Below are 70,682 nucleotides of genomic sequence, written 5' to 3'. Positions count from 1 at the left end.
TTGGAATATTTTAGCAAGTTTGAATGGGACAAGTATGGCATCAGTTTAAATGGTCCTGTCGATCTGTCGTCGTTGCCCAACTTATCTGGTGAGTTATATCTCTTGTATTACTTTATTTTGTTGATGAATCACCAGCTTTGTGATCGTTGGTCTAATTATTAAAATATGTGACTTGCAGTTGAACCTACAGCCACACAAGATGAACTATTGCTTGGCAAGGAGTTCCTTCAAGGCCCATTGGATAGGCTTGTTGTAATTCCAAATGGTTCTGATGGATGCGACACAAACTTTCGCCTGAAGCATCTCAACATAATCGATCCACTCAAGGGGAATAATAATCTTGGCAGAAGTGTCAGCAAAGGTTAGAATAACCAAGGCGCTTTACCATTTTATTCTCTTTATTTTGCACCGCATCCTCTCACTTGCTATGTTTTACCAAATACCAAGTTGTATACAGTACACATGCATGTATGTGTGTTCAGTCTTTTCTATACAAAAGAAAAATGTATGTGTGTTCAGTCATGTAGCATGTAGTTATGTTCTTTCCTGCTTTGCATGGGGAGAAAAGGGAATTTTTCCACTTTTCCCGCTGTACGCGTATAAGAGACCCTTTTAATGGATGGTTCTTATTATATATAAGTGTTACTAACATATTCTAATTTTCTGCAGCAAACTTTTATCGCATACGGAGTGCATTCTCATTCGGTGCACAAAAGCTTGGTCAAATTCTCATGTTACCCTCCGAGATTATTCCTCGTGAAATTTGTGGATTTTTTGAAAACACGCTGAAGAGACATGGAAAGGGAGAAAGACCAGACCTTGGCCGTAGTTCATTCCAATCCTTGCTCGGTCTTGAGGCGAATGCTTCTAGTGAAGAATCAAGCTTGAAAATGTCTTGCATGAATGAGGGTGAAAACAGAAGTTCGTGCCATTCATCAAAACTGCCTGACAAGGAGTTGAAAGTGGCAGATATACATAATAGATTTCTGCCGGGCAATGTTCATGATCTTCCTTGGAACAAAATTTGGTTCATGGAATTTGCATCTGATTTCAGAGCAAATTCATCATATTTAGCCAGTTTCAGGAGCAACTCATCCTTCTCTCAAGAGAATGGTAAGGGCAACAGTGAACAGTGCTTTATGAATTGTGCAACAGAGGATTTACACCTCAGTAGATTACCTATGCCGCAACAGGTTTATGGAAACCATCCAATGCATATACTTACTAATTGTACTTGTGCAAATACTTTGGATGTTTCCAATTCTTGTTCTGTTGACGAGTCAGATTGTACTGGTCTCCATGCAGAAAAAGAGTCACTTCCACAGTTCTCACAATCAGATATGCTGGATCTATCAGGCAATCTGGATTTGCACTTGGAATGCCTTCGCAAAGTTCAGTACCACCTGGAGCACTTGCTTGATGAACTCCTGCAGGCAGTTCAAGAAGCATGTTTAGCTGGTGTGCTAGATGAGGATTCTTTCGAGATTCCAACTGCGAGCTTTGTGACTAGTTCCCAAAGCCAATTAGCTTCGTCTACTGATACCGAGAGAAGGAAATTATCTCCAATTTATTGTTCTCATAGCACAGGAGATGTTTCTCAGCAATCACATGCCGAGGACCAAGTGGATGTGATTTGGCAACAGAATGTGCCATTGTCCTCCAACGGGTTGTCATTATCTTCATCTCCTGTAACTAAGTCAGATAATTATCTTGTTTCTTGGTTTTGTGTCTCTCCTAATTCGCATGGAACCGGCACATACATTCCCAAAATGGTAAGAACTCTTTGCACATGATCTTATTTGCTTGTGCTCCATGGTTAGAAATTAGTTATGCTTTCAGTAAATTGACTCAGTTATTGCTTGTTTCCTTATGCAAAGTATTATTGAGAAAAAAAAATGTTAGGTTACAGGCACAACTTTGATATAAACTATGAAGCTTGTGTTTTAATGTTTCTCTCTAAAAACTGTTAGTAGCTATTCATTTCAACTCTATTCATGTGTTTATTTCCAGAGTTATGGTATGTACAAGGAACGCATGACAGCTGAAAGAAGATTCATGCCAAGAAAGCAGAGACAAAGGCTACCTGTTCAGCAGCACTACTCACTTGAACAGGGATGTTCTGGTTCAAGAAATGAGCATGCTACATTTCAAAGCGCGACAAATCAGTTACAGATGAAGCAAAAGAGTTCACGACAGGATGTTTATTCAAGCAAGAGCGTGGTTCCAAAAGGAGGTTTTCCTGCTTTCAGGGAGCAATTAGCAACATGGTGTGGAACCAACCAGGTAGCAACAAACCTGTCGAAGGTTCAGAGCAGTCAAGACATTTCCTCCTCACTTGCCATTGACAACTCGAGCAAAGAATCTGTTGAGAAGGGAAGACAGACAAAACCACCATCATCAGGGATAGTACTTCCTCATCATGGTCAAGGAAATTCCTCAGTATCTAATACCTGTCAGCCCTCCTCACCTGCCACAGAGGGTTATCGTCAATTGAAGGCACAAGTGGGGGAGAAAGTTGAGTTGGGATCCATGGGACCTTTCTCGTTGGGACTTCTCTCAGCGCAGTTTCAGGAAGCATTCCCCCCTCTCCCTACTAGTAAGAAACCTGCAGAAGTCCCTGCCTCAACGGTGAAGAGCCCTGAGCCTTTTGATACCCAAAGCAGGTAGTCATTTCTATTTCGTAGACGATGTTTACCTCAAAATTATTTGTTGCCCATACTGAACTGCTGTTGTGCAAGGAAACAGAAAGAGGTAGTTGCTGGTTGTAACACGAAGCCCGTGTTTTTGCAGTTCGTAACACTATTATGCTACTGCAATTTTATTATAGAAAACATTTCAGTCAAGAAAATCTCATTACTGTATTTGAACGAAAATGTGCAGGCCACAAGAGGTGTACCAACTGAGAGATGAAGCTGACTTCCCTCCTCTCCAAGCTGGCTGCCGCTGAGACTTGCAAGACATGGAGATGATACAGCTAATCATAGATGCAGGAAGTGAGAGGGGAAGCATACAGGATGAGGGATAGGCGCCCCAGCAAGATTTTCGTTCGATAGCATAGCAAGTTTGGATGCTATTGCCCGTCGTAGTAGCTAGCATGTGTGGTGCCATGTAAAATAATAATAATCTCGCCTCTCCTTTCTTTGTTTTTTTAGATTTAGATGAATCCCTGTCTCCTTGGTAGGTTGCCGCTAGAAGAAGGCTCTAGTATAAACAGTAGTTTCGCCTTCAGCTTAGACCCCCCCCCCCACCAAAAAAAAAAAAGAAGAGGAGGGAAACGCTGAAACAAAAAGGAACTATGCCTATGTATGTCCGTAGTTTTAGCTTCTGGAAGAAGAGAAATGAAAGAAAAGGGATTTATGTGTAACACCTTTTGTTCTGCGTTTTCTCGTGTTTTTGTGGTGTCTGTATCATGATATGCTCTGTATAGCAACTCAGTCTTATGGAATGCAGGCGTCTTTTGTTGTAGAGCAGAGAGACGATCCCTCTTGCCTTTCCAGTTCCACAAATGCGAAGGAGAAATGATTTTTCAAGTATGCCAGCGACACCTTGCGGCTTGCTATGTTGGGCATGGTAGTAGGAGGCCAGGAGCATCATCGTTGCATTGGCTGCACCATTGCAATCGGTGCCATGGAGAATGCAATGCGTGAACATCAGTTGTAAGAAAGAAGAAAAATATAGAGCTGAGATAAGTGCAACGCGAGATGACTGGGGTACTCTCTCAGAAGCAAGCTATAGTATAGCCTTGCCGTTGGCCGTACGGGGGAGCAGAAGCGGCCCCGCCTCCACCAACGCATGCCCGCACGCGCACTTGCTCGGTACCATGTCGATCTCACTCCTATCCGTCGTCTCCGGCAGCACCCGCCCTCACGCTCCCGGACGGCGGACCTGCCGCCACCACCTGGCTCGTCCACGCCGACGGCATTTATGGCGTATGTCGTTTCCGCCATTGGCTATAATAAGGATATGGCTCCTTCTATATAATCAATACTATTAATAATTTTTAAATTATACAATGATCAATTATAAAAATACGTACGTGATAATTAAATTATTAAGTGAACTCGTTTCTTGCTGTTTATGTTTTTTTAATAGATTAGTATTAAATTCTCATGATGTTTTAATGTTTAAAAATATGAGAGAAGTATCACAAGCTTATCTGGACGTTATCACTTAAGTGCAAAATCTACTCGAACAACAAGTCGAGTTCAAGTTGGACTCTAAATTCGGTTCGGAGTCTCAGAACAAAATATCAGTAAAATAAACATAATTCTCGCATACGAAGTCCGATTGAGACAACGTTGAACTTGCTGGAAAGCTTAAGACGAGTTATTTTCAATGCATCGGGAGAGGGAGCATCGGGAGAGGGAGAGACTTGTCGACGGTTAGGATCGAATGACGGAGTACACGTGTCGACATCGAAGTGCTTGTTTAAGGTATAAGAAAGGCGGCGAGACACGCTTTGAGAAATGTGCTGACAGTTTCGCGGTTTGATCTCAAAACTGTGGGAGGCTGGAGTAGTACGTGACATCATCGCGAAGCTTGCATCGAGGCAAGCTAAGTCGTAAATGCGCCGTGACCATCCGATAAATAGAAAAGAAAATTGACTAAAATACTCTCGGTGGTAGGTATGAGTGTACTACAAGAGAGAGGTATTTTGAAAAAAAGTTAAGAAACTTAGGAGTCAAATTTTCTATGCCTATAAATAGAGATTTAGGGTTATGAGAGAGTTTAAACCAGCCGTTTGAAACCTCTTGTGCCACCTATTTGAGAGCTTAGAGATTGGGTTTTAGAGTAAAGAAGTATGAGTGATTAGCCTATGTAATAGGTGAGAGTTTTTTGAGATAAATCTTTGCAATCCGTCTAAAATAAAGCTAACCTCTTTGAATAATGAAGTTTATATTTTTGCATATGCTTGATTTTCCCTCCTTCTAGTTTCACTCTATTGGTTCACTTGCAAGTTTACAAGTTTTTATTTTCGATTTTGATATTTTGTTTTGGTTTTTAGGTTGAAATTTTAGCATCTTGTGAAGTCATTCTTCTTATTACTAGAGTCATAAAATTCACATACACACTCTTGTATAATGAGATCTTGAATTTCCTTACCTCTAGATAATTAATTTGGAGAGTTTCGTTGCTCAGTGTTCATTTTTTTCTTGTTTCGTTGCAAGTTGTGATCTTTCAAGTGTTAATACATATGGATTGATCTTAAATGTAACCTATGATTCATATACCATATGTGGAGTCATGTTGCCTCAATTTTCTCTAATTAAAATTTCTCTTTATTTTTACTTTCGCTTGAATTTTGAGGTGAGTTGAGTGATCCAAATAGGAGAACGCCATCTATTTCAAAAAAATTTGTTGAGACGCTTATTCATCCTGCTCTAGTCGTTAATTTCGTTCCTACACTTTATTATTATTTTTTCATCCTTGATACGTAGATATTAGAAATAAATTTTTATATAGTTATATCATCTTGATATAACGATGAGTGTTAATAAAAATTTTTATTTTAAAAAAGCAGAGAGAACAAAGACGCAAAGGTTGCTCGATGAAAAGTTGGCTGACGCGCCACTGCAGGCTGCACATCGTTACAACAAAGGCCCAACATTGAAGTAACGAAACCCGAATTCAGCCCGCATTTTCTGGGAGGCACAAACTGAAAAATGGGCCAAATGTAACCACAAGTGCATCACCTGGTGGCACAAAGAAGAACATTGATTTGAATTACCCATCTCTGTACCTTGTTTTGCAGATCCTTGAAAGCGATAGATTCTTTGCTGGGCAGCTTACCATAATCTCCCGTGTCTGGCCATCAGAATCCATGCTCTACACACTTCACCGTCACGAGGGGAGACTGCAGAAATCTCAGTGCTGCGAAATCTGACGGCCCTAAGCGAGATGAGGTAGAGAAATCTTTGTACGTTGCGCTTGTTCTCTTCTCCCCCATGTGTATCTCTGCCTGTCCGCGTCTCCATCTCTGTCAGTAGACTTCCAGAGTCTGAGATGCTAAACTTTAGTTGATGAGCTTAACTCTGAAGGAAAGAGTTGCATACTGCACCGAGAGAATGCAAGTCCCCACAGTGAACTTCTGAATCATGTTATCCTTTGATAGTCCATTGAACTTGAGGACTAGGTGCTTGCTTGTCGTTTGCTCTGCACTTTCTTCCACTCACTGTAGGCTCCATCCATGGCTGCATCATTTTTAAGCAACTCCTTTCTCCATTGATGCTCCATGCTCGCAACCTTTCTGAAAAGTGCATCTCCCTAAAGATCAGCTCTGCTCATTGCTGCCACCATCCACAAGAAAGAGGGGTCCAGTCCTGCACAGCACCCCTGCCGAACTGCCCATTGGCATTGCAGGCCAGGATGGTAGTATCCATCCTTTCTCCTTTCCGCAGCACGGCTCAGATCAGATGCCCCCACACGTACGTCCATGCAGTTAGGCCTGTGCGGGTGTGCCCTGGAAAACTGACAGCTCAATCTTGCAACGTGACAGGAAGGTTTTCTGGGCGTCTGTTTCTTCAGTTGGTGACATCCTCCGCGTCGCCTGATGATCAAGTACAGGCAGCAGATGCGGCAAGCCGAGCAGACGGGTGCTCGCGTTTGTTGCATTTGCATTTGCTGTGGAGTGGAATGGAGCGTGGCACGGGTGAAACTGAACAGTGTGCTATGGAGTGGTGCAGCAGGGCTACTCTCGAGGAGGAGCAGGCTGACGAGTGGATAACTGAACACACACAGACACGTCCATTTCACTTTCACCTGAGGGAGCATGGGAGCTGAGAACGACGTGTCCTGTTGGATTCTCTCTTTACTTCAGTGCGTATCCTGGTTAGCATGGACCGAGTTTCTCTTCCATTTATTCTCTTTTCTGAGTGTTGAGTTTCTTTAAAGAACTTAATGTAACTTCACTTGTTGTTTACTGAACTGTAACTTATTGAGATCAGTCAGTAGCATAGCAGTAGTAGAAATGACATCAGTTATTGCAGCACTTCCGAACTTGTGAGCTTATTTCATCTCCAAGTAGAGCATTAGTCATCTCCAAGTAGTAGAAATGACACTAGAATTTCCCCGATTCTTAAGGAGTTGGGTTGTTTAAGTTAAATCGTACAAAATTTCTGTGTTCCAAATCAGCCCTTGATTTCTTGAGGGAGGAACTGAAAAGGAAGAAAACCTGGAAACTGATGCTCCAAACCACACGTAAGAATCGAGACGTGACGTGTGTCTGCTACTCTCAAGTAAGGCTGACTCCAGCAGAGTCTCCAAATACCAGCCGCATCACTTTACCAGCATATTTGCCGTCCATGCCCATGCTCTCCCGTATCACGCTCTAGCGTTGCAGCTCTCTCAAGTTTGCTGACTCTATTTTTTAAGTAGTTGTTGGAAATAAAAAAATAAATAATATTATAAAAAAATAAAATTTTAACGTATCTATGGTCTAACCAAAATATAAATCTGAATACTGTCATCCATTAATCATCCTATAGCATCGATCCATAAGAATAGAAGAAAAAAAGAAAAAGAAAAGATGAGTCCTTCCATTTTTTTTCAGAAGCAAGTTGGGCTACCCTGATCTGTAAAGACGGCACACGATCGATGATACCCTTGTGAGAAAAACACTGAAACTAAAGCACGATACCCCCGTGACGCACAACGGCACAAGCATGCAGCATCGATCGATCCTTCAGCTTTGCGGCGGCGGCGGCAGCAGCAACAGCAACAAGCAAACAAGAGCGAAGTGCCACACACGAACAGCGAATCAACTGGTCTTGTGATCTGTGCAAGAACTGTGATAACCTCCGTACCTCACCATAATTCACATGGACGCGCGAGCGCGCGCGCCCCGGATCACACACACTGTACAGGCACGTCGCAATCTTGCGTTTGCACGCGGCGGTCGGAGGACCAACTAGCTAATCAATCATGCATGCAACGTTCCCTCGGCGGCGGCGGCGGCACGCAGTGCAACCACGCACGCCGGAACGCGGCGACGATGGCGTGGTGGTGATCGGCGGCGTTGAGCGCGAGGTAGCACGCGAGCAGATCCTCGAGGCCCCGCGGCGACCGCACGTCGTTCGCGGCGATCATCTCCGCCATGCTCTCTAGGAAGTCCTCCTCGGGCTCCGTCGACTCCTTCACCACGACCAGGCTCTCGTACAGCCACCGCTGCGTGGCGCGCCTCCGCCTCCGCCTGCAGGTATCCGCCGGCAGCGTGGCCACCTTCCGCCTGCCGCTCGGCGCCCTCGCGTGGAACCGCCGCACCCTGGCCGTGGGCGACGCGGCCGCGCTGCTGTCAGAGGCCTCGGCCCCGTTGGCCCTGGCCGCGGGCTTGGTGAGGATGGGACGCAGCTTGAGCTCGGGCATCACCTTATCCATCCGGTCGGCGCGGCGGGCGACGACGTCGAAGACGATGTCGCTGTGCTGCGGGCTGCGCGGGAAGTGGGTGTCCCGGAGCTTGGGGTTGTCCGTGACGAGGCGCGGCGGGAGGACGCGGTCTTTGCTCGGGAAGTAGTAGGACGCCCTGTTCGGGGAGCAGGGCGGCGGCGCCGTCGCCATGGGTTTCGTGAACCCCGCGCTCGCGTAGTCGGCCTCGACTCTCTTGCGCCGCAGCTTGTAGAACAAGGAGTTCATGGTGCCCGTGCCTGCGTCTGTTGCACTCGCAGCTGGGGAGTGTGGACTACTACCAGTGAGCTGCCGTGACATGCCGTGCGTGCACTTTTTATCGCGAAAAAGTTTGCCGCGGGCCGAAGCCGGGGGAAGTCGCGGTGGAAAAGCGTGAGCGGCATCTTATCAGAATCCGTCACGCACCTGTGTGTGTGCGTGTAAAATGTATTTCTTCCTCATCCGAAACAATGTGGTTGTTCCTTATGCATGGAGTTTGTCGTTCCAAACAGACATTGCCAGGTGCCGTAAGATGCGGATTTAGGTTCGTTCTGCAGCAAAATTCAAATTCATCTGTGAAACCTAGCCTTAATTTGTTTGGACAATGGATCCAACATACGGCATGCGACATGGCACGAAGTCATGTTTGAAATGTAATATAGGATCAAAATCATCTGACTTTACGATAAAAATAAAGAAAAATAGTATAATACAAGATGATAAATAGTTTTGTAACTTCAAATACCGTAGCAAAAGCCCTATAGCAACGAGACTATAGCATATCATCCAACCCATCTACCTATCATCCAACGGTCACTGAGTTCCCGATCACACTGAAATACCCGGGAGATGGAAAGGAAGACTGGGTGAGGATGCAGACCGCACAGTGATTCAGGGGACAGCTTTTTTACCGGACGATTTCAGACAGTACACTCATTGTCTCTGTGATGTCCCAAGCTCAATTTGGTCACCTCTGCGGGTAAACAAGGATGACTTTGTTTGCAGTGTGAACCAAGCCATTTTTCTTTAGGCACGCATGCAGCTTTTGGACGGCGCAAATGCAGGGGGATATGATTCGTGAACATTTCAGATAGTGATTAGTGTTTGGTTGAAAAATGAGGTAGAATGAAATGATTATATTTATATATTTGAGAATTAGATGATTTTATTTATATATAAATGTTTGTTTGATTGATGAGATGATGAAACAAGTGGGATGGTTGCGTTTACTGTTTTTTTAACGGCTCTATCTCGAATCTTTAAAAAATATTCTCTGATTTCGAACTATTTCACCACGCTACTCTCTATCCAAACAATTTAAAAATAAGATGAATCAAAAAAACCTTATCCCATTTCACAAACCAAACACTACTTAAGGGCCTGTTTGGCAGAGCTTCTCCTGATTCAAATTCTCTAAAAAAATTGATTCTCTGATGAAGTGATTCTGTGGCTGAAAGTGATTCTTAATGATTCTCTAGGATAAACTCTATGAATCAGGAGAATCAGCGTGGTCAGCTCCTCAGGAGAAGCTACTTTTTTCAGCTCCTCAGCTTCGAGTTCATTTCAGTGAATCAGGAGAAGTGATTCACTCAGGGAGCTAAAGCCAAATTCTGCCGTTTGGCAGAGCTCCTCCAGATTCAGCTCAGAAGCTGAATCTGGAGCTCTGCCAAACGGGCCCTAAACCTTAGCCCACCACGCACACAAACTGTATTCAAAGCAGACGGGATTTGCTTTGATCCTCAAGCGGGGCAACGCGATTGCACACAAGCCTATGCTACTCGGTTGTAGATTCCAATTTCATAGTGCAGTGCAGTCGGCACATTAGCATTGCGATATCTCACTACCAATACACTATGCTTCCGGGAAGAGTGATTATTATCGGAGGATTAGTTGAAAAAAAAAGTATGAGACACGTAACAGAATCAACAGATGGATGATGAATGGATAGTCGAGATAGACGGTATGTAGGTAATATGTTCTGTATGCTTCAGCGGCTGAGAGCGATTGATAGTCGAGTAAAGAAACAAGTGAACCTATGGCTAGGGTTCTTATAGTGGAATATGTTTACTCAGGTTCGAGTTCTAGATTCGACGCGGATACTTATATTTTCTTAAGATTAAATTTTGAGATGGATAGTACATACATATGCGGGTGTATTAAGGGTCTGATTGGTTGCCCGTATGAGAGTAATCTGGCTCGGTGTAATCTCAGAAAGAAACGTGTTTAGTTGTCTACATACACTGTTCTAACATGATTCAGTGGATGCAAATATACATCTGTAGACTGATCCAAGAGGGAAGCTCGATTCAAGCTTCTTTCCACTACCTGACGGATCCACTTTTCAATATCATAAAATTATCTTCATACTAGCAACCAATCACAATTTCAACTATTATATCCACTCATATGATGTTAGATTCGGTTAACCAAATAGAAACTCAATTCAGCTTGTCTAGACAGGTAAACTAACAAAATACCATTTTTTTCAATAAATATGACTCAGCTCAATTTGTTTTTCTAGCTGTATAAATAATGTATGTGTGCAACCAGTCACACTTTAAATAATCAAAATACGTGCACACAATACATAAGATTATATCTTAAATCTTATTTAAATATATGCTAGAATATACCTACATGAGTGTGTTAATATAAGCGTGGTTTTTTTTTGCACAACCTATACTTAAACAAGAAACGGGTGAACTTTTTTCATCGATTCGAGGAACTTGAACAGCAGTTCTACAGTTTGTTGCCACTTTCCAGGGTTACAGTATTGCAGTACAAAGGAGTGGTGATCAGATAGATATTCGGATAAGTCTCTCTGCACCGCAATCACAAGCCCGTTTTTAGTTTTTACTGCAGGCCGGGGCCAGCTTCTATGACGAACCGGCAGTACAATTCACTCTCTCCAATTTGAAGTGATCGATGAGTCAACCTGTACTGCGTGCGTCCTAATCCTTTCTTTTGCTCGGATCATTTTCTTCAGCAAAGAAATTCTGAATTCTGATCCGACCAGGTCAGGAGCTGCCTTCGATTTGCGAGGGCGACACGAGCGGAGGAATCATTGTTCCGGGCTTCCGGCTCGCGTTTCCCCGAGCAGATATCATCGCGCTGAGCCAATGATTTGCGGACGACGAGCCTGACGGGATCATTTCTGCCAGCGGTTTTGGGAACACTACTACACTAGGGACCGAGGACTCGAGGAGCGCTCGTCCGGCGATCAAGTTTGCAGGGCGCAACCACCGGCCTAGCTAGCTACCCCTACCAGCTGCCTACCTGCGACAGCTCTGGTAGCTCAACAGTCGGTGGTCTAGACGTATATCTATATATTTAACCAACCGGGCTATGCTCAGCTGCTGATGTGAGCGATTAGTTAAGCTGCATGTTGTGTTCATGCATGTTATTAGGTGCCAAGAAAATTATATATATATTGGTTAAGATCCACGCCATGATTGCAGCTTTGCAAATCCTGCTCGAGTGCCATCATTCTGCTCTAGTGCACAAATTGACAGGCCTTGGAAACTTGGGATGTGGGCCTTTGTAACTTAAAGTGATCCGAAGGCTAGATAAAAAATAATATAAGTGAAGAACTGTTTATTGATATTAAGATCATCTATACCGATTGTTACAGTGACACTCTATTTATAGGTCGTATTCGATCACTCTCTATTACAGTTTACAAGATTATCTCTTCAACTGTCACATGCTCGACATATTCGAGGATATTAAGGTGCTTTCCTAAATACATCTAGATTATTTACAATCTTGCTCTTTATGTTCTTCGATCGCCACCTATGGTCCACCCTTCGACCATGCCTTCACCCTTCGCTCCATCTTCGTGTTAGACTTATTCGCTTGGATTTCCGAGGGTCTCCGCTCGGTCGCACCTTTGGTGTCCCTCCGAGCGACTCCCTTGTGGCATCAAGTGAAGCCCTTCAGCTATGCTCCCAAGGTCCGACGAAAATTTCGCTCGTTATAATTGCTGGAATCGTCTCTATGACACGTAGAGTCCAAAAGGGTTTCTTTGACTTACCAAAGGTTTCCTACAACACAGATCTATAGTAAATGTAAGTCTTGTTAGTTCACAGCATCCATAAAGGTTTTTGACATGATGGCTGAAGAGGCATGTGAGATCATTCCTCAACAACAGTTCTTTATGGGCAAGGTTTCTCCTCGACGGGTCAAACCTGTAAATTAGATGGTATCATTGAACGTCGTTCTCTTCGGCTCGGTTGGGGACACGTAGGAGGGAGGCTGGCTCGACCGGGTACGCGCAGGGAAGGAAGCATGGCTCGATCGGCCGGTCAGCCAGTGTGCAGCCAAGGTCTATTTTGCACGTATATCTATATATATATATATATATATACATATACATATATATATATATATACACACATATATGTATATATATACACACATATATGTATATATATACACACATATATGTATATACATATATATATATATATACACGGAAGTGCACGTACTATAAAGTCAAGCACGCATTATATGTAGGTGCCGTGTCAGTTGCGTGCGCTCACATAGTCACATCACATGCATGCATGATCGCGGGAGAAGAGAATAGGAGAGGAGAGATCAAGCGAGGCATCGCGTGTGTTTGCTCGATGCTTCTGCATGATTCTAACGCCGACGGCCGGTACGTCGCTCCCCGGCTTTAGCCGGACAGTTGGGTGCCGGACCACACCCACGGCTTTAAAGCTGCTATTTTCGATCGATCGATCGATCGAGCCGTGGCCGCGGGCCGCGCGCGGTGAAGACGTCGTTGCCGCGAAATGGCCTTTCCGCTGTCCGTGCCGAGATTCGGCCAGGCAGCGTCGACAGGTGCATGCGCTGATTTTGGTTAGAGACGAGACAACAGGGAAAGGAGGTTAGGCAGGCTGACATACATAGCAGATGCCTGCAAAACTACTCCAGTAGTGTACGCCTCTGTGTCCAACTTGGCAACAATTAAGCATCTGCCTTATTTCTCTGGATCACCCGAGCTCGATCTTTCAATTCTATGCATGACATCTCCGATCGAGCTCAGTAAGTCGTGAGCATTTCACATCTCGGTATGTCTTTCTGCATGGCATCGATCGTCAGCGACATATATGATGTCCGTCTGCAACGCTTGCATGCAGTGCCGAAAATTGTCTGATTTCTCGACTGATGCTGCCTACAGTGGGCTGGACGGAAGAGCCTGTTGTTTGGGCTTTGGACTGCTCAATAGCAGGGTCGAATCTCCTAAAAAAACTAGAAGGCCTAGATGGCAACCTCGCCACTTTGGGTTGGGCTATGTCTTCTTTGTTTTTCAGATCTGCACCCATGATGCGAAGTGGTGAACTTGCAATGTTTGGGAGGTATAAATGATTTTTTTTCTTGTGATTCCAGTTTACAACCTTTATTTGAAGGAAATGAACACAACGCACCTTTGAACTTGTCTGCAAACGTGACTCTAGTGCTGTGCACGTATGTAGATGTGCACAGATCTACAAAGATCAATTGATACAACCATTTAAGCCCTTGGAGATTCTCACGCACGCACTCGTGCAAGCGACTGCACGCAGCCTCTCTCAGATTGACATAGCTCGTCTACTGAATCACAATGTCTGAATCCCTCAGTTCGTTCAGATCATAGACTGGCTAATGGGTCGGTTTGTCATGCGAACTCCAAACATTTTGCTCCATTAATTGCCATTTCCCATGTATTTTCCTCACCTCCTTCATTGCTACAAAATATTATTATTTGGCGAAAACACATTAGTATACTTTACAGCAACAGGAAATGACATTGACATGCATATTCCATCTCATTCATAGTTAGCTCACCACTTTGCCGATCGTGTCCTCCCATCGATGATCTACGTGAACACCACCCACCGATGATCGATCATGGCCCTCTCGTCATCATCAGCACCCATAAGAATCATATCCCACTTAAATTGCATCCAAATCAACAACCAAATCCTCAAAGCTCTCGCAACCAACAATCCATCAATAGCTCGCCAGCCTACGCACTACAAGGAACACCAAGAAAAACAAAGGAGACGCAACACAAGAACTAATTAAGTACAGGGTTGCGCACATACCCCAGACATCATTGCACTGCAGGTAAGGATGCAAGTTTTGTCATTTTAAGTCATTGGATCGATCCAAAATTAAAAAAAAAAAGAACTAGAGACTCACTCTCATCTAATTAAGTTAAGAAAAAAATAAACTAAGAGTCTGTTTTAACCGGAGATCATGAAAAATAACATGTAGATTTTAGATTGTAAGAAGCCGAATTGTAAAATTTGTATAAGCTGGTGGAACCTAAATTGCTGAATTATTATAATATGAAGACTGAATTGTTACAAATTAAATTATAATAAAAATATATTTATTTAAACTTACAGATTATAAATCACAATCTATAATCCCTAACTAACATAAACAGACACCCAAAACTAGATACCCACCTACATGCCTAGCTGCACTACACTCGATCGATCCCCATTCCCGTCTGGGCAATGCCGTCCTGTTGCTTGGAGTGCAAGCCATGCAACGGCATGCCCGCGCTCTTCAAGAGCCGGCACCCGACGCTCCAGCTTCGCCGTGCGTTAGGCAAGATGAAGAAGGGCGCCAGCCGCCGCCGCGCCGGCAGCTCCGTCCGCGCGGTCTTCTGGCCGCTCATGTCCATTCGCTCCGACGTCGACGTCCGCAACGACGTCGCGGTCGACCGGCCGCCGAGCTCCTCCACCGATGGCAGCGGCAGTGGCGCGCGCGTTCCGTCGCCGTCCCTCGATAACGACACCCCCGGCGCGGCGTCCACGACGGCCGCGCGGGTGCTCACGCTGCATGCCCGGCTAGGCGAAACCGCGGCGCCGCTGACGACGTTGGTGTCCAAGGCGAGCAGCATCAGCGTGGCAGAACATGAGCACGCCAGCGTCGTCGGCGCTCGCGACGTCGACGACGTGGAGGAGGCGTGCAGGAGCTTCGAGAAGCACCTGATAGATATGCTGGTGGAGGAGCGGAAGGTGATGGACCTCACGGACGTGGAGGAGCTGCTCTGCTGCTGGGAGAAGCTCAGGTGCCCGGCGTTCGTGCAGCTCGTTGGCCGCTTCTACGGCGAGCTCTGCATGGACCTCTTCTCCGGCGTGTCATCTGAATCAGAAGATTTTACCATTTGACTTCGCTGCTAGGCCTTTCTGCCATGACAGGTGGGCCCGGCGTCGGATATTGAGCGCTCGATGTTTTGCCATTGCATTTTGCCATGGCTCTAGCTTGCATGCGTACAGATTCTGGATACAATCAAACGCATGCAGCTAGCTGTCCTGTACTTTTTTTTTCTTTTGGTGTGTAATGTTTCTTTCTGTATGTAAATCTGACTGTTTTTCGTGTTTGAAATGTTTGGGTGATCGAAATTCGAAACCTTTCTGCAATTTGTAACAGCACTCCAGCAGCCTCTCCTTCCAAAAAAGAAAGAAAGAAAGAGAACACACACAGAAAGCAGCTCATGCAAAAGGCTTTAACAATTGATATGTCAGCCACTATATCTACCCGAGAGCCAACCATATCGTTATTTTCAGTCTAAACTTCGATGTCATTATCCTGATTCGTAAAAAGAGTAATATGCTAAAGATTCAATAATATCCTCTGATATGCCTCTTAATGCCAGTTTTAAAATTTTCACAAAAATTACCACTAATTGAATTGGTATAGATGCTAAAAAGGTAATTATCCCTACTCAAATTGCATTTATGTTTGGTTGAAACGTAATAGGAGTGATAATACTCTATGAATCATTCATGAGTTGCATAAGAAAAAATAAAATCGTGTGATTGTGAAAATTGATTTCAAGAAAGCATATTACAAGGTTAAATGACCCTTTCTCCAGCAAGCATTGAGAATAAAAGGGTTTCAGTATAATGATGTGATTGGATCCAAAGCTTTTTATCTGTGGGTTATGTAGGAATTAAGGTCAATGATGAATTAGGACCTTATTTTCAAACACAAAAAGGACTGAGACCAGAGATCACTTATCACCTATTCTCTTCAATATTGTTGCAGATGTGCTTGTGGTTTTAATATTTAGAGCAAAAAAAAGGATGGGTAAATCATTAGAGTTGTTCCACATCTGGTAGATGATAGATTATCTATTCTGTAATATGCAGATGACACCATTATTTTTATGGATCATAACCTCAAGCAAGCAAAAAATACAGAACTCTTGCTTTATGTGTTTGAACAATGTGAAGACCAGTACATATAATTATTTGGATGTGATATTAGATCTTTGTCCTTCAGATATCTTGGCATTCTAATGATTTGCAGGAAGCTAAGAAATAGTGATTAGAAGGGATCAAAGAAAAGTTTGAAAGAAAACTAACCGGTTGGAAGTGGAAACTTATGTCTGCTGGAGGCCGATTAGTATTTCTAAACTCAGTACTAAGTTGTCTCCCCATTTTCATAATGACCTTCTTTGAAGTCCCCCGAGGTATGCTTAAAAGACTGAATTATCTTCGGTCTAGGTTTTTTTTGGCAATGGTAACCTTAAAGAAATATCGGCTTGCTCGACGGGACATTGTATGCTAGCCAAAAGATCATGGTGGATTAGGTATTACTAATCTCTTGGTTATATATATTTGCCTCCTCAGCAAGTGACTTTTTTGGTTGCTTAATGAGTATGGCGTATGGCAACAACTGCTCAGAAATAAATACCTAGACGGTAAATCTCTCACACAAGTAGAGGGAAATCAGGAGATTCTCACTTTTGATCTAGATTAATGAAAGTGAAACTTGATTTACTCAGATGGGGATCTTTTCAGGTTAAGGATGGATGTCAGACTAGATTCTGAAATGATACTTGGTTGGGAGATTCCACTTTAGGTGAACAGTATCTATCAATGTATAATGTGGTTAGAAGAAAGCAAATCACAATGACGGAATTCATGAGTTCCTTACCGCTAAATCTCTCTTTCCGTAGACCTATTATTGGGATAAACTAATTGTTTAGCATAATATGGTGTCTAAATTATTACATGTTCAATTATTCAATGGATGAGACATCTTTAAATAGGGTTGCATGTGAATGGAAAATATTTAGTTCATTCCATGTACGAACAAATGATAACACAACCCATATTTGTCCCAACAAAACATCTATGGAAGCTTAAGCTCCCACTCAAGATCAAGATTTTCTTGTGGTACTTATGTAGATGTGTTATTTTGACAAATGATAATTTAGCAAAAAAAAAAAGGAAGGGTAGCTTAAAATGTTGCTTTTGCAACCACAACGAAAGCACTCAATGTCTGTTTTTCTTACTGTCATTTTGCTAGATCCATTTAGCATATAATCACTATTTCTTTGGGAATTCAAAAACCTAAATTTATGGGTCATATAATGGGAAATTGGTTAAGAACAAGGGGAGCTACTAATAAATCAGGACTTCTAGTAGGAGTGGCTACTATTTTTTAGTTCATATGACTCTATTGTAATGATATTGTCTTTAATAAAAAAAAACTACTATGACTTTGATGTAGGGAATTTTTAAGGGAATCTTTTGGTTGCGTTTCTGAAGGCTGATACAAACGGAATCAGAAAGGGAAGATATTATGAAGGCCTGCCACTGTATGAAGGTGGTGGCTATGTAAATCTTTGTCAAGAATGGGTGGCTGTATAATCATAAGCTATGTGGTTAATGTTTTTTATCTTTTATTTCCTTCATGTTGAAATGATGTAAAATAAATTTAGGTTGTATGTAATGAGAACTCTTTTCTTTATTAAAAAAATATTGTTAACACAAACCTAAAAACCTTGATCTCGTTGATTTATATGAATCCATATTCTTAGTTCTTCAATAAGCCGACGATACAATCATTTTATGAAACATGACATTTGAGTAACTATCTAGCCTAAAAATATTTTTTCATAAAATAAATGGTTTTGTTACAGTGAAGCTAATAATTTTGAGGAGGATTATTCACAAATATTTGGATGTGAGAAGGGAAACTACCTTTTTAGATATTTAAGAATTCCTATGCATCATACAAAAATAAGTAATAAGGATTGGAAGGAGGTGGAGGAAAGATTTCAAAGAAAACTAAGTAACTGAAAAGGAAAATTATTGTCTGTTGGTGAAAATACCCCAGCTATGGATACCCGATGATGTACGACGGTATACTATAATGACTATAATTTTCAAATTGATATAGCCATATCAAAAAAAAAATGACAAAAATAACATCATATGTATATGATTGTACATAATCTTAAAGGTAGGATGTTAATTTTCACTACCCATTCTCTTTATAAAACGAGCCCCCAAGGAGCATGCAGGGGTGCAACTCATTCACTATTATTTTTTAACAAACTCTCTCTCTCTCTCTTCTGTGGCCATGGGTTCACCGATCATCTTTAAGCTTAAGCCCTCATTGAAGGAGGCTCTCGCCGCTCTGTTCGAGACTCGTTTCGTGCCACAACACTTTCTGTTGGAGGCAGGCTGTCCTTATTAGTTCAGTGCTTAACAGCCTAGCAATGTTCATGAACTCTTAAAGAGCAATACCTATAATATTATTAGAAAGGAAAGTGCGACCGTAACAGAGGTGGTCAGTTCGAATCCTCTCAATGTTTCTTTCCGAAGAGCACGGGTAGGAAATAAATTAGTTGCTTGACATGAGCTTCTAGCTAGAACAGCGAATGTACAGCTCAATATGATCAACAAGCAATCTTTAGATGGTCTCTACATCAGTATGGGTGTTTCTCTGTCCAATGTACTACTTAGTGACCGCTGTTTTTGGAATCTAATATTGTAATAATCATGTTATTTTGATTCCCACTAAATGTATATTAAATTTTGTTTTTTATGTTAATAAAACAATAAAATATTTATTTTTTATTGTCAATTTGCTAGATTTATATGGAGAGCAATTCAAATAGTGTTTGGTTTTCCACCACCAGCTAGTGTTTCTGATTTGTTTGGAATGTGGCTATACGAGGTAAAACAAAAACTAAGGAATCAAATTCTGGTTGGAGCAAGTGCTATATATTCGGTTATGTGGTTAACCCGTAATGATGTCGTTTTTTGATAAAGCAAATTTTGGTTCTCCTATTCAGGTAATTTTTAGGGGCACTCTTTGGACACCCTTTTGAATGTTGTTGCAGAAGGAGAAGTGCCACCATATGAGAGTGGCATGCGGTCTTTGGAGACTAATTTAATAGAATTCTTTGTCAAGTATAAATGAAAATTTAGTAATAAAATTTGTACTTAAGAGTTACCTTTTCATTATTGGGTTTCTATTGGACTATTTGTTGCAATATGGTGTGGTAGTTTATGGCTACAATTTTATAATAATGTATGGCTATATGCATCATATGATACAGAGGCTAGGATAATTCTATTTCTTTATAAAAAAAAATAGTAGCTCAGTTCTTTCTTGTTGTCTGAATCATTATCTTTGGTTATCCCGTGGAAAAGTTGCAGCATTATCCTCTTATCCGATACTACTTTCAGCATCGCTGCCCGAGGCAGGTCACAGCAGTTAACCACTGTTTCTTGCAGAATGTACAACCCCTGTAGAATCTAGTGATCAATTCACTACGTCCTTCCGCTCCGTTTACCAATTTTTAAGCTTTGGTTGGACTGTGGACTCGTCTAACATCAGAAGGTTGTTGTTCCATTGGCCTTTTAGGTCTTGGGCCTTCCTAGATTGTGGAAAGATGATCAAAGACGTCGCAGCCTTGCCAAGCTCGTACCAATGCGAGACTTGTTGAAAGTTTTGGTGCAGGGCGACCAGCTTCTGCTTCCGGAAAGAAATTGAAAGGACGAATTCTTCAGAAAAGAAAAGAGAAGATGGAGTTCATTAGGACGCAGGGTTGGCATCTTGAGACGCCACTTATGGACCTGAGCATTCCCAGCACAGTTAGTTGATTGGTGGATGCCGTTGAGCCGCATGGAGGCTACCGTACCTAACGATTGGCAGGGAAAAGAAAGGTCGTTTGTTTGTCTGAATTTCTCATGCGGAAAATCACCGAAGATGCAGGGAATGGATGTCTTGGATCATACTTTGGCTGCCATCGATGGAAGATTGCACGAAAACAAGCGGCAGCCATCACACAAATAGCTCGTGCAGGAATCTAAGCCCGTCGGGGTTAGAAGCCCCGGCGTCGCACACCGTCGTTAAAAATAGCCTTTAATAAATACTTCGGATTAGGGATCCGGTTTAAAAAAATAAAAAACCATAAAACTTGAACAGCACAGTAGACATGGAACATAGATTGAGCACTTGCACGTGAACGTCGCTCCCTGTCCACTACGGCCATGACATGTACAAGCAAGGTTACTGAACCATACCTGTGCGCGTCATCTCTACACGTGGTAGGCCAAACCAAACTCAAACCCAAACCCCAACACGCGTACGATCGATATCGCTCGGGACCTCGGAATCCCATCAGCCGCTGCAACCGGAGCATGCATGCAGCCAGAGACCAGAGCGCCGAAAGTGGCATTCTTCTTTCTGATCGTGCATAGCACATGTTCGCTCCTGTTCAACCATGTGAGCATTAGTGCACATGCACGACAAGACAACCATCAACGACAACAACAGCGAACGATCAACTTTCATGTGATAGGATTTGTGGTGCCGATCCTTATCGTGAACGCCGGCCGCCGACAGCCGCAATGTGAGCTTGGAAAACACGGCGACGACAAAGATGTTATCGTAGGCGGCATGCAGCCGGCGGCCGGCCACATGCATACAGGCGCCACCGGTTAATCCTCTCCCCTCCCCTCCCCTCCCACACAGGTCACAGGTAGCAGAAGACCGGGCGCTCCACGTTGGTCCGCCTGACCGCGATCTGCGCCACGCGGTGGTGGGATGCAGTGGCGTGAGCGCGCGGCCGATCCACCCATCTGTGATGATGCGGATCGGAGACAAGCGCGGCGATGCGGCTGATGCGAACGCTCCATGGCCCGTGCATACGGATTGCCGCCTCCGTTGGAGAAGGCATCACAATTTTTGGTTTTTTGGAGCCGCGTCTCGCGATTCACAAAGAAGTATTTTGATTGGACGGACCCATGGACTGGACAAATCCTATTCCTCGAGAGCGACGGACACCACCAACATTACGTTCACGTCCGGCTGGCACTAGTATATACTAGCAGACTAGAAGTATGGGAGAGCAGGATACGATTCCGATTCGCTTATCTTCTTCTTCTTCTCAGCACTCTTCATGTGGTGACGATGCATTGGGACTTGCGAGATCCACGGGGAGATAAATAGCCCATGTGCTCCTGGTGATTGGTATGTCCTCGCCCTGCCGTTTAATTCCATTCTGTTGCGTCAAGGGTTCGGTTTTATCGTTTCCTGATCAAATTCGTTGTCGGTCGGCAAGCCTGAAGATTTCATGTGTGCAGTGCTGGACTGCTGGAGTGCACTGACCAGTGACCATCTTTCCAACGCCTTAATTACTTGGGATTGACAGATCCTGATTTGCTAAGAATAATTCTAGTACTACCACTGTATTAGCGCTGACATGGGCTGGAGTCTTTTCTGTCCTGAGCTGGTCCCTGCTTCCTTGCACTCTTGATTCTTCAGAGGCTTCACGCATCGCATTACCTAGAGGCTAGAGGTGCTGAAACAAGGTCAGATTTTTGCACTGAATCTATTGGGTATGGATGGTGCTGTTGCCTGTCGCTGTTCCCTTGCTCATCCTTTCAAGTTTCAGGACGAAAACAAAACGAATCCCTTTTATTCGGTTGAGTCTCCAAGGTTGAAAAATCATAGCTCAAAGTAAAAATGAAAATCAATAAGAAACTCATAATCGAAAAAGTAAAATTTAAAAAAATCAATAAAGAGAGACTAGAAAAAGAAAAATTCAAGCATATGCAAAAATATAAACTTCATTACTCAAGAATGTCAGCCTTATTTTAAACAGATTATAAGTATTTTTCTCTAAAAAACTCTCACTTATTACATAGACTAAACACTCATCTTCTTTTCCTCTAGAACTCTAACACTAGGCTCTCAAATGGGTAACACAAGAGGCTCAAGTGGTTGGTTCCAACTCTTCCATAGCCACACCCCTCTATTCATAAGCCTAGAAAATTTTATAGTTAAGTTTCCTAACTTGTTATCGAAATACCTCTCTCTTATAATATACTCCTACTTACCACCGATGATATTTTAGTTTATTTCTTGTTCCGTCTATCGAAAGGCCGCGACACTTTTACGACTTAGCTTCGCTTGAACGCAAGCTTCACGATAGTGCCACGTACTCCTATAATCCTCTCACGATTTTGAGATCCAACTATGAAACCCTCTGTACATTTCTCAAAGCTGACTCGTTACTCTCTTATATCTTAAGTAAACACTCTGATATCGACATATGTACTCCGTCTTATGATCTTGATCGCCGGCAAGTCTCTTTCGCTCTAGATCACTCAAAACGTCTTGTTATTTACACCGGTATTCCTTTCATTTGACTTTATCAACACACCATCTTTATTGTCTGTTTCATGCTTTGCTTAACCTCCACGTGTACAGTTAAGATCACCTTTGACTCCACATAGCCTCATTAATCGTTTGACACTAAGCACCCGTTTAGCCTTGAGATCACCTACCATCTACCGCTAAATTGTATCCGTCACATACACACTATGAGATAAACAAACATATTTCTCTAACTCTAACTCTAGCTAGTCCAAAATCAAAATACTAAAACCAAACCCAAACAATTCAAACCCCGACAAATCAAATTGATAAATTTATCAATCATTTATTATATATAAATTAAAATATATTTTAACTTAGTTTGTGAGAGTCCTTGCTTTTCATCATCCAGTCATCCTTGTTCGGATTGTTACCGATTCGTTATCAGCAGCCAGTTTCTAGCCGACTTTGACTTATCCTCCTGCCCAACTCTGAACACACAAACTCTGTATACACAAACTCTGAACAAGTGACTGAAAAGGTTGGATCTTTTTCAAGCGTCACTAGCTTCTTGCACTGGTCAGTAAACAAAGAGAGAAATGATAAGATTCTATTTAGGCACCACTACGAGTCACACCGCGACACAGTAGGACCCAGGGGAGGTTTTCCTGGCCTGCATTCCGAAAGTTACCAATAAAACTTTCAGAGTTTCGTTTCAACAAATAAAATAAAATAAAATAAAGCTTTCAGAGTTGGCACGCCGCCGTGCTGCGAGAATGTGAGATCACATGCCTTCGTCGGTGGCCTCACATAGCCGGCTCTTTTTTAGCCTCAACACTGATATAAACTCACGTTTAAACACATATCACATTCTATATATATAAACTTACATATTTTAAGATATACGTTAGATTTATAATATATAAGTACATGCCTATCGAAAAGAATCACAATTCGGACTCCGCAATGCAACCTATACATAAACTGCTATTATGATCTACAGAACGCTCGAGACCGTTTGAAAAAAATCTATTTACGGGACAACTCAGGAACGGAACTTGCGACCGGTCGTTCTCCCACCGACGCTCTACGAGCGCGTTCGCCACATAGCCTGCTCTGCTCCTCCGCCTTGCTGCATTCGGTGATTGAATGGTGACACTCCCAATAATAACCAAAAGCTGCTTCATCCTTGTCTGCACAATGCAACCCATGGATTTTTATGTGCAAACAGTGATGTCACTCGGTAAAGATGCACCTGTCCGGTCTGAATTATATCATTTCATCTCATCTTTCTGTCATGCCAATCTTATCTCTCTGCTTCTGAACATGTTAGCCTGTAGGCGTGTGCTGATCCCCACCACACGTGCCCATTGGCCATTGCTTCCATTATCAAATAGCGATCCCGTGGGGCTCCAGCTCCGCTCCGCTCCGCTCCGCTCCCAACTTTTCGCCCTGGATATGTACGCCTGCCTTCCCTCCTCGCGCTTTCCCCTCCTCGTGTTTGTATTTTATTCTCCGCTCCCGATTCCCTAGCGCGAGCCTCACATTTTCAGTTCTCTCTTGTTTCGAGGTCTGTGTTCGTTTGTCTAGCTTTCGTGTTCCACTTCCTGGCAAACTTAAATCCGTTCAGTTGATGACATTGTTCTTTGTACAGACTGCTGATGCGTTTCTTGGCGCAGAGGCGTAGATTGATGGTCAGACTCTAGCTGGTTTCTTGATTTCGCAGGCATGGATCCCGAGCTTGGCGTCGGCATGGCACCCCGGAAGGTAAGCCAACTGCGGTAGCATCGATGAGCTGCTCGAATCACAGCTAGATCGAGTTGCAAGAGTGAGTGGTTTGGCGTGCTGGTTGCAGAGGGAGTCATGGCGGACGACGCTGCTGCTGGCGTACCAGAGCCTGGGGGTGGTGTACGGCGACCTGGGCATCTCCCCGCTGTACGTGTACAAGAGCACCTTCGCCGAGGACATCACGCACTCGGAGACCAACGAGGAGATCTTCGGCGCTCTCTCCTTCATCTTCTGGACGCTCACCCTCATCCCCCTCCTCAAGTACGTCTCCATCGTCCTGCGCGCCGACGACAACGGCGAGGGTGAGCAACCATATTCAACAACCACTGCAGAATTCTTATTTCTGACCTGCGCTTGTGTTCATGTGATTTCTGGATTTGACAGGAGGCACGTTCGCGCTGTACTCTCTGATCTGCCGGCACGCCAATGTGAGCCTCCTGCCCAACAGGCAGGTCGCTGACGAGGAGCTCTCCACCTACAAGCTGGAGTGCCCACCTGAGGTCGCCGACAGGTCACGCGTCAAGGAGTGGCTGGAGAAGCACAAGAAGCTGCACACCGCGCTGCTGGTCATGGTGATGATAGGCACCTGCATGGTGATCGGGGACGGCGTTCTCACCCCAGCGATTTCTGGTATGTACCTTTCAGTCCATACATGGCTTCCAGCTTAATTTGATACAATGGTGGTTCGTCAAAAGCTGATGGTTCAGTTGCTGACCCATGGCTTCGTGCTGTGTTGTTCTGCCTGTTGCAGTGTTCTCAGCTGTTTCAGGGCTCGAGCTCTCCTTGTCCAGGGATCAGCATGAGTGTAAGTTTACAATCCACTGTACACGATATTTCGTTGAAGTTTTAACAGGCCTTGTAGTTGAGTCCAACTGACTATAGAGGACTACAATCTACAGAATGTTTTAATCGTTGGGAAGGTCTTTCTTGTTGAGTTCAACAAGCCATGCTGCAAAACTGTGAGCCTAGCAAAATGGTAGTTTAATACACAGTAAACCTGTGGCTTTCAAAAAATACACAGCAAAACTGTGAGAGTTCAGTTGAACATAATAGAATCAGTTACCAAAATAGGAAGAACCTATCAAGCAGAGCTATATATCATAACTATCTAGATCTGATCATCTGAACTTTAGCAAGTTTTGTCATAAACTGTATCTGAAAGGGAAATAGGATATATATGGGGCTAGTTAGTTTTTTTTTTTTTAAAAAAAACTGTCTTGCTGTGCTCATTTCTGTTTTTCACATGCAGATGCCGTCATTCCGATAACCTGCGCCATACTAGTATTCCTGTTTGCGCTCCAACATTATGGCACGCATCGTGTAGGATTTCTCTTTGCCCCAATAGTTCTAGTCTGGCTACTCTGCATGAGCGCAATCGGCCTGTATAACATCATCTACTGGAACCCTCAAGTTTACCAGGCTCTCAATCCCTATCACATGCTCAAATTCCTGAAGAAGACTAGGAAGTCTGGCTGGATGTCCCTGGGAGGAATTTTGCTATGCATGACAGGTACATCACTGTATACTGATTCCATTTCTTCCATTTGCAATTTGCAAGAGCTGTGGCACAGGGTGATAAATAAGTTAACACGATTGTAACATGTTTGCCATTCAGGGTCTGAAGCTATGTTTGCGGATCTTGGTCACTTCTCTTACAGTGCAATCCAGGCAATTCCACTGATCCTGCGCTTCAAATACCTCTATAAATATTTACATGTAACATTTCATTTTTTACTCTTTGGTGTGTAAGTCTGAAGTGAAGTCTGGTCCTTGTTTTTGCAGCTTGCTTTCACTACTTTAGTGTACCCTTCATTGATTTTGGGATACATGGGTCAAGCTGCTTATTTGTCCAAACACCATAACCTTGACGCAAGCTACCAAATTGGATTCTACATCGCAGTTCCAGGTATACTGGATTGTAAATTCTTATGGTACCCTTCTACATATTCAGAGTTTCAGACATTTACAGCATTTTGCCTGTGCGATTGCAGAGAGTGTCAGGTGGCCTGTGCTTGTGCTGGCAATATTGGCGTCAGTGGTCGGAAGCCAAGCAATCATCAGTGGAACATTCTCCATTATCAACCAGAGCCAGTCCCTGAGCTGCTTCCCCAGGGTGAAAGTTGTGCACACATCTGACAAGATTCATGGACAGATATACATCCCTGAGATCAACTGGTTGCTCATGATCCTCTGTATTGCTGTAACTGTCGGTTTTCGCGATACGAAGCACATGGGAAATGCATCTGGTAAGTATCTTACATCCTGCCAGTGATTATAATGCGTATGAACTGGTGAAACCATGTACCCGAACTTGTTGCTTCTTAAGAAAAAAAAAGTACCTGAACTTTTTTCTGAAATGCGTATGCTGATGTTCATGCAGAGAATACGTTAGACTATCAATTGTTCATGCCGCTTACCTTCTGAACTCTTGTGCAGGCTTGGCAGTGATCACGGTGATGCTTGTGACGACATGCCTCACATCCCTGGTGATCATGCTGTGCTGGCACCGGTCGCCTTTGCTGGCCCTGATGTTCTTCCTCTTCTTCGGCTCGATCGAGGCGCTCTACTTCTCAGCGTCATTGATCAAATTCCTGGAAGGCGCGTGGATGCCGATCCTCCTGGCCCTGATCCTTGTCGCCGTCATGTTCGTGTGGCACCACACGACCATCAAGAAGTACGAGTTCGACCTGCAAAACAAGGTGACCCTAGAGTGGTTGCTCGCCCTCGGCGACAAGCTCGGCATGGTGCGCGTCCCGGGCATCGGCCTCGTCTACACCGACCTCACCTCCGGCGTGCCCGCCAACTTCTCCCGCTTCGTGACCAACCTCCCGGCGTTCCACCGGGTGCTCGTCTTCGTCTGCGTCAAGTCCGTGCCGGTGCCGCACGTGCTCCCCGCCGAGCGCTACCTCGTCGGCCGCGTCGGCCCGCCGGGCCACCGGTCCTACCGGTGCATCGTGCGGTACGGCTACCGCGACGTGCACCAGGACGTGGACTCCTTCGAGACGGAGCTCGTCGAGAGCCTCGCCACCTTCATCAAGCTCGACGCGCTGTTCCGGTGCAGCGACGCCGCCGCGTGCAGCGAGCCGCGGGACAGCAGCTACTACGAGCGCGAGAACGCGCTCACGGTCATCGGGAGCAACCCGCTGCGGCGGCACCTACACTACGACGACTCCCACGAGATGAGCGCGGGCACATGCAGCCCGAACGGGATAGAGCTCGCCGCGCCGGCGCCGGCGATCAAGAAGCATGTGAGGTTCGCGGTGGAGTGCAGACCCAGGAGCCCCGGCGTGGACGAGCGCGTGCTGGAGGAGCTGCGCGAGCTGTGCGAGGCGCGGGAGGCCGGCACGGCTTTCATATTGGGGCACTCGCACGTGCAGACGAAGCCCGGTTCGTCGCTGCTGAAGAAGCTGGCTGTCGGCGTCGGGTACAACTTTATGCGGCGGAACTGCCGCGGCCCGGACGTGGCGCTGCGCGTGCCGCCGGCGTCCCTGCTCGAGGTCGGCATGGTGTACGTGCTGTGAGAATGCGGGCTTGTTTGGAGGAGTTATTCTGAACTAAATTATCTGTGGTAAGTGATTATCTAGAAGAAATAACTTTTTAGATAAAATATATAGAGAAAATGATTATGTGAGGGAAGCGAATCATGAGAAACTAATTTTTTTCCGCTACTAATATATTTAGTTTAGTTTTGAGAAACATTTTTATAGAATCATTTTGGAAGCTAAAATTTGTAAATTATTGTTTGACAAAACTCTTATTGATTTCACTCTAGGACCTTTACCAATCGGATCCTGAGGTGACAAGCAGTTTCCACGGCTTAAACTATGGATCTCTCTGGTTGTGCAGTACGCAGATGTTAACCTGCTGATGTAAATTGTAATGCGATGCAATGATATTTCCCAGTGGCACTAGATACGCAACAGCTATATTGATTCATACACGATAACAAAGCAAATGCATGCCTTGGGAGAAAACTGATCCTGCACGGTCGCATTGCATATTTGCATCCCATCTCATGATTTTGGATGAATGTTTATGCAACTACAACGAATTTCTCGGTTAAATTTGATATAGACTATTTCAAAACATTTTCTGGAACAAATCATTTCAAAACATTGCATCTGGGAAAATGCCACTTTTTTATGGGAGGAAAATGCCACTGAATCTTGTGAACTTTGGAACAAGCCTTAGAAAACAGGAAACGAGACAAAACAAGAGATGCTCTAATGGTGGCTCGGCCCACTTAACCCCAATCTTCGCAGCCCATCATACGATCTTCCTGCAAAACAGATACCATTCCCTACTAAAAAAAACAGATACTATTCCCGTCCCATCTCACCATCTTCTCGAACGAAAATCCTGTTTAGAAGACGCGTGGCCCATGACAGCCTAAGTCACGCGTCCAAGTAAGATGGCTCATATTCTTGTTAATTTTTTCTCAAAATTTGAGCTAAACTTTTTCTAAAAGTTTGAGCTAAACTTTCTCTCGGTTTTTTTTTAAAAATTCAAAAATAGAAGGACACGGAGAAAAAAAGTTAAAAAATAAGAGGAGGCTTTTGGAAGGGGGCGAGTCGAGCTTCTCGCACCGTCGCACGCGAATTAGCAGCATCTCCATGAGAATCCTAACGTCCCCCATGGCGACGTGGACCTATCTGCCCTCCGTCTCTTGGCAGTCCCTTACAGTCGTCTCCGGCGCTGTCAGAGCCTCAGAGGAGGCCCTGCAAAACTCTGGAGCCCGTCGGGAAGGTGCGAGTGATGTCTGGTCTCTGATGAGGTAACTGAGAAGCATGCTCCGTGTCACTGTTTGCTGTGTCTTGGCGATTGATTGACTATATTCTTTCCGAAAGGTTCCTGTGTAGCACCGTGCTCAATATTCCTTTTCCTCTCTGAATGATCCATTGTTTTCAAGATTCCGAGGGCATGGTTGGCCCTGCTAAAGCATCTCTTAGCTTAATCAATGATCATTGCAGCAAATAAATTGAATTAATAGCGTAATTATGTTGCTTAAGAGTTTAGCATAGTAGCATGCTATAGCTGATTGTAAATTTTGACATGCCCAACATGGTTTGTTTTAGTACCCTTCTAGTGGTAGTTATATTTCATTGTATTGGTAGCCCCGTTGGCCAGTGGGAGAGGGGGGAAAACTTGGAAAACAAGCTTAGTAAATTGTGAAATACAACATCTCAGGAAAATTTCTGCAAGATAGTTTGTATTGGTATTGACTTGATTTTGCTCCTACAACAAGAAAAGGGAGTAAATTTTTAGTTCCCTTGTTTGGTCTACTGTTATGTGTTTTGAAGAATCTTCTACATGTATGACAAAAGGTCAGGCATCATAGAGAGATGTATGATTGGTGATGGAACATACCAGTGGAAGCCTGCTCCAGTTAGTAGTTGCTTCATCTCAAACTCATACGACAAGCCGACAAGGGGACATTATACAACAGCAATTATGCGGGTAGGAGTGCCAAAACAGAGTTGTGTTTTGCTCGATCACACTATTCTGCATGTCCAGGAGGGAGGTAAGAGATTCTTGTTTTGGTAGGAGACCAATTCCTTTTCCTTTTCATATTTTAATCAAATCCAGAGCCACCGCCCAATCCCCTAGATCAAGGCAGTCCTGGGGTTGGTGCCCTCGGCCCTGACGAGGCCGGCGTCCTGAATCAGGGCGGCCTCGGGGTGGCGCGCTCGGCCTTGATGCGCCACCTGACTCCCCTACTCTATCGTCAAACGATCCAGGAGCCGCACTGGCTGTTGGCAATAGTGGCGCCACAGCAGTGGAGCCTCTAGCCTCGGTCGGCCCCCAGATGGTGTGGACTTCTCTATGCTCGTTCGTGGCCACTGCACCCCAGACCTGGATCGCACCCGGTGTGAACCGGCCATGGCCGTGCTCTCGCAGCGCCCCTTCCCCCGCCAGATTAGCATCCAGGCGCTGACCTCGATGGGGAATGTCCACATCATCCTCCTCAGCCCAAACGACGAGGCGGCCTTCTTCAAGTGCCTTGACTTGCTCAAGCTCCGACCTCGACCAGGCCTTATGGCATTCCAATGGTGAACCTGTTCTCCATCTCTGTTGGGGTCATTCTGAATGTGGCCATGGCTCCAAGCTGCCCTCAGGAGATCTCCTGCAAGGTCCTCGCTGAGCCTAAGCTACACGCTCCCGACTTCGTGTTCAGCATGGCGGCCTCGTGCGTCCTCAGCTACCTAGCCCCAGAGCGCCTGGTTGGAGCTCCCATGCGGGACTCCGCCGAGGAGGTCCCGGTCTGCCTAGGCCCTAACACTACTGCTGCTAGACCGACGGGGGCCCTCCCAACACCGGCGCCTCAGGAGGCTTCACCGCCCCCTACGCGCTGCAAGCGTCGTGCCTTCCCACTAGCATGACGCATGAGCATGAGGCTCAAACAGAAGGCCAGCCATGAGTTCAAATCAATGATCGCAAAGGCTTCGGAGCTCAAAGCCAAGCAGCTCGGGGACACACCCACCTTTTTACCACCTCTGTACACCGCCCAGCAACTGCAGGTCCTAGATATCAATTGCAGGCTGGACAAGAAACAACTTCTCCAGCTTTCTGCTACCTCCACCTTGGCGCTTGCACTTACACCATGAAGCCGGCTCTTCAGGCTATCCTCGTCGCGGGTAGTAGCGCTCGGTGCATCCCTCTCTGTGGTGTTGTTTGGCTAAGGGATGTAGAAACACCCCATTTTGGTTGTGCATATGTAAATAGTTTGGCTACTTGCACTATATCCTGTTACCCCCCTGGCTGCCCACCACCTTCATCCATAACTGCCTTGGCTCTGGTTGCGCGCTAGCATTGATCTCTTTGGTGCTTGTAACATGTACAATGGAGCCTGCTAGTATGAAAAAAACTAAATATATGCAGCTGGAATGTTAGAGGGTTAGGTGATGTAGACAAGTGCCAAGATGTGAAAGCTGATCTCTTGGATCATCGATACCTCTACCTTATCTGTCAGCAAGAAACCAAACTTGCAGACGTACCCACCTTGAAGGCCGCCACTTTCCTCTCTACTGGGTTCTCTTCCTTTAGATATAAAAGTTTGGCTGGTGCTTCCGGGGGTTTGCTCATAGCTTGGCCGCAACACACTATCCGCGACACCACACCTTGAAGTCAACTACACCTTATCCTCGTCCTTTGAGTCAGTTGTGGATGACCGCCGCTTCACATACACCAATGTCTATGGTCCTTGCTAGGATGCCCATCGAGATTGTTTCCTATCTGAACTACAACATCTGAGCTCTATCATCACTGGCCCATGGATGCTTTTTGGAGACTTCAATATCGTCAGATTCCTTGAGGATAGAAATAATGACAACTTCTCTGTTACCAATGCTGACTCCTTCAATGTCGTTGTCAATGAGCTTCTCCTTCATGATTTACCTTTGCTAGACTGAAGGTTTACTTGGTCTAATAATCGGGAAAATCCAACTCTTGTTCATTTGGATCGGGCTTTCATCAACACCCAATGGGGTTAGCTACTTTTCAACTCTACCTTGAGCTCTATGGTTCGGACCACCTTCGACCATGTCCCCCTATTGGTGACGGCCACCTCCACTACCCTTGTCTCTCAAGTCTTCAGGTATGAGCATATCTGGTCTGCGAATGGAGACTACAAGGAATTGGTGCACCAAGTCTAGGGTGCAGAGGTCAACCAAATCCCATGTGCCCCCCAACACCTCTCCAAAAAGCTCAAATGGGTCCGAGCTGGATCCAAAAAGTGGGCTAGATGTTGTAAACACCTTGGTGACATCGTCTGCGCTTGCAAACAAGTAATCACCCTTCTAGATGTGGTGAAAGAATTGCGGCCCCTCAGCCAGGCTGAATCGCTCCTCATGGATATGGTCAAAGAACAATTGTCAACATAGAACAAGAATGTCTCCATCTACTGGCGTCAACACTATCACCTCAAGCTTTGCAAGTTTGGCGATGACAGTATAGGCTTTTTCATGCCAATGCCTCGGGTTGAATGCAGAAAAACCAGATCAAAGTTATCCATGACTAGGGTGTGTTGTTCTATAGCCATTCCGGGAAGGAAAAGATCCTAGGCGACTTTTACTCTTCGCTTCTGGGGACCTCATCGGAAACCCACTAGGACTTCAGCCTCTCCGAGCTTTATCGAGAAATTAGCTCCCTCGCCCATCTTCATGCCCCTTTCTCAGACGACAAAATCTCACAAGCCTTGTGGCATATGCGGGTGGACAACAGTCCCGGCCCGAATGGCTTCAGCCCTGGTTTTTACAAATCCTTTTGGAACTAGTCATGGATAACATCAGGCACATGTTCGATGAATTCCATGTAGGGATCGCCAATCTAGAAAGCGTCAATCAGTCTTACATTGTTATCCTTCTGAAGAAAGATGACGTGACCACTACCAATGGAATTTGTCCTATCTCACTGTAGAACTTTGCCCCAAAGCTTCTGAGTAAGGCTCTCACGACTCGCCTCCAATTAGCAATCACGTCCTTCCTACCTGACTCCCAGACCAGATTTATCAAGGGACGCAATATCACTGAGAGCTTCATCCTTACCGCAGAGCTTGTCCAATGTTGTCAGAAGCGAAAGGTACCCACCGTAGCCCTCAAGCTGGATTTCAGAAAGGCCTTTGACCCCATCGAATGGTATGCGCTTGATATGATCCTCAAAACTCGTGGCTTTAATGACCAATGGTGCTGGTGGGTTCGTCACCTGTTGGAAATAGGTCGAACTATTGTCCTCTTTAATGGTGTACCTGGGAGGTGGATCCAATGCAAACAGGGGCTACAATAGCGACCCTCTTTCTCCATACCTCTTTCTCATTGTCACTGATGTGTTGCATCAACTGATCACAATAAATGGCTCCATTCGGCACCCTATCCTGCCCAACCACCCTTGCCCCATCATCCAATATGCGGATGACAATCTGATTCTGCTTCCAGCTGACCTTGAGCAAATGCAAACCCTAAAGACGAGTTTGACCTGCTTCAGTGTAGCCACTAGACTGCAGATAAACTACCAAAAGAGTACCTATGTTCCGATACATGTACTAGAAGATGAGGCTGCGAGACTTGCTGCTATTCTTGAACACACTGTATCTAGCTTCCCACAAACCTACCTCTAAGAAGAAACTGCCTGTTGTGGCCCTTGACTACCTGGCTGTCGAGGTACAACGTTAGATCCCTGCATGGCGCACGTAATTTCTAACGTTTAGGGGGGGGGGGGGCAGTTGACCTTGACAGAAGCTGTCCTCTGAGCCCTTCCTACCTATGATATGGCTATCTTCGAGCATGCTAAATCAACTGTGGAGAAGATTGATCAACCGTGCCGGGCTATGTTCTGGAAGGGAGCAAGTGAATGCAATGGTACTGATTGCCAAGTGGCTTGGGCCACAGCTTGTTGCCCAAAAGAAGACAACGGCTTGAGCCTCAAGGATTTACACTCTCAAAACCTTAGTTTGCTGCTCAAGTTCCTACATAAGCTCTCCACCAAGGAAAACACGCCTTGGACTCAGTGGGTCAACCAACACTACAAGCCTTTCCAAGCTAGGTTCCACACGTCGCCGACATACATGTCTAGTTGGAACACCCTTGCGCACCTCATGCCTCTCTAAATGGTAGTCACTTCTGTGGAGGTAGGGGACAGCAAAACCACCTTCTTCTGGTACGATGATTGGACCTCCCTAGGACCCCTCCATCGGGCCCTTCCGGCTGCCTTGCCACACTGCACTGCTAAAGACATCATGGTAGCTGAGGCACTGGCGGACGGTACTCTCAACCTAGAACTCTAGCCATGCCTCACGATCTTTGTCAGAGCGAACCTTGAAATGCTAAATGGTAATTTGGCCGCCCTATCTTTAAGAGACAACCCTGATGTCAGATGGATGAGAGGTGCAGGAGCACCAAGTTTCAAGACAGCCCTTACCTAAAAGATGATCTGTCGCCCCCCGGACAAGACACGTGCCTCCAGGAGTATAATTAGAACAACTTCACCCCCAAGAAGGTCCAAATCTTTTTCTGGATTCTGCGACATGGTAATACCCGAACCATGGCTTTCCTCCACTCGGTTGGTGTCGTCCCGAGTCCTTATTACCCTTACTGCCCCTCTATCCCAGAAACAATTGACCACCTCTTCGTTTCCTACCCTAGGATTACTGAACTGTGGAGCCACGTGATACCTGGTGCTGGGCCCGTAAGCTCACTAGACGCCCTCTGCCCACTGGTGTACTCCGCCTTCAATCAATGGCTTGTGCCTCTCCGCAACACGGTCATCCTGCTGCTGCTCTGGGTCACTTGGAAACGACGGAATCGCATGATCTTTGATGGGATCAACATGAACCTAGTGAACACCATGCAGCTACTTCGAGACCATCGCCGCCTCTGGGTCATTCGGGCTCTTCTTCGGTTAACATAGAGGCTGCGTTGGATTGGTGTGCTAACTTGATAGATGTAGTCAAATAAGGAAGCATCGCACCCCCCCCCCTTCTGTCCCTGTTGTAACTCCACCCACCTTGTGGTGGTACTTTTGTATTATATATGTCTCTGCCATTTTTGCAATGAGAAAAATTCAGATGGTTAACCCTAACGTTGTTTTTCCTAAAAAATCAAACTTCTGTGACTCTCAGTTCTCTGATATATATATATATATATATGTATGTATGTATGTATGTATGTATGTATGTATGTATGTATGTATGTATGTATATGTATATGTATATGTATGTGTGTGTGTCTGTTTTCATGTTTTTATTTTATTTTCAGCCTAGTTGGTTACTTGAGGTGAAAGCGCCAGGAAGGGACTGCTTTTGGCTGCTGGTTATGGAGATAAAACAACTAGGTTAGGTGCATTCTTCTCTAATTTGCAGTGCAGTTTCCAAGTCAAATTTCATCTCAATTTTTTCTTAAATTAATGAAACAATATGGTATGGCATATTCGCTACCGTTTCTAGTTTTGGTCAAATTGGATGGCTACTGTGATGCAGAAATGTTCTTAATAGACGAATGACAAAAAAAAAAATCAAATTGCCATGCTTATCTGTACCTCATTTGTTCTTGCAAGTCCAGAACAACTCCGTTCTATATAGATTCAGCACTGTGTCATCATCTGAGAACAGTTTTGTTTGCATCATGGTGAAAGCTTAGTTGCTTGTCTTTTTTGGACTGAATGATGTAGTACCCATGCCTGAAATATAAAGTAGAGCAGATATTTTCCAGTGCAATAGGTAATTGCCGACTGATTCGGACGGTTAACATTTGAGAAAGAAAGTCAAACATTTGCGAACATGGTTAGGATCCAATTGATTCCAATTGTCTCTAATAGTTGTCATTGATAAACAATTTAGTCTAAGCTGCTGAAAATGACTTGGTCTCTGCCACTTCATGACAATATGACATCATGGAAGGGAATGGCCACCAATGTGCAGAAACTTCTGAGAAAGGTTGCACATAGGTATTTGAGGTCATTTATCCTGCCTTTTTTTTTTATCAAAACGGACAACCAGAGGATTGCCGATCTTATATTAAAAAGAATAAAAGATAAGAGGAAATAAAAAGTCACAGTTTTGTGGCTGACACCATGAAAACAAAGAGAAAGCAACACGGCATAGCTGCCTGATCGTGCCTTTTTTTCTGTTCATTATTTTGTCTGACAAAACAGAGAGCACGCTTTCTCGAGAGGAAATTTTTTTGCAAGAGGAACCGGTGCTCTGAACTGGTCTTGTATGTACCTGTTCAAATTTTTCAGAGCCATTTAGCTTAGTAATTTTTTTTTCCCTGGAGGAGCCATTTAACCTGATTAGGTGATGCTCGACTCATCAAATTGTATTTTTTTAGGCCTTGATGTGATGACATGAGGCTTGATGGTGAGCAGTGGAAGGTCAGTCTCTGATGGATACCCAAGGGTCCAGGTGTCGAGCTGCCATTGGAGCCTAGCCTGCAGTATCAGGAAGGGAAAGGACAGTGTTGCCACCTGGATGCATGAGGCTCCCACAGTTCTATGGGAGCAAAGCCAAGATCATATGGTGTGGCTAGCATTCGTTGGCGTTCCTGTTCACAGCGAAAGCGTCTGGGGATCTGTCTACGGCGTAGAGTATCAGTTTATGAGCTTTGACAGCTACTACCATTCGATTGTGCAGCCCACAATTTGTGTGGTCTACAATTTGAGTGAAACATACTTGACCCAGGATCATCTGCATATGGGGCAGCTACTGCAACACCAATATGATACATGCGGTCCTTGCTGAGTTGCCGGTGATTCAGTTTGGAAGGCAGAAGATAGATTAAAGCAGCAACTGCAAGAGTTGCAGTTGCTAAGAAATATATCAGAATAGCAGTATTGCAATTTGGTTCGATGGATAGATGAAATCAGTCAACTCCGTGAATACTAATCACAACCACAGCAAGATGTGCACATGGTGCAACGCAAACAGATCGAAATGTTCAGTTCAGCCATGACGGTCTAAAAAAACCCGAAATGTTCAGAGAGACGCAGGCAGGACAGGACTGGTAAAAAAGAATCCCATGTTTCTGAATCCAGATCCAACGTCGTGTATCTCTAATGGCAGTTTGCACCACACTAGTTTAGAATGGCCTTGTTTGGAATGCCGCTGCTACTACACTGTCAGAGACGAGGACTGCATCCGGGACCGGGGGACCAAATTCGGCGAGCCATCGCAGCAGCGGCTTGTGGAGCGCCACCGGAGCAGGCCCGCGACAGGTGAAGAGGCACCCTCTTTTCCTGAGATTGCCAGGTTTCACAGAGCTCTGGTAGTGACGAAGAGGTCGACGTGCCATGTCCCAACAAATTGCATAGGCCCCAGTGGCTCCGTTTTCTCTGAGAAAAAAAAAAAATCTCCTTTCAGGATCTTGATTTTGAGTGACAGCCACAGGAAATTTGGTGGATTCTTGACTAAAGCGAGAATATTTATCTTTTGAATCAGAAAATCAAGGAATATCATCTGAAATCTGACCCAATTATTCATGCTCTTCATTACACTTAACAACAGTTTTGGATCAAAAACTTATCAACAGTAAAGCTATAGCTGGGATGGATTCTGCCCTCTCTCTAAGGGAAATTGTAATGCGCTCCCCTGCCACCGCGTCGCTCGTAAGGGCGGCTCGGGCGGCTCCATGCCCTTGGCGTCTCACCCCTGCCCTCCTCACCCCCTCACTGTTTTGACCGCCCAGGAAGTGGCTCGGGACAAGGCCATCTCATTCGTTGACGTTATTGTGCGTCCGGTTAAGTGGGTAGGTGCCCCTAGCCTTGAGCCATAACATGATGCAAAGCGGGCAGTACTCATGCTCACACGACGTGACGGGAGCGCTTGCCCCAGGCTTTAGCTCATCCATGCACACGGCGTTGTTGCGCCCCGTGTCGCGGTCCGTGATGGCGGGCAGGGGTGCAGGGGAGCCGCGGAGCCCGACCGCCGGGTGGCAAGTGTCGAGGAGCATGCTGGCGTCCACGAAGTCAACGATGGCCTCGAGTGTGGTGGTGGGGGTGCCACAGCAAGCGCAGTCGGCGGCAGGTTCCACCTACGTGAGAGGTCTGCGGAGGTGACTACTTGCGTTTGCACTTGAAAGATGCCTCCATGCCGTTGTTGCCTTGGCCGTTGTTGGGTTTCCGGCTGCTGGCCTTGCCGTGGACACGGTGCAGAGTTCGGCTTCGCAGGGGCGGCCGGTGGACGCGATGGCGATGATGGCTCTCCCAGCGGCGTTCCGGTTCAAGCGGGACCTCACCACGAGTTCATCGTGTGCTGGCCATTTGTTTGTGGTGCTGTGTTGTGTGCATGTTTGAGTGCGTCCCATTTTGCAGGTGGAAGGACGATGTCATTCTCAGCGCTGTGTGTGCAGTTCATGGTTGCTGAACCCCATTTACTGTCATCGGAGTTCCATCCCGTCTTGTGTCGCTGCCGGGTTCCTCCCTTGCTTGATCTCTCTACTCTCTCAGATTTGGCTTGCGGGGAGCCTGGTGGCACAGTGGTTTCAGGGACGGGGTAGGTACGAGGCATTGTGCGGCTGCTGCCAAAAGCTAGGTGGGATGGGGAGACGTAGGGGAAAGCTTTGCCCGCCTTTTTGCCAGTGCTAACGATAGCAACGTCCTTGGGCGCCGCTCTCCTCCCTTGAGGCGTTGTCGTGACTTTCTCCCTTGTCCCACCCGTGGGGATTCTCCAGGTGAAAGCCCTATCCGTGCTTTCGGACGTGGCAACGACTGCACTTAAACATCGTGTCCTCCTCGAAGACATCACATTGGAAATCTATCACAATTTTTGGTGGCTGCCGGCCTCTTGGTGCAACTTTGGTCAATTTGGTGATGGCTTTGGTCGTGGTCTGCTTTGGAAATCGGAGCTGTTGTGTCCTTTGAGATGAGCTGGGCAACGATGACCAGCGCCAGACCCCACTATTGTACAGCTGTGTTGAGTGGTTGAACCTGTAGTTGATCAGTTGTATGATTTTCGAGTCCGGTTTCCCTCATAAACTGTATCAATTCTCTTCTTCTAATATAAAATCAGCAATGCTCGTGCCGTCCTTTCAAAGAAAAAAAAGCTATAGTTGGGATAGAAATCAAGAGGAGGCTTGTCACTCGTTCACTAGGACGTGATTGGTTGCACACAAATACTGTTGCCCGTATGAACCGTATACGCAGGCTGAGGGAAAGCAGACTGAGTGGAGTAATATTAGTTGAAAAGAAGAATACTTGGTTGGTTGTATTTGTCTGTACATGCTAAATTGGGTTTTTATTTGATTGACTAAATCTGAGGTCACATGAGCGGATACAAAATCTAATATTCTGATTGGTTGTTCGTATGAATGTGATTTTGTAACATAGACAAGTGAATCCACCTGTATGAGCGGTGCATCCACCGGGCTAAGCTGCGGACGTACATTTGCATTCACCCGACCAAACTAAAATAATACATACAGACAACTAAACGTATTTTTCTCTAAAATTATACACATTCACTAAACCTGAATATATTCGTACCGATAACCAATCATCCCTAACAGCTCAAGGAACAAGCCACTGCCTACATTAGGTCAGGGTGGGTGGGAGTCATTTACAAGCTGACATCACGTTCGTCTCTAGAGAATCCAAGCGGCGATGAAGGGTCCATGCTGAACGCGGCATAGGATGGTCCCTCTCTGGCTTCATTTTCCGTGGAGTCACATTCTTCGCTCTTCAGTGGTGTGCACATCTCCGGTAAAAGAGTGAGAATCAGATCTTGGTCACCTAGGGAAAGGCTGTCCATTCATTCATTCGCAAACCAAAGCAACCTCGGTGCAACACCATTCCCTTCTTCTTTTGCAGAAAAAAAAAAGCATCTGAAAACTGCATCTCTCTCTAATAAGTATCTACTACTTGCGATCGCAAATTTATTCGTACCTCTCTTGCAAGAAGATCTTGATCTAATTGGCTTAATGATGCTAGATCAAGGCGAGCGATGCTGTGCCTGGAACAGAATGAAACTCATGGACATGCCATCGACATTGCAGCCTCCGATGGAGCGGCACAACCGAGAGTGAGCAAGAAATTGACGAGTAAAGCACATCAGGTTAGGCTGCATCCTCCGGTGACCTAACGATTAACTGTTTTTAGCGGACGCGTGGTACAGTGCACACACCCTGCACTGCACGTCACAGCAACACTTATAGGGTCCGTCATTGGCCCTAGAAAAGGAGGAGCTGACCGGCAGAAGCAAGGTATCCTAGCATGTCCGGGCCCAAATAATGGCTTATAATATAGTAGTTTTTCCCTCTAATCTTAATAATTCATGTCAAGATACTATTATGGAATTATGTGAACCCACGTAACTACTACTCCCTCCGGTAAAAATGTTTTACGTTTTGGACATGATACGATATTTGATGTGTACTTTTGATCACTATTTTTTTAAATATATTTATAAAATCTAATAAATTTATGATATTATGAAAGTATTTTTCAAAAAAAATCTACACATATAATTTTTACATTAAATATTTTGAAAATTATTGATAGTCAATTTTTAAGAATTCAACCAAACTTTATCAAAACGTCAAATATTCATGATTGGAGGAAGTATATTTTTTTGTGAATTGCGAGAAGCACCTTAGCTGTAGAGTATAGTGAAATAAATAGAGTAGTACTCCCTCCGGTCATACGCTCTGGTCATAAATACTTATCGTTTTTATTTTTTCACGATCAAAACAATTTTAACCATTATTTTTTATTAAAATATTATATATATCTAATAAAAATATAATATTATGAAAATATTTTTAAGATAAATCTACCAGTGTTATTTTTATATTTCAAAACTAAATATTTTAAAATTTATTGACTGTCAAAGTTTTAAAAATTTAATCAGATATTAATCAAAGTGAAAATTATTTATAATTGGAGGGCGTAATGTCATCGTTCTTCTAGAACGATAGCAAGCTGCAGTCCTGGCCTGAACATGGCATGTTTCTAATCGAAGCCTGGTTGTGAAGCCACACTGATTGCTAACGGCGAGTAGTCACGTGAGGCAGGCAGGAAGGCAACAATAATTAGGACAGGCCGCGGGAGGTATCTCAAAGGAATATCCCCGGTCCCGGCGTATAAAACCGGCGGCCCCGAACGCTCTGCCTTCTGCCGCACAACACACTACCGACCGAGCTCGAGCCAGCCCACCCATCATCACCAAAGGCAAAGCCGGTCACTTCCGGCGAACGCATCTCCTCGCCCTCCTCGATCCGTCTACCATCTCCTGGGCTTCTTCTCGGAGCGAGGGATCAGCTGCCCCGGCTCCGGTCCTCTTCGCGTCCTCAGCCGTCGGGGTTGATTTGGTACTACTCTTCTACTCTCTCTCTCTCTCTCTCTCTCTCTCTCTCTCTCTGATGATGATGATGATGATGATGTTTTTCATTTGATCCGCTGTGATGTTCGTGATTCGTCTGTGCACGCAAAACTCGATCTTTAGGGGTCACGGTTTTAAGGATTCAGTGTGCTTAGGAACAGAGAATTTTTTTTGAAGAAAAGGGAACAGTGACATTTAAAAATAATAATTGTTCATGTTACTTGCCCCGTTTATAGCCTGGGAGTTGGTTAGATGTGTGTCTCTAGATTTCGTCTATTCCTTGTGCTCTTGGTTCTGAACGCGATGTAATTTAATAGGTGATGCAAATCTGAATGATGTTCAATATTAGAAATAAAATATCGATTTTTTACGGAACGGATGCATCCCGTGGGATCTGTCTTTCCCGCCGCGCAAAGATTCGATTAGTCATGCTAAAACATTTCGTTTCACGGCTCTGTCTTTCTACAGCTGTGGACTTGTCGGAGTGAACTTTTAGATATTGCAAACCTAGTATCCTGTATCCTCCCGTAGTGTATGTGGAGAATTTTTGCATCACCTAGCTGTTTTAGAAAAATTGGACATTTGCTTCTGTTTGAAGTTTTTGAGTTAACACCCTTCATAGTCTGGTTAGGAAGAGAAGAATTACCTTTTCTTGATCATGCTTGTCGGAAGTATCCATTCTTTTGCTTAAAACTTTGTAATTTGAGTTGGATTTCTTTGACTGCCAAGTAGTTCTATGAGGTTTTGACTGACCTGTCATGCCTTCTCTCTTTTGGCAGTACTGGGCTTTCCATAAGAAGGAAACACCTTAGGGAATGCAGAAAGATGTGCTTGCATGTTAGAGAGCTACCGTGCGAGGAAATAGGCAGGGTAGCCGCCCATATTTCTTCTTTGGCAGCTCTTGATGACATTGGGGCACAAGAATATACGCAGCTCTTGCTCCTTGTGCTTTCGCACAATGGGGTTCGACGTGGCATCTCAGCCATCATCTTAGATCACCATCTTGGCGGAGACGGTTGAAGTTTTCTAACACCTGCAGGCTCCTTGGTAGCCCACAGCAAGTCTTTGGGTCGGTGCCTTTTGTGTACATAGCATACATCTGGTACGATGACCGAGCACAAAGGAAATGTTTTGATGCAAAGGTATGAGATGGGGAAATTGCTTGGGCAAGGGACTTTTGCCAAGGTTTATCATGCTCGTAACACTGAGACTTCAGAAAGTGTTGCAATCAAGGTGATTGACAAGGATAAGGTTATGAAAGTTGGGCTCATCGATCAGATCAAGCGAGAGATTTCTGTGATGAAGTTGGTGAGGCATCCAAATATTGTGCAGTTATATGAGGTCATGGCTACCAAAACCAAGATATACTTTGTGTTGGAGCATGTGAGAGGCGGAGAGTTGTTCAACAAAGTTCAGCGAGGAAGGCTCAAGGAAGATGCTGCTCGAAAGTACTTCCAACAGCTGATTTGCGCGGTGGACTTCTGCCACAGCAGGGGTGTTTACCACCGTGATTTGAAGCCAGAAAATCTTCTTCTTGATGAGAATAGCAATTTGAAGGTTTCAGATTTCGGTCTAAGCGCACTTGCTGAATGCAAAAGACAAGATGGCCTGCTCCACACAACCTGTGGCACACCTGCTTATGTTGCTCCAGAAGTGATCAATAGAAAAGGTTATGATGGTGCAAAGGCTGACATATGGTCTTGTGGGGTGATCCTCTTTGTGCTATTGGCTGGATATCTCCCGTTCCATGATAAAAATTTGATGAATATGTACAAGAAGATTGGGAAAGCAGAATTCAAATGTCCGAGATGGTTTTCTACAGATGTTCGAAGGCTTTTGCTGCGGATTCTTGAACCTAACCCAAGTACAAGGATCTCAATGGAACAAATCATGGAGAATCCATGGTTTAGGAAAGGTCTAGATGCAAAGCTACTCAGCCATCATTTACAAACAAAGGACGCTCCTCCCGTGGACATGAATGCAAATTTGGATTTCTTGAGTACCGACGTAATAACAGAGAGCAAGCAACAAGAGGCAAGGAAGCCCACCAACTTGAATGCATTTGATATAATTTCTCTATCAACTGGATTGGACCTCTCCGGTATGTTTGAAGAATCTGACAAGAGAGAGTCCAAATTCACGTCCACCAGCACAGCCTCGACGATCGTATCGAAGATTGAGGATATTGCGAAAAGCTTGCGGTTGAAGCTCACAAAGAAGGATGGTGGTTTGTTTAAGATGGAAGGTTCCAAGCTTGGAAGGAAAGGGGTGATGGGTATTGATGCTGAGATATTCGAGGTTACCCCGAACTTCCATCTTGTGGAGTTAAAGAAGACAAATGGTGATACTCTGGAGTACCAGAAGGTATTGAACCAAGAGATGAGGCCAGCGCTGAAGGACATAGTATGGGCTTGGCAAGGCGAGCAACCCAAGCAGCAACAGCAGCAGTCCTATTAAAAACTGAGACAACATTTTGTATCTTGATGCAATTTCCGATCGTTCATGTATTTATGTAGTTTTTACTCATTCTTTCGTTTTTGTTCCCCTTGTATTATCAATATAATTTCCTGTGTTATGTGAGGAAGATTTTATTTGAAGGCATGATTGTGTATATGGAGGATCGAGAATGACGATTATAGGGGTAAATAGGTGTTTTATATTTTTTTTATGAAATAGATAATTTATTTCATTCTTTATGTCTTTGTGCATAAGTAAAAAGATAGTCACTGAAAGAAGTAACTTTTTAAGTTGATGATCTAGAGGTAAGAGGATTCAAGATTCTTTTAAATATATGAGTATATGAATGTTTATGCTTCTAGCGATCAGAAGAATAACTTTTTAAAGTTAAAAAATCACAACTTAAAGGTAAAAATGAAAAATTAATAAGAAAAAAAAACTTGTAAATTTTTAAGGGAATCATTAGAGAGACTTAGTAGGTGAGGAATTCAAGCATATACAAAAATATAAACTTCATTACTTAAAGAGGTTAAACCTATTTTAAGCGGATTACAATAATTTTCTTTCAAAAATTCTCACATATTACATAAGCTAAGCACTCATCTTCTTCTCCTCTAAAACTTTAGCACTAGGCTCTCTAATAGGTGACACAAGAGGTTCAAGTAGCTGATTCAAGTCCTTCTATACCCTATCCTTCTATTTATAGGTCTAAAAAATTTGATCCATAAGTTTCCTATTTTTTTTCCAAAATATCACTCTCTTGTAGTACACTATTACCTACCATTCGAGTGTATTTTATTCTATTTTCTTCTCCATTCATCGGACACTTGTTGCGCTTTCACGACTTAGTTCCGTCTCGATGCAAGCTTCGTGATGGTGCTATGTACTCGTTCAGTCCCTCCATAGTTTTAAGGCCAAACAACGAAACCCTAGCATGCTTCTTAAAGTGTGACTAGTCGTCACTTTCTTCCACCTGAAATGAGCGCTCCGATGATGACGTGTGTCCTCTGTTTTGCAATCTTTACCGTCAACAAGTCTCTCCCACTCCCAATCCCTCGAACCGCCTTGTCACTTACACCGGCATCCCCTTTACTTGATTTTGTCAACACATTAGTCTTTATCCTCCGTTTCATACTTTGATTGACCTCCACGTGTACAGCTAGGATCATCCTCGACTCCGTCCGGCCTTCTTGATCGTCCGGCACCAAGCCTCCCGCTTAACCTCAATCCTCCCGCCATCAACCGCTAAGTTGCATCCATCACATGTACATCATGAGACAAGCAAACATATTTTTCCAACTCCAAACCAAGTTAGTTCAAAACCAAAATTACAAATCCTCCGTTCAAAATACATTGTACTGAAAATATGAACACTGGATGATCCGACGTGTTTTGCCTTTGAACACCGGATCATCCGGTGAGTGTAGCACTATCTATTCCAGAAAAAAAGTGTTTTCTACAAGAAAAGGTCTGGTGAAAGCTTCAGGTGATCTTATGCTCATCATCGAATAATCTGACGTGTGCAAATCCACCGAGCCACCCTTCTGCAACCTCTCCGCAACAAAATGTTTGGTAGAAGTTTCCGGTGATCTCATGTCCATCACTGAATAATCCAGTGTGTGCAAATCCACCGAAACACCCTTCTGCAACCTCTCTGCAACATAAGGTCCGGCGATATCCTCTGATGCTCACACTGAAACGCCGAACTATCCAGTGTTTGCTCCCTTTTCTTCTTCAGTACTGAAAAATGCTCCGATGCTCACTTTATTGTACCATCGAATTATCCAGTGTAGTCAAGAACTAACACACCAGATGTTTTGGTAAAGCGTTTTTCTGGACTCTGAAACAATTTGTTCAAATTCAAACTTTAATTAGCCATAAACAAGAACACGTACAAACAAGCTCATGCCGACCAAAACCATCTCAAATTTAACTTGTTAGTGACTCATCATATGCAAAACAATACACATTTCAACTTGGTATCTCAGTATACGTTACTAATTTTATGCTGTGGCAAATTTAAAGCTTACATATACTACCCTATTTATTTATTGTGATTCAAAACTGAGCGATGATTTCAACCAGAAACAATATATACTTCCGGAAATTGCTTGAATCTCCTTTCTCTGGGGCATAGTTTCAAACGGGTACAGGTTTGAGAGTGAGCTTTGCAGGATCTAGTTCTCTGAGTTGGAAAATGAATTCCTAATAATAGCTTGAGGTACCCCCTCAAAGGTTTTTTTACATTCATGAGTACACACTTCCAGCATAATTACTCCGTTTGAAGTTTTCCATGGAGGATGCTTTTGTGCCCGTGAAACTTGTTCACAATTTGTTTTGCTTAACAGTTGGTGTTCACCATGATTAAATCCATCCATCTTTTAATTTTTTTAAACTCCGGATGATATTGTTAAAAATGTTATCTTGGTGCATGGTTGTTTTGTATAAAACTAAGAAGATGTGCCTTTTATTTTAGATAAGTTTTCTTTAGTGGGTGAGTATACAGGAAAGTTGTGCTGCCATGGCCCATAGATAACTGGAAGCTTTGTCCACTCTGCACAGTTTTTCTGTTTAGGCACTACTGTTTGTCTTAATTCAAGCGATAGGTCAGAAGTTGCAGATGGCTTGTTGAGTAGACTTATTTGTTGCTGTAGTTATATGATTAGCAAGAAGCTAGTAAAAAAGATGCATATACTATAGGCAGGTACAGTTTATTTTGCGGCGCAAGCGCACCTGAGGCTAGATTCATGCATTCCTGTGGTTGTTTTTTTGTGATAATTCATGACTCCACCTACCTGGCAGTACTATTGAAATAATTGATAGATGTGATGAATCTGGACCATTATGCAAGTTGTTCATTTGCATTTGTCATGCTTTAGAACTTGTGGTTGAAGGCCAACTGTAAGTTTACTTGTTAGATAGTTCAGACAATTGGTAAAGTCTGTGTTCCTTGGAAATAAAGAAAAAGAGATGCCGAGTACCGGTAGCTTTCTTTCTCAGATGAGCACGCTATTTACAAGTCTATGTTTGATCTGAAAAATGTTACCAAAAGCATATGCCATATGGGGCGAAGTTAATTTACAGTGACCAAGGAAAGAAATTGTCGTTTGTCAAGTGATCAGAACATAGCACACATGTATAACAATTTTCTTTTCTTTTTTCTATTGTTTTGAAACGACTGTATATCCATTTTCAATTATTGATTATTTGATTGCTGATCGGTTCCATGATTTGCTTGCTCCTTTGCTTTCTTGTGAGCAGGACACCTTTTCCAACCTAACACAGAAAACAATTCCAGAGCTCTCTTTCGAACCAAACTGATAGCTCGGTACTTATTTAGCAACTTGGCAATGCTTTGTCCTCAAGCACCCTGGCCAGCAAATGAAGGCTCAAGTGGAGGCGAAGAAGGTTCATTATTCAACCGTTCAGGAGCGCACTTGGTTTTCATTTCTTTCATGGCCGTCCCGTTTCCTGCGTCTTGGTCGAGTCTGATGGTACCGGATGGAAGAGTTGAGGCCCTCGCCTCCACCATCGTCAAGATCCGACGTTTCTCATCGCTTCAAGTTTTGGTTGTTGGACTGCTCAATTCAACGAACATTTACCAAACTTCCAAAACGGTACTGTTCGACTTGGGCTCTTTCGAGACAGCCGCAGTTATCCTCGACCGGTAAAAACGAGGAGTGGAATCAAAATGAGTGAAGCTTGGCTCGCAGCCAATGACCTGCAGTGCCGTTCAGGCATGCCCGATTGGCCTGAAAACTTGCCGGGTTGCTGCCACTGGAGCTGGAAAAACGAGTGTTTACCTCACCGTCACCAGGTACACGACGGCTGGCGGGGTGTTGCATTCAGTGGGCTGGTGAACCTCGCTTCCTGAAACCACTTCCCTCCCTGCTCCGATTGTTTTGTTGCAATGATTGCAGGTTCTGTTGCTTTCAGCGGTTCAGACGACGAGAGACAGTGGGCGTGCATGATGATGCATCAGATCAGGGTGATGGGGGATGAACAGGGCGGTAGGTCGGCAGATCTGTGTAACTGCGCTGGAAGAGGCTGCAAGACAAGGTGATTGATTGAGGAATATACGAGAATCAGTACAATTAGTTGCTCAGGAATCCTGAAAAAAAAAATCATGTATTCAAAGTCCAAACGAGGCCTAAACAGTTTACTCTTTGTACCAACTTTAGATGCGTAAATTCCGGGCAGCGATCAATTTTGTCCTCCCTTGCTGTAAATACTTGTGCGTAGAGCAAATTTTCACGGCTGTTGACGTGCGAAGGCTGGAGCAGCTCGGGGCGCTCCGCCATGGGTCCAGGCCGCTTCTCCACCCCGCGCAGGCCGCAAGCACAGGGCACGAGGTTGCCTGCAAGCAAGACCGGGGGACGCCCCCCGCCGCCAACGCCTCGTCTCCACGGCCTGCCTCTCCAATTCATGCGAGCTGCGCCGCGCCGCCCACGCGTTAGTTTTCCAGGGGCACAACGCCGGGCCGTCATCTGCGGTTTGGGCTGAACGTGAAGTAGGAGGCCGCCGCGAGCGACCCGATTCTGCTAGTGCTACGAGGCCGGCACACCGCCCGCGGCAGCCTCCACGGGCTGGCAAACCTAAGGCCGATCCTTTTGCGTCTTTTTTATTTTATATTTCCTAAAACAAAAAATTATAAAAATAGGCATCTATTTGGAAAAATCACACATCTAATTTCTTGTCGCCCGTTACAAGGGTGACAAAGACATGTCGTCTTTCCAACAAATAACAGGTCGACATAGCTTGCCAGGTGAACAGGCCTCGCTACTCGTTGCCTGTTGGAAGATTGACATGACGTGTCACCCATTAAAAGTGTGGCAAGTTCATATCATCCATCAAAGACGACATGTACCTGTATTTGATTTTTTTAAATAGAAATTTATGATTTTTGAAAAAATGTGTTTAGATATTTTAAAAATTGGATTACTTGGACGAGGATAGTAAAAGCCAGTAATTTGATTCATACAAAGTTTGCGATACATAGCTGTAAATATACAAGGCCAGAGATTGAAAATGGATTCTACTGCGTGGAGCGGGGATATTCCCCCCTTCTCTCACGTGCTGCTTCGTGCTTCTCTTCTTTCTGGTGATACAAGAGAGGTTGTCGTCTCTGAAGTTCAGCCTCATGCCTCCTTAAAATGACCTCCTAGAGGCGGCATTCCTCCTCCCTCTTTTGAAGCTCCTCAGCCTATCGCTTGTGTTCCTATTCTTACCGCTGACATCCCGCTCACATCGCAGGATAGAAGCTGAAAAAATAAATCAGGTGTACGATATTAACATAGTAGAATAAGATAGGCACAATATCTAATAGTAGCAACGTACTCCATAAACTAATCCCTAAACCCCAATTGTATCCCCATCTCGGGATGATCCCCTATACACATATGGCCTTGACACCTTGTGACCTCGCGCTCTTACGTGTCTGCTAAGTATGTGAGCGGGTCCGACAGGATAACTGTTTGCAAATGCCGGCTGCTGGGAGTTGATGGCGCGTAGTCCTCTTGGGTTTGCTTTTGTGCCTACGGGATGTGTGCCGTCGAAATAGGAGGGCTCGATCGTCCTGCATCAGGCCGAAGATGTACTGAAACCAAGCACGTTGTACAAGAACCCTCAATGATGATCCGCTCCATGTACTCTGTTGTCGCTTGCACATCCTCAAAATCTTCGATCTCTACATGTAGTTTATAGAGAAAAACATGTTAGCACCAATTGCGAATAAGAAATTTATAAATTATATAATGTATTCTTAGTTGAGGTACCTGGATCTCTAGTAGGGACATGAGATGAGGACGCACCGACATCTATGAAAGACGGCATGGAGGAGATGCCACTGTAGTGCTCACCTGTGCCGATATAAGACGGCTTGGAAGAGCTACCACCGTAGTGCCCACCAGTGCCGATGTAACACAGTCTTGAGGAGCTACCGCCTTAGTGCTCAGCATACATCAGATGTAGTCGCAGGTGAGGCAAAGCCGTTAACATCGCTGAGGGGCGAGGAGGCCAAACAAGAGGCATCTGAGCCATCCGAGCAATGGGGGTCCGTTGAGCAATGTCCGTAGTGGACCTACAAGTAAACTTCCTCATGATCTTCTATGGCTTCTCATAGATCCTATCAAATGCGCCACGTAACTTAGAGGCAGGGACATCTATCCCACTATCTGGTTGCTCACGGTTAGACCTGGACTCCACCACTATCTGGTGAAGTAGGTCCCTTTACAAATAATTGTTACGTAGGTTGACACAAGTGATTTGTAAGTTAAATTTAGGGTACAACTATTTTTGGTGTTGAAGATACATACTGCCAACGACTATTTCTGGTCTCTATGCACCGGGTATGCATCCCGCATGTGCGTTGCATGAGTCGGCACCTCGGACGGTGTGTATGTGACCCAGGTCCATGTTCGAGACAGAAACCAGGCCAAATACTCTGCAGATGACTCATCAAAGTGCGTACGATCCTCATCAATGATGTCATCTAGGGCCTCGTCCCAACGCTGCATCCACAACTAATATGTAGCGCCCACTGCCTTTTCATGACATCCTGCAAGGCGAGTTATTACAAGAGGTATGGTGCATGAATGAAGATTGAAAACAATGAATCGACTTGGGAAACAAATGAACTTGGGCGATTGAGCAGGGAGCATGGCGCAATGCTAGGAAAAGTCGTCACTCATTGGAAGATCGACAACTTTTCCATTAGGAGTCGTCTGCGTAGACGATCATGTCGCTGGTTAAAAGGGTGAAAGATGGGTGGCATCCAACGTGGATTCCATCGTGATAGATCACTGGAAGAGGGAATATGCCTGTTGGAAAGTGGGGGGCACATCTTGTCGCCTGTTGGAAGAGCGACATGTCACTATTGCATTTCTAGCGGGCGACTGTAGCCTAGATGTGTGATTTTAATTCGTGTTTAAAAATATATAAATAAAAAATTCCTCACCAAACGCGAAGCCATAACACCATGATTGCTTTCAATATGCGAAAACCTGAGCCACGGTGATGACCTTGACCTTGATCAGCAAGGTATCATATCACCCGGTTGGTCCCCATCCTGAGCTACCTGCCCTCGCACTTGATGAAGCATTCGTTTCAGGACAGTCATCAAGGCAATAAACCACAATTCGCCAACCTCGCAACATATTAACGAGAAGAGAACCAACAGAGATCATCCTATGGCATCTCGGGTTACCGCATAAACCTAGTGATGGGCAGGGAGACCAGCAACAATATACAAATGACAAACCAAGTTGAAATGTTCCTTAGTTTACTTGTGATGAGTGATTGATATTGATATTTATTTAGTTTGATGATATTCGGTTTTGCATGAGCTTTGACGTGATTTCAATGATTTGGGATTTCATTTGAGCATCTTGATTATGGATTAACTGGAATTAAAATTGGAGATATGTGTTTGCTTGTCTCATGGTGTGCAGTTGATGGATGCAACCTGATGGTCGACGGCGGTATGATCGGGGCCAAGCGGAGTGCTTGGTGCTAGACGATCAAGAAGGTCGAGCGGAGTCAAGGGTGATTCTAACTGAACATGTGGAGGTCAAATAAAGCATGAAAGACGGATAGAGATGGCGTGTTGATAAAGTTAAGCGAATGGGATACCGATACAAGTGACAAGGTGGCTCGAGGGATCGAGAGTGGGAGAGACTTACCGGCGATCAGGATCGTAAGACGGAGTACACGCGTCAACATCAGAGCGCTTGCTTAAGGTGTAAGCAAGTGGGAGTCATGCTTTGAGAAGCGTGCTATGGTTTTGCGGTTTGGCCTCAAAACTGTGGGAGGACTGGAGGAGTACGTGGCACCACCACGAAACTTGCGTTGAGGCGAAGCTAAGTCGTGAAGGTGCCGCGACCATCCGATGAATCGAGAAGAAAATGAACCAAAATACTCTTGGTCGTAGAGAAGTTATTTTAGGAAAAAAACTAGTAAACTTAGGGGTCAAATTTTCTATACTTATAAATAGAGGGATATGGGCTATGAGAGTAGATTAATCAGCCATTTTGAGTCTCTTATGTCATCCATATGAAAGCTTTATACTAGGATTTTAGAGGAGAGTAAGAGACGTGCTCAGCTTATGTATTAGGTGAGAGCTTTGTGAGAATTTTTTTTTGTAATCTGCCTAAAATAGACTCGATCTCTGCTGCAATGAAGTTTATTTTTCTTTATATTATTGTGCTTATCTCCTTCTGGTTTCTCTCTATTGGTTCCCTTGCAAGTTCGTAAGTTTTTCGGTTTTCAGATTTTATTTTCATTTTGATTTTTAGGCTAAAATTTTAGCACCTTGTGAGGTCATTCTTCTTGTTGCTATAGGTATAAAATTCATATACACACGTTTATGTGATGGAGACTTGAATTCTCTTGCCTTTAGATAATAGATTTGGAGAGTTTCGTTACTTGGTGTTTATCTTTTCTTGTTTCTTTACAAGTTGTGATGTTTTGAGTGCTTAGACACATAAATTAATCTTAAATGTAATATATGGTTCGTGTTGTCTCGATTTTCTCTTATTAAAATTTATCTCTATTTTTGCTTTTGTTTGAGTTTTGATGTGTGTTGAGTGATCCAAATAGAAAAAGATCATCGATTTCATAAGAAATTTGTTGTGGCTACAATCTCATTTACCTCCTCTAATTACCAATCCCATTCTTACAACAGACTACAAGTGCAAGGAAGACCTATTACTGGAACAAGGTGTCTACTGCTAGGCTTCAACGCATCTATCGATGGTAGGCACCAATATATGATTGATCTATCTCTTGTAGAACTAATAATACGTATATGCATCTTAGAAAAAACTAAGTGTTACGTTGTACATGATGGCAGCTACACATGGAAGATTTACGCCCCTAGATTACTGAGCATGGTATCAATGAAGAACTCTGAACAAAATCAACAAATATCGCACTTTCCCTCAGCAGTCCTCATCTTTCTGATTTGTTTCACTTGCCTCTGTCAGTCCAGGCCTACTCTCAGCTACAGTCTCTGCATTCTATAATTGGCAGGCTGCAGCTCTCTACATCTTCAGGCACTTGGAAATATATTTGGGGTAATTCACCTTATTCTTAAAAAAAAAAGGCTTATAATTTTCTCATGGGACATATCCCAACTCACTCAGCATTCAAATGGATATAGAAATCTGCTTGCCAAAAAAAACATAAAGTTTTGTTTTGGTTGATCCTCAAAGATAGACTCAACTCTAGAGGCATGTTAAGAAGGAGAAACATGTTCTTGGATGACTATAGTTGTGAACTCTGCATTTGGCAAACGGAGGTGACTACTACTCATTTGTTTCTGAATTGTAACTTCGCAAGAGCTTGCTCGTCAGCTATTGGCATTTCTCTACCTTCTCGCATACATGTTGACCGAGTTTGGGCTCACCTTAAGCATAACATTAATGAATCTTTTTTTCATGGAAATTATATGTGTGGAAGTATTTGGAGAGTTCGAAATGACTGGCTATTCAATTAGATCGACCCAACTATTACAAGATGCAAGACTAGATTTGTTCATGAGTTAAGTTTAGTAACTCATAGGGTGAAAAGAAACTGACTGAACAGCTTTCTCAATGGATAGATTTTAAATTTTTTTTACAGCCGGGTTCCCTTCCTGAGGCATATATTGAAGGTTTTAAATGGGGGTGCACGTCCGGAGTCGAACCCCGGACCAACAAAATCACGCCCTTGCGTCTTACCAGTGAGCCATTCGCTCGTATGCATAGATTTCAAATTATAACCACTTGGCTGGTGTGTGTGTCATGTTACACCTGGTCAGATGGAGCTTATTACCACTCATAAACATTTGGACATTATATTGCAGGAAGTACTAATGAAGCCAAACAAGAAATTTTTAGCTTGGACCGCCGAAATGGACTCATCTATATATGATACATATAAAATTAGTTCAACGTTGTTTGATTTGTCGACACTAATGGTTGTTTTAAAAAAGAATATTAAGTTCAGCTGGCTGCAGACTTGTTTTTCCTACTCCTTAAAGCTAGCGTGACAGCCTCTTTTAGCCTGAAAAAAGGAAAGAGGACAACACGCCAGCTTTGCACATCTCAGCAAATCACTGGAGTTTGTATATATACAACCATTAAAGTGGCCCGTCACCGTGAATTGAACTGATCAGCTGTAATCAAACGCACTCATTAGCTACAAGTAATGACAATTCAAAGAGTTCGTTAGTCACTAACTAGCTTGAAAATAAGAATAAAATTTGAATCTGGACCCTTATCTCCCGGATTAAACATTGGCCAATCATGACTAAGGGTAGCTGACGAGTTACATCCTATATTCCTATGGCACATGGATCCCAAGCAGCCAAGCTCGAACGCTACACTTTCCAAAAGGAAGGAATCCCCGATGCGTCAGCACCAATGTAGCAGCATCACTCGATCACCTCATTGTTTTATCAGTTCATCTGTCTGTTCATATGCACGCGAGCCTGGTAGTCCGCTGATAGATAACTCGAATGATACGGCCGCCGCACTATCAGAGAACGTCCATCCGTACACTAGCCCTCTCTGATGCTTGCTTGCTTGCCTCTTCTCCGGTGGCTCATCGGCTTCCACACGACCACACCCTGCTGGCCTGCTGTCGGAGCCGAGGGATTCGATCGGGTATTTGGCAGACCAATAGTTTTCATGGTGTACACGAAGGCAAGAGATTTCATCAGGTGCTTGCTGTGTTCGAATTCGCATCCGGCTCTGTTGCCCGCACGAAATGTTCTCTTAGTTAGAGCATCTCAAGAGTCCTTCTATTCCATTCTTTATCCCCTCCTTCATCCATTTTCTTCAAAAAAGAGTCTCTAAGAGACCCTCTATCCAGCACTCTGTTTTACCGGACACCCCATTTACACGGTCACACACGCCAGATGTGGCGTGCGTTCTCCCCCCGCCATCCTCCTGTAGAGAGACAGAGAGAAGCAGGTAGCTTTTGCTTCAAAACTTTATTTCTTCTCTTCTCTTTCAAAAATTCAAAAAATGATTTTATTGAACTCCTAAAATCACACCAATTTTTATACTAATAAAATAAATAACAAAGAACCCATTTTAACTGGTTCCCACTAAAAACCTCTTACAAATTTTAAATAAAAATTCTCTAAATCTGAGTATTTTTGTACTTTCCTTGAATTTTTAGGGCATAAATTTAATTCCCAAAAATTACAAAATTTTTATGAATATTCATATAAACTAATGTACTAATTTCTAAAATTATTGTCAGTTATAGAATACTATTAAAAAATAGAAGAGAGAATATAGAAGATGAAATATGGATGTGCTCTTGGAGTGATGGAGTAATATGGAGGAGGAATCTTTATAGATGGTAATCTATATGGAGATATAGATGGTGTATTATAGATGATCTGTTGGAGTTGCTTTTACGGGCAGCTCTGCATGCCTCTTTTCCCTGTGTAAATTTGCATCTGGAACTTATCTGAATTCGCAAAAAAAATGCAGGGCTACCGGCTACTGATCGGCTTTTGGGAGCATCAGCTAGCTTGTACTCTCTAATCTGTATGAGGCAAGATGGAGACCGGAGACGTGTTACCCCTGACAACCTGTAAGTACACCGCATTTTTGGCTAGTGTCATGTTTGGAGCAAGTTTTATTAACATGGGATATTTGTAGCATTTTTGGAGGAAGTGCTAGCGAGCAAGACATTTGTAGCATTTTCTGACGACACAAGAAATTTTTAGCATTTTCTAACCCCTAAAATGGATTCATTTACGAACCTGTTTTTTGCTCTGTTAAGTTGTCCTTCACATTTTCTTACTAACATTAAGATGGCTTTGGACTTGTATACCTACTCCATAAACTAAGGCTCGATAGCTTTTTAGTTTTTTTAAAAAGAGCTGGACATGACGCCGGCACACATTTCAGCAAACCATTGTTTCTCTTATGCAACCATTGTTTCTCTTATGCAACCATTGGCCGATCTCCATCAGTTGTTGAGGTAATCAAACGCACTCATTAGTTTTTAGTAGTGGCCAAGGGTACTTTAGTCACATGGATCCGGCCACATGGATCACATGGTGGCCAGTACTATACTCACAAGCTCGAGTTGTACACTGCCCAGCTCACTGCGTTCTGAAGCATCGATCCAAAACAAGGAATCCCTTCCCCGATGCGTCAGCAGCATGAATCAGTTCATCACCACATCTTTTCATCTTCTCGTGCATGTGGCCATGGAACGAGACACCAACATCCCCAATAATTGAAGAAGAAAGAAACACAGGCCACCAGACTCTCGACCGGTCGTCCCTACATATCGATCATGAGAGGCGAGGTGGCGGATTGATAAGGAATAATGGTTATAGGACACTACAATAATGGACCCGTGAAGTTGGCTGCAAGTAAAGCAAAGCAGTGTGCGTGTTGTACCAATGGCTAACTGGCCATGGCTTCGTGTCCACTTCTAGTGATCGCTAGCTCTCTGCTCGTTGTTCTGAAAGAGACGCCGGTTTTGTGCTCAGAATACGTAGCATAATTGCATTCTGTCCGGCGGGGAGCGAGCCTGCGTCGGGCGGCGGTTGAAGAAGCGAGTGCAGCGGGCGGAGATTGAAGAAAGACTATGAGCCGTAAGATGCACATTCAACATCTCACAAGTCATCACTGAAAAACAAAAAAGAAAAAGAAAATAGACGTCTACAAAAAGCGATCGACGCCTTTTTTAAGAATATTAATTTTGGATTAGTTAAAGAATAGACAGAGTTGCTTGGACATGCATTAGAAAGCTGGACAAAGTTTGGCCACCAAACATCTGGTCAACAATTAGTCAATGAACTACTAATTTCCTACCATTATCGACGTGCTTTCATCATTTTCGCTTCCAAAATGTTGAGCTCGATAGCTGAGGTCAGACCATCTCCAATCGGCTCCCTAAACCTCATTATATATAAAGCATTTTTAAAAAATTCTCTTTTTATTTCTCTACGCACCCCAATCAACTCTATCTCACACTATAAATTTTCCTCACCTATATTTTATTAATATTCTCCGCTCTTTCTCTGCTCCTCACTCTACATGCAAGAGAGTATCTCCCACAACCCCAACTCGAGCCGTTGTTGTTGTGCCCCTCCCTCGCCACCGTCACCACTTAGCTGAAAGAGCCGCCACCGGGAGGCTCCTTTCCTAATTGGTATTCCTCCCTAGGCCGACCTCCCTTGTGAGGAACCATCCAAATATATTCTAATTAATCATCAAGAGGATCGTTATTCGTAATCATAACCTCAATGATTAACCAGAATAACATCTGGTTAGTCCTGTCACGTGTTTTGTTTCTAAGATCGGAACACATACTTTTTCAATATATAACATCGCAATAAGGCTTAAGAAAGAGCGAGCAATTAGCCTTATATTACAAGTTCTTAAGCATTTAACTATTTACAATAGTTTATATAAAAGATTAGATCAACCACACGGTGGAAACAAAACTATAAGCACAAAAGAAGATTGAAGCCACATACCCTTAGGCTCCACTCTAAAAGCTTCGTCACTCGAGGGCAGTTGCCTACTCAGATCCGCCACCAATATTTTCCTAAGTATCCCTTATCTTCACTCTCCACCTTTTTTTTACGTATTTGTGCTTCTCTAAAATACTTTAAACCATCTCTAAAGTACCTGGAACACATTTCAACTTAACTTGACAAACAAATACGTATAATTATATGTGATAATAATCATGCATATTTAATTACGTAATTAGTATTTTGAGACGTGACATTCCTCCCCCCCATGCCGAGCTCGTTTGCGATTGCTCGACTTGGTGAGCGAGGGAAAGGGGATGGTGAGCCAATGAAAATAGCGAGGGGTAGGAAGCAGGAGCTCATTTTTTATGCACGAATCGCTACATCTAGATATGCCGAGCTAGATATAAACTCGGCCGGAATGCTCTTAAAATGTACCAATCCGTAGTTCATTGACCAACTGTCCCTAGTGATTATCCAACTATCCATAGCAAGGATAGCAAAAGGAAAAAGTTATATACATGGCCGCCTGCATGTCCTTTTCCTTATCTTGTTTCTCCATTATGGTTAGAAGTTACAACACCTCGTCCTGTGATCTCTCTTCCTCGACCCTCGATTGCGAAATCAGTGAAAGAAACAAATGAGAAAACCAGTCACTTCGTCAACCTGCCTGCTGCCAGTCTCCATGACGGTTATCCGGATCACCGGCAATGTACCGTTTGAACTTCTCAGCTCGCCGATCGCGGTCAGGCCCGGAGTACACGGCACCACGCTCTGATCCCGACGGCCGGGCCACACTAAAAGCGCGGAAGCATCGCATCGCCGTCCAGCTTGGACGCTGCCTGCCTGCGCCGTTGTTTTCTACTTGTCACGTCCCGCCCGCATCGCTTCCGAGAATGGGCTCCGGCAAGCATGCACCGTCAGATCGGCCGGTGTGTGCAAGAAACAAACCCACATGGCGTTGGTACTGATCAGCGCCCAGAGCACGCGCAGCCATCAACCATGAAACCCACGAAAGCAAATTATATAATATCTTGTCCTATAAAAAAATTCTCTTCTCTAAATAACACGTATTCACTATCTCTACTCTTCAGTCTAGTCATTAGATTACAAGATAAATAATATAAATAAAGTATCATAATGATCTTTTTAAACAGTGTCTTATAGAATTTGCTTCTGAAGACTCACTTGTACATACATGCCTCCCTCGTGCTATCAAGAAAAAAAATCCAAAAATAGGTAACACACGCTACCATATTTGCTAAAATAGAAAATATATCGGTGTATTTACAAATCTACCATCTATATTCAGCATCTCAAACACCAAAAAATTAATTTCGATACCTGAGGTACCGAAAACTCCTATATTTGGCACATGAGCTGCCGAATACAGTAAACAGTGTCGTATTTGGAACCTCAGGTGCTGAATACAGGCCGGTCCCGCTCACGTCGCGTCGGGTCAGTGCTTTTGGTGCGTCTGGTCGCGTTATTTCACTTTTGTCGCTTTTTTGAACCCATGTGCTGTTGTATTTCGATATAAAATGCGAGCTGGCTGGTTTTGTAGCATAATTTAGTTTTATCAGGTCACATGCGAATAAATAAAGAAAAGATCTGGATGAGTGAGTGTGTGTAAATTTGTTTCAACGTAATTTTATTGATATTTTATTATTTATTTAATATATTTGTGTAGATAACTTTTTAAGAGGTAACATCGGATGGATACAAAATCTAATTTGTCGAACAATAATAGTTATAAAGTACGATTATCATATAATCTGATATAGATATTATATACGTTGATAAATATTACATGCGATATAGAGTTTTTTGTCGTTGCGTGAATGGATCATAAACATAAAGAGATGATGACAACAAACGTTGGCACGCATAGTACACCTAAAGACTAACTTAATAGTGTACCGTTGCTAAACCAAACATACTTTAGCGATGAAAATAGACCGGGTTACAATAGATGCTCTCTATTGAGTGCACCTATGATATTTACCCTTTCACAGGGCATCAGGGCACTCTGCTTTAGTGTGACGGACCCTCTCTCGCTTCCTTTCCCTCGGTGCTTTGCGTGCCTTAGCCGTGGTGCGCCCCTTAGCTGCCTTCCTCATACGCCCCTCCTCCTGACGCTTGAGTCGTAATTCCTCCTGTTATTGCTCGTACTCCCGACGTTCGTACACTTTGCTCCTCCACCGCATGCTCATGTTGACCTATCACTTCTGGTGCATTGCAAGAAAATTTAAGGAATAGATTACTACCATTGAAAAATTGAAGGAATAGATTACCAGCATTACCACGGTCTCAATTCATAGCACCATTACCACCATTGAAGAATTGAAGGAATAGATTAGAGAATTGCAACAAAATTGGACCTAGGGGATGATAGTCATAGATGGTTTTTCGTGAAGAATCGTCTGAGGTCACTATCCACAGACGATTTTTAATGGAAACCTTCTGCAAAGTTTACACAAGACGGTGGTTTGTGCTTGACATCACAAATGGTTTTAAAAACCATCTGTGTGCCTCTAAAACCGTCTGAGGCACACAAATGGTTTTGTTTCAAAACCGTCTGTGGTATTGAGGTCCACAGACGGCTTCCTCTAAAACCATCTAAGACACACCGACAGCTTTGTTTCAAAACCATATGTGGTGTTGAGGCCCACAGACAGTTTTCTCAAAAAATTGTTTGTGTCTAGCGCACAGAAGACACATCCTAAAGCATACCTGTAGATGGTTTTTGCTTAAAAACCGTATGTGGCATTTCATGTTACAGACGGATTTCTCCCGTCTGTGGTATCTTGATACCCACATACACTTTTTTATAGACGGCTCAAAAACCTGTCTGTAACAGGGGTTTAAAATCGTCTGTAAGGGGCACTTATGTAGTAGTCTTACAAGAAGACTTCGGAGAAGGTAATTCCTATCTCCTTGATCATTTTAAACCCATATTTTCAATAATTTAATTGATCAACTTAAAACTTGACTTATTATCACATGTGCTATGCATTGTGCTATTTCAATTACTTGCAGTAGTTAAATCCTATCAAACAATTGCCATGCTTTAAACTTCATTATCTAGAATACATATCACCATAATATTTACCTATCATTATGTAAATTAACATCGGAAGACACCTTGTTATCTAGGATGCTTATGTTGAAATACATCTCTTCAGAGATATCGCTATAGAATATATCTCTTCGTAGATGTCGCTTCATTAAGTGTAAATTCAACTCATATGCCATGAATCTTTGATGATTGCAGAATCCTTGATATAGTGTGGGATATGACGGGTGAAGTGCAAAATAGTTGAAAACTGTTTTGGTGAAGGCAAGTAGAGTAGTTCTTCGATGGAGGATGCTCTTGGAGGTTTAAGTTATCTTTGTGGTATTCATTGCCAGCTGAAAATATCTGCCCCAACCGTACAAGTATCGAATCATTGCATTGTTATGCTAAGTCACCCTAGTGCAACCATGCGTCCTATATGGATACGACTTGACTTTTTTTCTCCCTACCAAACTGAACATTCTATTAGGAGGATGGTGAGCAACAATGACACAATTGACTATTCGGCTCTCTACTTGGGTGTTGCAGGACCGGCAAAAAGCCAAAAGGGATTTGGCATCGGGTACGAGCATGGTTCATGTTACCGGCCGGAGCTCGGTTACCGAGCTCCGGTGGTAACCGAAAATATACGGTTACCGCGGTAACCGGTCAAAAATTTAGACAAAATTCATTTGGCAAAATTTGAAATTTGGGGAAAAAATCGTGATTTTAGTCGTCGATAACCGGTCAGTTTGGACCGGTTACAGAGCGATTTTTGTGATTTATCGAGCGATTTTCTCGAATTTTCCGTATTCTCGGTAACCGCTCACTTTTCTCGATTTATCGAGCAGTTTTCTCGATTTTCAGTGAAGTTCAACAAAAAAACCCAAAAATTATCTAAATCTTGTAAAATCAATAACTAATTCATCTGAGCTTCAAATCAAGTGAAATTTTTTTGTTGGTTTCCTTGTAACATGATCTACATGATAAAAGTATTTATACTCATAAAAAAAGTTCAAAATTTTCTGTGAGAAAATGTATTTGTTAAACCAAGTTAAATGCATAGTTTACTCTTTGCTGATCAAAAATCATGAAACTAATTTTGTTAGTCTTCTTACATGATCCTATGTCTTTTAAAAATACATGAACTCATGAATTAGTTATTGTAACATGAATGATTGTGTAAATGTGTTTTGACTAGATTAATTCATAACTTACCCATCACACCTCAAAAATTAGTGAAACCACTTTTATTAGTTTATTTATACTACTATTTACATAGGAAAAATAACAGTAGACATGAAAAAGTTAATTACAGTACTGTTTCCTAACATATTCACTTTATACTTGTGAACTTTGTAAAAATCATAGAGAAATTAATAAAACTCTAAATGAAGTGAAATCAATTTTAAAGATCTTCTTAAGATACGTTTTACACAAGAAAAATATGTTTTTGCATGTTAAACTTTTCCTTAACATGAGTTAATAACTGAGCCGCACGCTTCAATTTTTTTATTTTTTTCAAACTTCCCCCCTATAGAATATGATGCAAACGAAAAAAAAAATCACAGAAGGTCTTAGAATTGTATCTAGTTTTTTTAAAGATTTTTTTGACTTTCTTTATTATTTTTTCGAATTTTTTGAATTCAAATTCGGTTATCGTTCGGTTTCTGAAACCGAACCGGATCGAGATGGTCGGTTATCGCAATTTTTGCTCGGTTACCGTCAGTTTTTTGAACCCTGGGTACGAGGCCTCTGGTACTTGACGTGTCTTGAAATAGTTGTTCAGCAAGGGAAGGTGATTGAAGTGTCTCAGTATTATTCGCTCCTCCGCTCGTAACAGTTAGAGGCTGAGAATATCATGTGGGTACAATGTACAACATATGTAGAATGTAAATCTATTCGTATAGTCGTGTCCACGGTCATAGACATGTAAAGCAATAGCCTCACTTGGTTAGACTCAGGGCGTGTGTATCTTTGATAACTGAGTGTGTTGACTATATGTCCGTGTGATAAGGTTATTGGCTCTATTTGCCAGGAGATGTGTGGTACTAGAGGTACACAATGGTAAGGATTGTGGAGCAAAGTGTAGCCCCTCCCAGGACCAAAAACCCCCTAGATATATCTTGTTTACATTGCTTTTGAAATTAATAGTAGAGAATATAGCTGGATAACTGCATAATCTGCTTTACGCTTAAAATTAAAACCGTAAGGCCTTATCCTTGTCATCCCTTATGCATCTATAAACCCCTTGCAATAGTTTAGGGTTTTTTTTATTACCTTCCGTATTCATTCTTGCTATCATTCAGATGAAAAGGCAAATATAGACTTCGCTGGAGACAAAGGCGCGGATGAAGAGTAGATTAGTGGTCGCGTTTACACCCTAGCTGTTTGTGGCTTTGGGTTGTTGTTCCACTGTGCTTTCAATGGCTTATTAGTTAGGCTTATAATATACTATATGGTTTAAAACCTTTGTATTATTGTAACCTTAATACTTATATATTCAATGTTTGACTGTGATGTCATGATTGTTGTATTATACGTATCAGCAGTTTGATCTAGGGACTAATACAAGAGGTATAGGAGATCTTGGAAATGGGGTCTTACAGTCTTCGGCGAGACCGTCGCCTGGCCGAGGAGCACCTCCTCAGATCCGCCCTTCCCGTCGCTGCCGCCCCACTTGTGCCACTGTCCAACCAGTTGCTCGGTGGAAGGAGTCGCCGGCAGGAGGCCCCTTCCTCGACTGGTATTCCTCTTCAAGCTGACCCCCCCCCCCCGCGAAAATGGTCCTATTAGGTCATGATTATAATTTTAGTGATTAATGACAACATAGTCATTGAAACTAATATGTTTGTCAAGAATATATGTTAGTAAGTCTCATAGATGCAATACATGAAGAAGCCACCGAAGCCGGGATAAAGTTTGGTTGAATTGAAAAAATCTCAGGAGAAATGACTTCACCGAATGGTTCGGTGTTCACATGGTTGAACGCATCGCAGCATTGTGTCCAGAGGCATTTGACCTCACTGGATGATCCAGTGCTCAGAGGAGTATATACACCGAAGCATTTCCACCAGAAAAGGTTGTAGCTGTTGAAAATCGAAGGTCAACACACCGGAAGGTCTGGTGATGAAGAAAAGTGCACAGGATAATACACCGGACAATGAACAGTGCAAAGATGATGAAGAAGAAGACCCCATCATATAGTATGACGATTGATTTGAACACACCGAAAGAATACACCAGAGCATTGTTGACAAATGGGAGAATACAGTGACCTCACCAGAAGGTCCGATGCTCTGAAGATTCGTACACTGGAGCATATTTTTCAGAGAGGGTTGTATTGGCTCGGTTGGCTGAGGATTACGCACCGGATGGTCCGGTGATGAAGTTGATGTGCACCGGAGCAATTTACACAGAGAAGATGTTGGCTCGGATGGCTAAGATATACTCATCAGAAAGTCCGGTGATGAAGATAGAGTATACACCGTAATATCCGATGTTCACAGAGGTTTGAGTGGGGTTCCAATTGCTAGTTTATGAGTGTACTCATTGGAGGATCCGATGTTAGTACTATTGTTCTCACCAGATCATCCGGTGTTAACAGCTTTTTAGAGGCATTGGGTTAACGGTTAGTGCGCGAGTTTGAGGCTATAAATACCCCTTCACTCAGTCATTTGAGTGTGCTGGAGTGCAGAGAAGTTCATATGCAAATGAGAAGACATCTAAGCCACTAAAGTGCTTAAAGTGATCATCCAAGGTGATTAAGTACAAGATTAGTGAGTGATTAGTGTTTATAGGCCTAGAGAGTGAGTTGCTAGGTGATTACTGCCTAGAGAGTGGATCAAGGAGTGACCCAACAATATACCTTTTGGTATGCCGACACCTTGGAGTCTTGGTGACTCGCTGGCAAGCTTGTTGACCCTCCGACTTGGTGTGGAGCGGAGGCAAGACGATTGTGCGGGGACGCGGAGACCCTTGACTTTATGGCTCAAGCTCCGAAGTGATCACGACGGTGAGGACCAGAAGAGAGGCTATCGGTGAGATCTTGCCTTGGTGGGTTGATGGCTCATTCGGGTGGAGGCTTTGTCTTTATGACTTGGTAGCTCAAAGACCGTGACCAGTTACCGACCGGGAGCATATCCTTTGTGGAGCTCCAACGTGGACTAAGGGTGGCATTCATGCCATCAATACTACGGAAAAAATTCTTGTGCCAAGTTTGTTCTCTCTACCTTATTTATGTTTTCGTATTTACTTATTTACAATTTACTTTTTTAATAGTTTGCAAGTATTTTGATCGGTAAAGTAGACACACTAGATAAATATAGAGCACATTTAGATAGAAATTGATATAGATTTTATCTTGTGTTATTTTTTTAGCCGAAATAATTTTAAATATTCTAATTTATCATCTCTTAAAACGTTATTGATATCTCACACCCCCTCTCTCTTTCTCAACAAGCCAAGCTCGTTTAGGGTCGCTCGACTTGGTAAGTGACGAGAAGGGGATGATGATCCGATGAAAATAACGAGAGGTAAGGAGCCGGTTGCAACTATCTTTTTGGCACGAATCACTGCATCTAGCTATGACGAGCTAGATAGAAGACTGGAGATGCTCTTAACAGTTCATTGACCAATTGTCCCTAGCGATTATCCAACTATCCCTAGCAACGATAGCAATAGGAAAAAGTTGCATGGCCGCCTGCATGTCCTTTTCCTTATCTTGTTTCTCCATTATGGTTAGAAGTTACAACACCTCGTCCTGTGATCTCTCTTCCTCGACCCTCGATTGCGAAATCAGTGAAAGAAACAAATGAGAAAACCAGTCACTTCGTCAACCTGCCTGCTGCCTGTCTCCATGACGGTTCCCGATCACCGGCAATGTACCGTTTGAACTTCTCAGCTCGCCGATCGCGGTCAGGCCCGGAGTACACGGCACCACGCTCTGATCCCGACGGCCGGGCCACAGTAAAAGCGCGGAAGCATCGCATCGCCGTCCAGCTTGGACGCTTCCTGCCTGTGCCGTTGTTTTCTACTTGTCAGGTCCCGCCCGCATCGCGTCCGAGAATGGGCTCCGGCAAGCATGCACCGTCAGATCGGCCGGTGTGTGCAAGAAACAAACGCACATGGCGTTGGTACTGATCAGCGTCCAGAGCACGCGCAGCCATCAACCATGGGGACTCCGGACTCACTTATACGTACAGGCCTCCCTCATGCTATCATCATTCATCAAGTCAGATTTTCAGATCTGAGAGCTAGCCTGCCTAGAATGTATTCCCCGGTGCTCTTATCACCTGCTACGGCTAGCTGCTAGTGTGCGCAGTTGCAGCATATGCGATGGCATATTGGCATCTGGTAGCAGCAATGAGTGACAAGGCAACAACGAAGAAGGTCGCGCCAAACCGCTCTTGTCCGGCTTCTCTGCCCGGGGAATCTCGGGTCGGTGCCGCCGATGCCGCGTGACGGCAGATAATGTGCGTGCGCTGGCCTCCGTGTTGATAGCTGGGACGGCAGATCGGCGACCCACCGCAGTTGACCCCCGGTGGTTTCCACCGTCCATCCGGCTAGAGAGGCTTGTCCATGTGCGACGACGGACGGATCCTCTGTTTATCCGGCTAGTGGAGGAAAGTTTAAGATCGATGGCCGGGCTGTTGACCTGTAATTCTGAGACCTTTTTTCCATGGTGTTTCATAATCAAGCGTCATGCTACTCCTGGCAGCAGGATTCGTCAATCCAAAGCGACCTCATCTGAGCCCGACGAAGACAGTTTTGTCTCAACATCACAAGGATTCTTGCTTCTTATTATACAGATGATTTCGGCGACCAGGCACGAAATCGTGCTTAGTGCGCTTCAGTCACAGAGTGCGACAGGCACCATAAAACACATGAACACGGGCTAAAGAACCAAAAGAATCACAAGTAAAACATCACTCGCGCTGAAACGAATCCCAGCAAGCGCCGGCAGGAGTAGCGCGACGGCGCCCCCAAAGTGCCCGGCTTCACCCTCGGCAGCTCAGCTCAATGCTGGGGGCTTCACGGCCGGCTCGAGCCGGTCCGTCCAGAACAGGGCGGCCTCGGCGCCGTCGCCCTTCACGACCTCGACCACCGACACTGTGTCGGCGAGCTTGAAGACGCTGACTTTTGCGACGATGCCACCGCTCTCCCCCTCCACGTAGACCGGCCCGTTGCCTCTCTTCCCTTCCCTCCTCACACCGTACCCTTCCTTCCTCCCGGCCTCCTCGACGCGGCTTAGCACGGTGGCTGCGGGCTCGCTCACAAACACCCGTTCCTTGCCCGGCCCGGCGCCGAACAGCCCGGAGAGGTCGGAGCCGGGAGAGAAGGACAGTATGTCGAACGCGGTCATGTCCCGTGCCATGTCCTCCTTGAACTCGGGCTTGAACCGGGCCTCCTCCTCGTGGCCACGCATGAAGCGGGCCAGCTCGTCGTCGCTGGCGCCGTCGCAGAACCATGGATGGCTCAGGATGCTGTCCGTGTTAATGCGGGTGTCCGGGTTGGGGTTTAGGATGCGGCGCATCAGGTCGCGGAGCGCCGGCGAGAACCAGCTCGGGCACCGGAACTTGCCGGCGTAGATCTTGCGGTACATGTTGGCGAGGCTGGCGTCGTTGAAGGGGAGGTACCCTGCGGCGAGCACGAACAGCACCACGCCGCAGGACCAGATGTCCACCATGGCCGGGTCGTACCCCTTCCTCGAGAGGATCTCCGGAGCGACGTACGCGGGGGTGCCGCAGAGTGTGTGGCGGAGGTTGCCGTCAGCGACAGCGCCGAGCCCAAAGTCCGCGACTTTTAAGTCGCCGGCCTCGTCGAGGAGGAGGTTCTCCGGCTTGATGTCGCGGTGGTAGACGCCACGGGTGTGGCAGTACCGGACGGCGGAAATGAGCTGCCGGAAGTAGTGGCGGGCGTGGGCCTCCGTCATACGGCCGGAGGCGTCGACGAGGGAGAATAGCTCTCCCCCGGAGGCAAGGTCAAGAACGAAATGGACCTTCTTGCGCGTCGCTAGGATCTCGTGGAGGCGCACCACGTGGCGGTGGCGCAGCCGGGGGAGAATGGCTGCCTCCCGCTCAATGGCCACCGGACGACGACCGTCCTCGCAGCCCCCGGCGCGGGGGTTGGGGAACGACTTGATGGCGACGGAGCGGCCGGTGAGGAGATCGCGCGCGAGGTACACCTTGGCGGACGCGCCGCGGCCAAGCAGGCCGCCGAGCTCGTACCTTCCAAGAAGCACCATCCCGGCGGCAACCTCCTCTCCCGCTCCCGCCGCGGATGGGACGGAGCCGGTGGCGGTCGGCATCGTGGCGGCGGCGTCTGCTCGGCCGGAGCCGTCGTAGTGAGCGGGCGCGACGGGGAAATTTTCTTTTTTGTCTAGCCGGCGATCGTGCCGGAGCGGGAGCTGCTGCTGGAAACCCGGGTCAGGCAGTTTGAGTTGGGACTTCGGTGCGCGCCCGTGCCGGTATTTATGTATGGCGCGGTGCCAGCGGCCAGGGGAGGCGACGCAACGCGATGGGATGCCGGCAGCGGTTAGGAAAAAACGGGAGTGGGAGGAGGGAGGAGCCCAGTGGTTTCGGTGTGACAGTCAGGACCCGCGAAACTTCGCATTATCTAACGCCGATGATGTCGAATTATTTCTCTTTTTCATAATACTTCTCCCGGAATCTGCACGCTTTTTCTTTTGCATAATGTTGGCCGTACATACTGATTGAGTAATTTACACCAGTACGTCTGATCTGTTTTTTTTTAGAGTACATCTGATGTGTTAGCGTAAGTGTCAGATGGGAGGCTAAATGGCACGCATTGGGTGCAAACCAAACTTTGTTGCGCCACTCTATGGAAGACTTGACCAAATACGGTTATTGTTTAGTGCTAACGTATGCCACTTGCTACCTCGTCAAATTTGTTTCTCTCTTTAGTCTTTACTACTCATTTTGTATTTTTCTGAGGAACATTTACTACTCATCGTGACCAAAAAAAACGAAATTAAACAGTTTTTTTTCAAAACAGTGCAGTAGTGTTATCATCTATTAAAGATGCAATTTTTTTTCACATTAATAGAACAACTATCGGGAGAAATCGGTAGGAAATAATAGCTAAAAAGAGAACTATGAATAACTACCAACAGGAGAAATTAACACGGAAGGAATTAAACAGAATGAGCTCTGTAAACTACAAGATGCAATAAACGTAAAATGTGAAACATGCACCTTAATTAGGAAAAGTGTAGCAGCGACTCTTTTAAAATGAAATAGAAAACAGTTTATAGCACCAAATACGAATTAACAGAGAAAATAGCGATTTTTGTCATAGATTAACTAAAGCAAGTAGACAATGATAGGCTGACTTTTGTGCACTTTTGCTACTAGCTCCAAAGCTGGAAAAATACAACTAAAAAAAAATATTATCACTACCAGTATGTTGCTGCTTGTGTAAGTGCGAATGTCCATATTAGGAAAGAGTTCTTTAAATAAGAAACATATAATATGATATCTCTAATGCTAAGAGCAAGAGATACTGGTCGTAGCTGTTCTCCAACTGCTAGTAGCTAGGGTACTTTAGTGGAACAAGTACACGGTGTACTGCCACTAAAATATTCTTAAAACATGACGAGCAAACGGAGTTACGAGATTACGCATGACGAATTCACTTAATTCCCAGCTCTAAACGTGGTGGCACATCATTTGTTCAAAGATTACAGATATCCGGAGAAGAGCCACATAAAATTTTGAAATCTAGTCCTAGATATGCAGATGCAGGTGCTCTATGTCAGTGTCGCACCGATGGATCCATCCAAATTCCATTCTTGATATCCGCGTCGCAGACGAACCAGTGGAGGAACGCGACGCGACGCATTAGCGCGTGATTCACGTGTGCTTGCCACAAAAGATTTCCTCTTTCCTTCGCTCTGTATGCACTTAGGGATGCAAGTTTTATGTTCTTTTATCATTGGATTGATTTAAAACTTAAAAATAAACTAAAGATTTACTTATATCTAATCAAATTAAGAACAAATAAATTAAGTGATAACTAAAAAATAAATTAAGTGATAACGCAGTTTCGTCGCGATTGCACTGTTCCTAATCAATCACTGGTTTGTTCTAGCCCGTCTCTGACACTTTCACCGTACGTTCTTGTGACCACGTGCGATGTGTGCTGCAATTGCAAGTCCAACAGGGCCGTGCAAGTGTTGAGCTTGAAGAGCCTGGGGTGAGGTGGTTTCGTCAAACAAGATGAGCCAGAGTGCAGTGCACTTGGCTGCCTTTGTTTGAACAGTACTACTGTAGGTTACAGTTGTTGTTGCGAGAATTGAACAGGCTTGTCGAAACAATACTTCATCCCTCCGTTATTAAATGTTTATAGTTTTAGCTCTTCAAAAATATTCTTTTTTTTCTGTTATAGGATTTTAAGAAAGAACGGATAATCACCAAGGTGGTAGAGTAGGTGGATAGATCTTTTCTTCATATAATCATATTATTATGTGCACATAGTTTAACTTTGTTCGTAAGGATGTTTAGCCTGCTTCTCCTCCTCTATAGCCCTTATCTCGCTCCTCTAGAGCAACTCGAGAGTGACTGTAACTCTACCGCCTCTCGACCTCGTTTGCACGAGCGGTGCGGCCGCCACCATCACTGCCAGCCGGTGGTGATAGTGATGGCCAGCGACGGAGCCAAGCAGTTTCTGTTGCGGCTCCTCTATTCCCTTCCTTTCCCTCCCTCCCCTCTTTCTTGTTTCTCTTCCTTTTGGTGGTTCCGGTGGTTGGCTCGATGTCGGGTGGTCAGATCCTTGCGTCTCTAGCGAGATCCGCTCATGGGCGTGCCTATGGTGGTCGGATCTGCTTGCAGCAAGCGCCTGCTACGTACTGGGCTCCACGTGGCTGCGTGGGCGGGCGAGCAAGTTCTATGTGCCGCAATCCGGATCCGCGTGGCGGTCACGATGTGGCGTCCGGATCCGCCCCCCCCCCCCCTCGGTGGTGCGGCGCGTCAGTCGAGAGGCGTGTCTACGTAGAGGTGTGGCACGTCTGCGCGGAGGCAAGGCACGTAGTGACAGCATGGTGTGACTGTCTGGTAGCCCGGTGGTTTGGCGGAGCGTGTGGCACGCGCGGCGACATAGTGCTCGTGGTGGTGACGGCACGGCACGGCACAACACTAGGCGGTGGTCATGCTGGCAGGGTGGCGTTTGCAGCCTGCAAGCCTCTCCAATGGCGGTTGGCACTTTTGCCATGCAGAAGCGAGACGCAAGAAGGGCCACAACTTAGGTCGCCATGGCAGAGGGCCATGTGGGTGGTGGCGCAG

The 70,682-nt window shown here is 44.4% G+C and overlaps 6 protein-coding genes across 8 annotated transcripts in view; 4 read left to right on the top strand and 2 right to left on the bottom strand.

The window, feature by feature from the left end:
• The window catches only part of LOC133891091 (uncharacterized), a 4,627-nt gene extending 1,457 nt beyond the window's left edge, over nucleotides 1–3,170 (top strand). Inside the window, exons 4-9 of the mRNA XM_062331787.1 lie at nucleotides 1–88; nucleotides 179–361; nucleotides 670–1,113; nucleotides 1,306–1,772; nucleotides 2,011–2,663; nucleotides 2,881–3,170. The exon at nucleotides 1–88 is cut by the window's left edge and continues 15 nt beyond it. Of these exons, the coding sequence (XP_062187771.1) occupies nucleotides 1–88; nucleotides 179–361; nucleotides 670–1,113; nucleotides 1,306–1,772; nucleotides 2,011–2,663; nucleotides 2,881–2,947 (1,902 nt within the window). The 3' untranslated portion in view covers nucleotides 2,948–3,170. The remainder of the gene's footprint in view (nucleotides 89–178; nucleotides 362–669; nucleotides 1,114–1,305; nucleotides 1,773–2,010; nucleotides 2,664–2,880) is intronic.
• A 4,347-nt stretch (nucleotides 3,171–7,517) lies between these two features.
• On the bottom strand, nucleotides 7,518–8,735 carry LOC133891514 (transcription repressor OFP3-like). Its single transcript, XM_062332242.1, has one exon. The coding sequence runs from the start codon at nucleotides 8,698–8,700 to the stop codon at nucleotides 7,915–7,917; it is 786 nt and encodes a 261-aa protein (XP_062188226.1). The 5' UTR covers nucleotides 8,701–8,735; the 3' UTR covers nucleotides 7,518–7,914.
• A 6,135-nt stretch (nucleotides 8,736–14,870) lies between these two features.
• Nucleotides 14,871–15,739, top strand: LOC133889998 (uncharacterized). The gene is made up of 2 exons (XM_062330430.1): nucleotides 14,871–15,253; nucleotides 15,305–15,739. Exons 1-2 carry the CDS (start codon nucleotides 14,889–14,891, stop codon nucleotides 15,546–15,548), a joined length of 609 nt encoding a protein of 202 aa, XP_062186414.1. The 5' UTR covers nucleotides 14,871–14,888; the 3' UTR covers nucleotides 15,549–15,739.
• An 8,459-nt stretch (nucleotides 15,740–24,198) lies between these two features.
• LOC133890853 (probable potassium transporter 9) lies at nucleotides 24,199–28,550 on the top strand. Of its 3 annotated transcripts, none has more exons than XM_062331459.1 (11): nucleotides 24,199–24,248; nucleotides 24,443–24,555; nucleotides 24,644–24,878; nucleotides 24,961–25,206; nucleotides 25,328–25,381; nucleotides 25,826–26,086; nucleotides 26,192–26,244; nucleotides 26,359–26,482; nucleotides 26,568–26,822; nucleotides 27,013–28,144; nucleotides 28,349–28,550. In XM_062331459.1, exons 2-10 carry the CDS (start codon nucleotides 24,517–24,519, stop codon nucleotides 28,095–28,097), a joined length of 2,352 nt encoding a protein of 783 aa, XP_062187443.1. In that variant the 5' UTR covers nucleotides 24,199–24,248; nucleotides 24,443–24,516; the 3' UTR covers nucleotides 28,098–28,144; nucleotides 28,349–28,550. The 3 variants fall into 3 exon arrangements, with proteins under 3 accessions (XP_062187443.1, XP_062187442.1, XP_062187445.1); XM_062331458.1 differs by having other exon boundaries at nucleotides 24,200–24,358; XM_062331461.1 differs by having other exon boundaries at nucleotides 24,226–24,358; nucleotides 24,468–24,555.
• A 12,599-nt stretch (nucleotides 28,551–41,149) lies between these two features.
• Nucleotides 41,150–43,988, top strand: LOC133890852 (CBL-interacting protein kinase 2). The gene is made up of 2 exons (XM_062331457.1): nucleotides 41,150–41,366; nucleotides 42,157–43,988. The coding sequence occupies exon 2, from the start codon at nucleotides 42,485–42,487 to the stop codon at nucleotides 43,832–43,834; it is 1,350 nt and encodes a 449-aa protein (XP_062187441.1). The 5' UTR covers nucleotides 41,150–41,366; nucleotides 42,157–42,484; the 3' UTR covers nucleotides 43,835–43,988.
• A 22,160-nt stretch (nucleotides 43,989–66,148) lies between these two features.
• On the bottom strand, nucleotides 66,149–67,842 carry LOC133890862 (CBL-interacting protein kinase 29-like). The gene has a single exon (XM_062331478.1). It carries the CDS (start codon nucleotides 67,688–67,690, stop codon nucleotides 66,395–66,397), a length of 1,296 nt encoding a protein of 431 aa, XP_062187462.1. The 5' UTR covers nucleotides 67,691–67,842; the 3' UTR covers nucleotides 66,149–66,394.
• Between the last annotated feature and the right edge of the window lie 2,840 nt (nucleotides 67,843–70,682).

This window comes from Phragmites australis, chromosome 14 (genome assembly GCF_958298935.1).
Source record: "Phragmites australis chromosome 14, lpPhrAust1.1, whole genome shotgun sequence".
NCBI lineage: Eukaryota > Viridiplantae > Streptophyta > Magnoliopsida > Poales > Poaceae > Phragmites > Phragmites australis.
Note: the sequence above shows the minus strand (reverse complement) of the source record. Positions and strands in the feature narration are given on the sequence as shown.

Excerpts from the sequence above, each read along its gene's own strand:
- LOC133891514 (XM_062332242.1), bottom strand. The coding sequence starts at position 8,700 with ATGTCACGGCAGCTCACTGGTAGTAGTCCACACTCCCCAGCTGCGAGT.
- LOC133889998 (XM_062330430.1), top strand. The coding sequence starts at position 14,889 with ATGCCGTCCTGTTGCTTGGAGTGCAAGCCATGCAACGGCATGCCCGCG. Across the intron at positions 15,254-15,304 it reads ACCGCGGCGCCGCTGACGAC|CGTCGTCGGCGCTCGCGACG; the intron begins GTTGGTGTCCAA and ends TGAGCACGCCAG.
- LOC133890853 (XM_062331459.1), top strand. The coding sequence starts at position 24,517 with ATGGATCCCGAGCTTGGCGTCGGCATGGCACCCCGGAAG. Across the intron at positions 24,556-24,643 it reads TCGGCATGGCACCCCGGAAG|AGGGAGTCATGGCGGACGAC; the intron begins GTAAGCCAACTG and ends TGCTGGTTGCAG. Across the intron at positions 26,483-26,567 it reads ATTCTACATCGCAGTTCCAG|AGAGTGTCAGGTGGCCTGTG; the intron begins GTATACTGGATT and ends GTGCGATTGCAG.
- LOC133890852 (XM_062331457.1), top strand. The coding sequence starts at position 42,485 with ATGACCGAGCACAAAGGAAATGTTTTGATGCAAAGGTATGAGATGGGG.
- LOC133890862 (XM_062331478.1), bottom strand. The coding sequence starts at position 67,690 with ATGCCGACCGCCACCGGCTCCGTCCCATCCGCGGCGGGAGCGGGAGAG.